General features: G+C 38.4%; 1 pseudogene; it reads left to right on the top strand.

The window, feature by feature from the left end:
• Window positions 1-70,300: 70,300 nt before the first annotated feature.
• LOC125813518 (uncharacterized) overlaps window positions 70,301-72,089 on the top strand; it is a 4,701-nt pseudogene continuing 2,912 nt past the window's right edge.

Below are 72,089 nucleotides of genomic sequence, written 5' to 3'. Positions count from 1 at the left end.
ATGAATATTTTAGCTTGGTGTTGCTTCAGGTTCATCAGTAGCAACATCATGCCATCCCAGAATGAATCAATCCTCTAGCATCCAAAAGTTGTCTTGGTACAATTATTGATTGAAAAAGATTAATGTAGGTTCCATCATTGTAGATGAGATGCTGATACAACCTCGTGTAGAGCAGACTTCAATCCCCTTCCAAGTCTTGATCACACAGTTGTGTGAGGCTGCATGAGTGCCTTTAAGGGAGGGTATAGATGTAAGGATAACCCTTACCTCCTCCAATGATATTAAGATAATTGTGGTGGATTATTTGAGATATGATATGGCTTAGAGGACGCCGCAACCACCAGACACTACCCATGTGGTAGACCCTGTTGGCCTTGAGGCAGATATTTCTTAGCCCACTCTTTCAATAGAGCCATCAAGTACTACTCAACCTTCTTTTGTGGTATCTACTTCCACCGTTGTTGCACCTTCCCCTGTTACCCGACCCTAGACCCTGATATACTAAATAGGCAACCTTGCCTAGTCTGTGGATAGTAGAGCGGTGAGGGTAGAGACGAAGATATCAAAATTGATTGATAGGGATATAGAGGATGCACTACTCTAGGTTAGAGGCTATATGGTGAAATATTAGAACACTTTGGCATTGTATGGGGAGAGGTTAGATAACCTCACGACTAAGATGGATGCTTCAGATAAGAGCGATGGTAACTCAACATAGTTATTTTCTATGAGGGGTGACATTGCTACTTTTCAGGTTGATGTGGACTAGCTATCGTTGATGTTTGCGTAATCAAGACACAACTTTCGATGCCAGTGTCTACGATCGTACAATAGTTTTGTTACCTAACCAAGGGTTGGGATCATTCCCAAGAGAGTGGTTTTGAGAATTAATAGAAAAATAAAATTTAGTTCTAACTAGTCGTAGATAAAGACATTAACAATTAAAAATATTATAAATTAAAGGGGGACACAAGAGTGTCAATTAACAAAGGGGGGGGGGGGTTGTCACTAGTAAGTAAAAACAACAAAATAAACAACAATTTCTAAGTAATGATAGGGGTTCCTTAGGATGTGACGGGAATACGGGTTAAGCTATATTATTGGGTATATGCTTTCGATAGAAGATTCATAGAATAATTGTGACTATGCTAAACTTTAAGGGGGATAAGCTCTCTCTCGAGCAACTTACCTCATTTCAAATGTGTTCCTCTTGGACACCCACTTGCCGCATGAAGACCAACCTACGCCTTAACCCACTCACTCTCTTGTGCTGAGTGTGTGGACATGGGACTAGGGTTCACTCTCTCAAGCTGAACCTCATGTTGGCCCACTCACACTGGCCATCAATCTAGTGGTTTTAGTTTTATGACCCCTCTCTCTCTAGCAAGCCGAAAACACATAAATAAACTTGTATTTGCAACTAAAAATTCATCAAATTCATCCACAACCACTAAACGAAATCACACCCCAAGAATTGGGGTTTTTAGCCACACATGTATCAGAGATAGAAATTTACACCAAATTGAGCTTGCATTCAACTGGGTATGAAGATTCAAGTCTTGATACAGGCCAAGATTGAAGAATCCAAGAGACCCAAATCCAAATCTTGAAGATGAAACCCTTTGGAACTTGAAGTCTTCAAAACCCTCTAAAACTTAGAGCAAAAATATCAAAAAGTACTATTTTATATGAAAATTATAATAATTGTTCGACTTTTAAAACTACAACTCTAACTAGAATTTATAGTTTTCACAGATTTGTGCTGCTGCGGATCATTCGACGTCGTTAGTTGAAATCGTCGATCAACTTGACGATTCGCCCTTTGTTGTAATTCATCGCCGTCTTGCACCAACCTTCAACATCGTCGTGCTCTAGGTCATTGGGTGACATGGTACTGCTTCGCGAAACTTCTTGGCGATGCGTCGACTGCTCTCTTTTTTCGCCGACTTGATCCTTTCCTTCATTGCTCAGCACATTGGAACAAAAGGCTAAGTAAAACCTTTCGGCGATTCACCAAGTGGACTCGGCGATCCTCAGGCCTTCATTTCTTCGTTCTTGTTGGCCTTTTTGTTCCTTTTTGCGACGTAGTGTCCATGCTTTCCTTCTAACTTTAAATACCTGAAACTTAAGGATTTTCATAAGATATTGAGATAAAATAAGAATTTGAGGACACAATTTCTATTAAAATATAGCTCTAAATGAGTCCAATTTGTGGACTCATCAACACCCCTAACTTAAAATTTTACCTGTCCTCAAGCAAACTCAAGTTAGCCGTTCAAAAAGGGTGTCTCGAACAGTGCTACACAAGACTCAATCATGAATGCACACAACAAGACTCAATTTACTTATGCAAGGATCAATTGTGTACTCAAAGATTCAAGTTGTGACACACCATTACCAAAGAACCTCATGCTCACAATACTTGCTTCAAATGCAAGTTCAAGCTCAACCAAAGTGTTCAAATGCCCTCACACAAGGAATGATTCCATATTCACACAATGGTTTGTAGTTTAAAGCTTCGAAATGAGATACAACACTCACACTCACAAAGATAAACACAATGCATGCTTTCACCCATAGGTTTGCCCGTATTTTCCAATCAACATTTATTTCAGCTCACTCAAGATCAAAAAGATCTTTTCAAGGCTTGTAATGGGGCTGAGTGCAAAGGTATGGCCATTTAGGCTCAGTTACTTTTATCCTCATGAAATGTGGTGCTCACAACACTTCCTTTCCTTTGCCTTCATTTTCATTAGTGCTCATAAGTCATCCTATTATTCACTTTCCATGGATTGTTTGGGAACCCCATCTCTTTTGTACTTTATTCCACAACTTTATTTTTGATTCTTTTTATTTTTCTTTCTCTTTTCTCTTTTTTTTTTGGAGGGGTTCCATTTTTTCTTAAAACCATGGGTAAGAGGAGATTTTCCTTGCATTTCTTGATTTGCCCTTATCTTTTCACCACTCCCCCAATTTAGGATTTTGGCCTAAGTTGGCTATTCAACTAACCACAATTCAAGAGGATTGTAGGTAATGGATTAAGAAAGGTCTAGTTTTCATCAAGTTTCTTCCAAAGAAGGGTAAGGCTCAAAGGGTGTTCAAGAGAGAATCACACGCACACAAGGTAGGTTACAAAACATGTATATGTCCAATTTGTTCACACTCTTCGAAGTTGCCTAAGATCATATAAAGAGAAAGTCTTACTTAGTCAACCGGACCAACATGGCAAATTCTAGGTCTTGTCATGCATGGTTCCAGGTAAGCTTATCACACAGGGCATCGACACTTAAGTCAAACAAGACTCTCACACTAGTGTGTAATGGTCATCACAAGAGAATCGATTTGACAAATGGCTAATCACAACGAGATGCAAAGAGTTCACATATTGTCTATGCAACTTCATTTGGCCTCATCGTAGCCGTACATTGTAAGCACTATTCGAGTCATCAGTATTGATCAGGATCGAGACTTAAATTTTGCAAAAGAACAACCACATTCATGAGCATATAAAGGGTGGCAAAAATGTGCAAATTTTTTTCAAAAAGGTCAAAATTGTTTTGCAAATAAAACAAAAAGGAGCCATAAGCTCGAATATATACATAAAAGTAGTATTAACACAATTTTAAACAGAACAACCCAAATATAAACACAAAACACGAACAAAAGTAGCACACAAAAGGTGTGGGCCTCACCCCACCACAAACAAAAACATTTGTCCTTAAATGCAAATAACAGAATATCCATACTTCAGAATAAAGAAAGATAGAGAAAAATCTTGTCTACACAGTCGCTCCATCTGTCTAGGCATCAAGTCCCGGAGTGTTGTCATTCTGCTTCTGGTTCTCTTTTTCGTTTCGCTCTGCTACAACTTCTGCAACAATATTTGCCTCGACCATATTTTCTAACTCGTGAGCTGCCACAAAGGAGTGTATTGCATTGCTGAACCCTCGAGCCCATGAAGGGACATTAGGGTCGATGGGCATCCACCTAGTTGAACTAGCTGTCTTGTTCTCGCTCCTTGTAGTTCTTCTGAACTTTTGTGCTTTTATGTGTCTGGGTGGTATGTTTCTTCCTGCAACTTTTGGTTTGGCCATGTCTGCAAAGTCTTGAGATAATGATAGAACATATTTGATAACCAAAACAAAGAGATTCAGCTACATACAGACTTAATAGTCCATTCGGTGTGCCGCCGAATACCTTCGACGAGCCACAAACAATTAGCTGAGGTCACAGTGCAGAAGGAGTTAGAGGTTCATACAAAGGGTGAACAAAAAGACTTTCAGCGAGTCGCTGAGTGCTTTTGGCGACCTCACGAATCTCACTGAAAATTACAAAAGCCATAACAAATAAAACATGATAATAAGGGCAAGATAGGGTATTTAGGTGAACCGCAAAGTAGTTCGGTGAGCTCTTCACAACTCACCGAATGACCCATCATGCCTACTTTTGACCCAACTTCTCGAAATCAGCCCTGCAAATCCTGAAAATGCAATTTAAGCCCAAACAACACAAATTCGACCAGGACCCATAACATACGAACACCACTCATCACACATAAACCCCACTCTATGCATTGGAGAGCAAAGTTTCAACAGTTTAGGTAGTGCAGGCGAGCTTATAGAAGAAAAAATCGACACATAAACAATTAAACCCAATCAGGGAGGTTCTACAGATTTCAACAAGATCACAATATTTGCAAATGAGCACAATTTTGACAAGATAATCACGGGGTTAAGGGAGCTAACCTTCTGTGCTGATCAAATGGATATTGAGATGCTAGGAAGTACTGTAATCTGACTCCAAGCACCAATCAATCAACCAAAATACTCTGAGAATGCAAGTAATATAAAACTAGAGTGCAGGTGTGAGTTTGGTAGAGTGAAAAAGTGGGGGGCGAAAATGAAATTGAAAATATTTAAACCTTTGGCTGAAAGACTGTCCAGTTTTTGTTCATTCGACAATATTAGTTCCGATTGCCGAACCTCTTGGAGATACGCAGAGCGAGCACTTGACTTACTGAGTTTTACAGAACCTTCATTCCTCGTGAGGGTCCAAACGACGGTCTTCATCGTAATCACCGATGTAGTCGGTGACTCGCCAATGGCTTCTTGATCTCGCCGAGTTTTACAGATCCCAATGTAAATTAGTTTTGGGTCTAACGACGGTTTGAGTCAGAGTCGCTGAATGAATCAGCGACTCACGGATTGGACATGTTGCTCGCCAATCTACACTTTTTGTTCACTCTCCACACTTCCATTTGCACAATCAACACACCATTATTTTATCAAAGAAAAATAAAGCAATAAATGGTTTTGGATTGCCTTAGTTAACGTCGTAGCACGATGCAAGTCCACCTTCAAACCTCACTCTTTGGGTTAGCCATAGTATCACTAGGCAAACACCCTTGCTGTCTCGAATTGAGGTGAGACGAGATATGACCCATTTGGGTCTCCAAATACTTGATTGAAATAGAATGAGATGTGACGGTTTGGCTAAGGGTAGAAACATCTTCTTCCATGCCTTTCAACATTTTGTCTGACCCTTCAACTTTGTTAAGGATACGCAAGAGCATAACCTCAGACCTACCACCTTCCGAATCCTTGGGCTTCTAGCGCTCATGGGGAGGCACATATCTATCCTTCTCCCCATCTTTCTAGTGTGGATTTCGGTCCCTCCATTCACAATCTCTATCCTTACAACTTTCGTCTCTAGCCCAGCTTTGGTTACCACCCTACCTTGGGTAGTTTGAACTATTGCCCCCGCCTTGATTTGCTAGAAAATTTACCTCCTCGTTATATAAGGCTTCAAATTTCATCTGTTCAGGATTTGCACACCCTCCCCCACAGCGTTGACACTACGAGCACCAGCCCCCATGACATTTTTGGATAGAATGTCAAGCTGTGTCATGATTTTGGCCATGCTTTGGTCTCTCTCATTGTCATTTTCAATCTGTTCCTTAGATAGCTTGAATGTGAGAGGGGTTACTTGGTCCTCGTGAGTGTTCCATGCTCTGTTGATGGTTGTCATGCCATCTAAAAATTGGGCTGCTACTGCATTAAGCCTCCAGACGAGAGTTGGTGAGCAACACCTTTGTTTACCGAATCTAAACTCCGATAAAAGTATTGAAGTAGCACGTTGTCCGGCAAACCGTGGGTTGGGCATTGTAGCACAAACTTTTTGAACCTTAGCCAAGTTTCTTGCAGAGGCTCTCCTTCTAGACGTTTAAAGCTCTGGATGCTATCCCGTAGTGACATCATCTTTGAGGGAGGGAAAAATTGCACTTGAAATGCGGTTACCAACTCCTTCCAAGAAGCGATGGATTCACGTGGTAGCTCGGCTAGCCACTTGCACGCCTCTCCCATCAACGAGAAAGGGAATAACCTCAATCAGACCGACTACTAAGAGATATTTTTGAACAAGAATGGTCCACACAGATCCTCAAAGTTTAGAAGATGCTCGTGAGGATCCTCATGAGCAAGTTTGCTGAAAAGTCCCTTTAGTTGCAAGAGTTGCAACATGGTGCTCGTTATGTGGAACACTGTATTTCTCTCGACTGGGGGTAAACGGATGGCTCCAACACCTCCCGTGAGATGGGGGCCATTGATGTTGGGATCTTGGACATCGCTAAGATTTTCGATGTCATCTTGGTGGCCTACCTGGCTACCGTTGCTACCATTAACACTCATGCTTTCTGAAATATTCACACAACAAACAAAACAAAACTAAAAATTAGGTAAGTAGACTACAACTAAGAAGAACAAAAATTCTACTAATAAGAATTCTCAAATAACACCACTCCCCGATAGTGGCGCCATTTTGATGTTTGTGTAATCAAGACACAACTTCCGATGCAAGTATATACGATCATACAATAGTTTAGTAACCCAACCAAGGTTTGGGATTGTTCCCAAAAGAGTGGTTTTGAAAATTAATAGAAAAATAAAATTTAGTTCTAACTAGTCGTAGCTAAAGACATTAACAATTAAAAACATTGTAAATTAAAGGGGGACACACGAGTGTCAATTAACAAAGGGGGGTTTTGTCACTAGTAAGTAGAAACAACAAAATAAACAATGATTTCTAAGTAATGAGAGGGGATCCTTGGGATGTGATGGGAATACGAGTTAAGCTAGATTATTGGGTATATGCTTTCGATAGAAGATTCATAGAATAATTGTGACTAGGCTAAACTTTAAGGGGGATAAGCTCTCTCTTGAGCAACTTACCCCGTTTCAAATGCATTCCTCTCGGACACCCACTTACCGCATCAAGACCAGCCTACGCCTTAAGTCACTCACTCTCTCGAGCTGAAGCTGTGGACATGGGACTAGGGTTCACTCTCTCGAGCTGAACCTCATGTCGACCCACTCACACTGGCCATCAATCTAGTATTCTTAGTTTTACGACCTCTCTCTTAAGCAAGCCGAAAACACATAAATAAACTTGTATTTGCAACTACAAAATTCATTGAATTCATCCACAACCACTAAACGAAATCGCATTTAAACTATGAATAAACTATCAACAAGCAAGACCCAACAATTATATTTACCCATATTCTCTAAATCACACCCCAAGAATTGGGGTTTTTAGCCACACATGTATAAGAGATAGAAATTTATACAAAATTGAGCTTGCATTCAACTGTGTATGAAGATTTAAGTCTTGATACATGCCAAGATTGAAGAATCCAAGAGACCTAAATCCAAATCTTGAAGATGAAACCCTTTAGAAATTCAAGTTTTCAAAACCCTCTCAAACTTAGAGCAAAAATATCAAAAAGTACTATTCTATATTAAAATTATAATAATTGTTCGACTGCTAAAACTACAACTCTAACTAGTATTTATAGTTTCCACAGATTTGTGATGCGACGGATCATTAGTCGGAATAGCCGATCTACTCGGCGATTCACCCTTTGTTGTAATTCATCGCCTTCTTACTCCAGCCTTTACCATCGTCGTGCTCTAGGTCATTGGGCGACATGGTATTGCTTCGCGAAACTTCTCGGCGATGCGCCGACTGCTCCCTTTTTCCGTCGACTTGATCCTTTCCTTCAGGGCTCATCACATTGGAACAAAAGGTGAAGTAAGACCCTTCGGCGACTCGCCAAGTGGACTCGGCGATCCTCAGGCCTTCATTTCTTCGTTGTTTTCAGCCTTTTCATTCCTTTTTGTGATGCAGTGTCCATGCTTTCCTTCTAACTTCAAATACTTGAAAATTAAGGGTTTTCATCAGATATTGAGATAAAATAAGCATTTGAGGACACAATTTCTATTAAAATATAGCCCTAAATGAGTCCAATTTGTGGACTCATCAGCCGTCCACCAATATCTCTATGTTATAGGGTGAGGTTCCCTTTCCTAATATGCTCGAGTCTATTCCTACCTCCAAGCGAAGAGTTGAGGCACCTGGTGGTGGGGATGAGCTGCTTGGTGCTATCAATGATGTCGGTGATGGTGAGAGAGTTGTATATGAGGTCAATGCTAATTCAATTGAGGAGACATATGAGGAGGAGTTTTTGCATGAGTATTAGCGACAGACTGTTGAGACTTTGATAGAGTTGAAGGATATTGATGTGACAATGGTGCTTTCTACGATGTAGAGATCTCATGTGGAGGCTTCCATAATTGGTACTAGTGGGGTGTCTTCCAAACCGACTATTTCTCCGTCTGATATGTCAGGCACTGATTCCCCCATTGATGATACCCTTCCAACTCCTGGTCCTACTTTGTCAGGCATCGTTGTCTTCTCTAATACTCTAGACCTGAGCACTTCATAGGCATAGCCTGTCAGGGGGAATTTTATTTCACTCTCCTCCCATTTTGACTTTCTACCACATTGAGGACATTGCTTTTTTGGGTCGGGTGAGGGCACTTGTGCAAATGTTCCCCATTGTGATTCTATTTTGCTATTTGTCAATTTTAATTTGAGATATTTGTAGTATTTTGGTTTTTATTATGATAGTTGATGGTTTAGCTCATTTTGCCTCTCTTTAATTATCACCCCAAAAGTTTGGAAGTTTTTGAAATGCTTAAGTTTTCATTGTTGATTTTCGAGGATTTATTTTGTTTATTATCGATGTCATGGAGAGTACTTATAATGATAAATGTATTTTTTTGCTAATGATTGCAAGGAGAAATCAGTCTGTCTCAACTTTTGAATGATCTTTTTGATTTTTGTGTTGATGAGCTATTTTTTTATGTAAGACTTGAAATGAACATAAGCTTTTGATCTTGTAGGGTTGTGCTAAATGTTTGTGTTTGAAGTGCCTTGTGTGGTAAGGTCTTATTTGAAATCATGTTTGTTGAATCCTAGAATATTCCCCGTTAGTCCGATTGTCTAGCTCTTGTGAATGTAAGAAATAATCTTAGGCACAAATTTTGAGTGAAGATCCAAATGTTCATACATGTTATGACTACCTTGTGAGGGTGTGCAACCATCTTGGCCCCATTTGAGCCTAAACCATTTGTTGTGAATCTTGAGCTAAATTGTCCCAAACTTCTCACCCATAAATAATTTCTTAGCATTGGTTTATCTTAATATCCAACTTAGGATAAAATCCTAAGTTGGGGTGTGGAAAGGAAGGAGGAAAGAAATTCAAAGTGGAGGGAAAAGAAAGAAAAAGTGGTACTCAACTTTGAAGTTTGTTGCAAAAAAATGGAATCCCTCCTTGTAAAAAATCAAAAAAAAATCCTGAGAAAAACATTGAAAATTGAAATGAAAAAGAAAGTGTGATGTAATAAAAGAGGTGTCCAATAAATTGAATGAAAAATTGAAAATCGAGTCTCCAAATGAAAAGAATGGAATGAGTTTGACAAGAGGTCAGATGAGTGCAACAATGCTTTGAAAATTTGAAGTCACTGAGTTAAATTGACCCTACCTATACCCTCAGCCCCATTACAAGCCTAAAAGACCTTTGAGATCTGCATGAACTAGGTTGTGTGATAATTGGAAAATATAGGCAAACCTATGGGATAAGGCTTGCATGTATTTCTCTTACGGAGAGTGAGAGTTGTATTGATTCCTAACTTCTTTATTGATTTTCTTTGTGAGAGCATGTAATTGTTCTTGATGCGAGGGCACTTGAATGCGTTTATTGAAACATGGTTTTGCACTAGAAAAGAAGCATGATGAGCTTGAACTTGGATTGATACTGACTAGTCAATAATTGAATCATTTTGAGCATGATTGAGTGACATTTGCTTAAGAGTAGTCTTGTAGTTGCACTTGCATGTTAGCTCCCATTTAGAACTCTTTCTAGATACCCTTGTTGAACTAATTGTGTTCATAGTTTACTTGAGGACAAGATAAAGTTTAAGTTACAGGTGTTTATGAGTGGTAGATTTACACTCATTTGAGACCTTTTTAGTTCAACAATTAGTGTCCTCAATGCCTAATTGTGTCCTACTCTGATGATATTTTGATGATTTACAATAACAAAGGCTAAAGGACAAGAAAAGAATGAATATATGAAAAAGTGGCCAAAGGCATTAAAAGGAGTAAAAACTCCTAACTTAGATGGCACCTAACCAAAAGGGTGAATCACCCAAGTGGGCTGACCTCGCCCAAAGTGAAAGTGCTCACAATTGAAGATTTTCAGGGAACTGGAAAGTTAAACGATGACTCACCAAACATGAATGGCGAAAAAGACGACTATCGTCGACGGTGACAAGACTTTGATGAAAAATGAAGGCTTAAAAGGAGAACAAAGGTTTTATTCATCGATCCACCGAATATGAAAGGCAAAATCGATCGAGTTTTCCAATTGAGGTTAAAACACTTGAAGCCTAAAGGGAAAAAAAGGCGAGCTAAGGAACAGATGTTGAACCCCCGATCATTTTTGGTGAGCCGGACCAATGTCACTGAGTTGGTCACACATTGAATTTTGGGAAACTATAAATAGCCCAAAGGAGAGAGAAAATGAAAAGTAATTTGATATCTTTTAGAAGAGAGTTTTTTGTGTGGTAGTTTTTGTCATTGAGAGTTTTGTATGAGACTTCTTACCTTGTGAAAAACATCTTTAGTTTTGTGGTTTTATATTTCACTTGGAATTTATAATTGAAGTTGAAATCAAAGTGGGTGTTGATTATAGTTTCTTAATTTCATCACATCCATGGCTGCTATCATATTAAATATAATTTCTTTACTCTTTGTGGTTGTGTTGCCAAAAACCCAATTCCAAGGTTGTAATTATGGGGTTGGGTGTTTATTTAACGTAGTGGGTATTGTGTTTTGCTCTGTTTTATTGATATTCATTCATGGATTTCGGCTAATTAGCATGGGGTTAATTCATTTGTTAAGGTTGAAAACTTAATCCTATTTTTGATCTTTGATTGATTCTCGAAAGAGATCGATTGGAGTAGGTATTTAGTTTAATGCATGAAATTAAGGTTTGATTTCTATGGTTTTCTCGAAAGTGGGATTATGGTTTAGATCTATTTTCCCAAATCTACTCGAAAGAGAGATATTGTAAGGTAATTGGCCGTTTTGTTGTTCATAAAGATGAGACCTAAAAGAGATTCAATCAATTGGTACTATGAGATCCAAAGAAAATTAGTGTTATTGAAGATGACCCAACTGATATACCGTGAGTGTACGGTATTTTTAATACATTTCACTTAAGAGTTGTGTGTGTCTAGGGCCGTTTTGTATCGGTATTAAGGTGTTTTTATCATGTCTGCATGAAATAAGTTCGGACGTGGAAGTTGAAAGACACAACTAAAAAATGTGCAGAAAAGGGCATCTACGGACCGTAGGTCCAGTCACACCCCATAGATAGTAGACGTAGATGGGCAAGCAAGGCTTGAAGGAAAATCAGGGAATTCTTGACCAAGTGTGGAACCGCGGTTACAAACGACGGACCGTAGATCGACCTACGAGTCATCCTGCAGTTTTGTCAAATGACTTAGAGAGGGGGTTCCAGTACCTGATTTCGACAAGTCTAAGTATGGATCTACGGAGGAAGATCCACGGACCATGGATCGAACCATGGTCCGTACTGTTGATCCGTTGATTGTGTCAGAGTTGAAGATTTTTGAAGTTGGAAAATTTGCCTAAGTCCTAAACCAAGGAAGGGACCTACGGACTGTAGGCAAATCCACGGTCTGTAGGTCAGTGTCGTAGATCTAAACCACGTCCTGAAACTTTATTTCTTTATTTCGTTTCCTTTTTAGTTGGGACTTGTTTTCCTATATATAGGGTATGTAAACCTCGTTTTTTGGGGTTAGACATTGTTACTTTTATTTTAGTTTTTGGCATTGGATTAACTTGCAATTTTAGCAATTCTTGATATCCTAAGTTTTATTTTGATGATTTTGACTTTGAAGTTCAAGTAGAGATTATGGGTTTATTCTTCTCATTACGTAAGTTATTCATGATTTCTTCATCTAAAAATATGAATTGTGTTCTTGCTATTATGGGTAACAAAATCCACAACTAGGGTTGTGGGAACCATGAGCGATTAACAAAGTATGAATAGTAACTAAGTAATTCTTGAATAGTGTTGTTGCATGCATTGATAATTCTTTCATTTAGAAATCTTTTTAGCAGTTACAAACGTTAGAACTCACCTTGTTGCTACTTGTCGGACCAAGAAGGTAGTTAATAAGAAAATAATTATCAACATAGATTTAGTGTGATACTATCTAATAGTCAAATGTCAATTGGTGCGAGGGTGAAAACTAATCTATACATTGATGTGATGTCTAATATGAGGTAAAGGTAAGGGTTAGTAAATTATACACACGTAGCCGGACCAAGGTGCAGGGTGAAATTCTCTAGTTGCCGGACCAACGAATTAGAGATACCTAACTTATCACTTTGCATGTAATACACTAGGAAATGATTACTATTTCTAGGATTACCGCGTTATGAGCTTAGGGGAACACATACACCCTAGTTTCTCTCTCATCTTGATAACACCTAAAGTTTGAATCTTGTTCACTGATTGTTCACATAATTTCCAGAATTAATTTCACAAATCCCGCCCCCCCCTTTTAAATATTTGTTTCGGAGGTACGTTGACTAAAGAAATATAATCATGGGTTAAAGTTAAGTCTAAATCATATTCCTCGTGGGATAGACCCCAACCTACAAGTTGGATTTTTTACTTGATAACGACCGCTTACACTTCTTTAGGGAGGTGTGATTTTAGCGTATCAAATTTTGGCGCCGTTGCCGGGGAATAAGGCTTTTAGATTAAGTTTAACTACATTATTGAACTTTAGTCCAATATTTCCTAATTTTTCTTTTTCTTTTTTTTTGTTTCTCTCAGGTTCCTACTATAGTGTATGCCAAGTACACGGAGTCAAGGTGAACCATTGACTCCTTACGATCCAGAATTGAACATAACTTTGCAAAGGATGAATAATCAAGGGGTCCAGTCAATCCTATCCGAGGTAATCTAGGTGATGGAGTTGGGTTGAAGCCTTCGAGGGTTGGTGATGAGAATAATCAGGTTCAAGGTGAAAATCTACTAGGAGATGCATTGAGGGTATATGATCCAGCAGGACCAAGACTGCGTGATAACTATAAAGTCAACTTTAATGTTGCTGAATTTGAAGGACCTCTTGTTCTATCCCCTTTACCTCCGGGGCATACATTCGTAGTGACTAGCAGTTTGATGCAGATGCTTACAGCGAGGGGTTTGTTCTCTGCTTTGGCATCGAAGGATCCATATGCGAACATAGCCAAGCTAAGGAGTGATTGCAAAAGTTGTGTGGGTCGACCGGACTTGGACATGGATGTCATTGGGTTGAGAGTATTTCCTCTATCATTTACCGGGGATGCTGCTGTGTGGTTTACTGAGCTCCCTTATAACTCAATCTACATATGGGACCAATTAACTGATGTGTTCATAGCAAGATACTTTCCAATGTCAAAGAAGCTGAACCACAAAGATAAACTCAACAACTTCGTAGTACTACTTGGAGAGTCTGTGAGTAGTTCCTGGGACAGGTTCATTGCTTTCATAAGAGGTGTTCTGAATCACCACATTGATGATGAATCACTGATGGAATGCTTCTACCGAGGTCAGGATGACAATTGTAAGGCGGTGCTTGATACTATCGCTGAAGGTTCATATGGTGAGTGAAATTTTGAGTAGATCGCTTAGAAACTGGAGAAAATTTCCCAAAACAATAAAGCTTGGAGGACTAGAAAGTCAGATACTAGGAGAAACACGTTTGCAGCCCAAGCTACAACTAAGCAATCTGTCAATGATATTCGTTAGGAGATGGCTCAGATGAGGACTGAACTGGGGTTGGTCTTGAAGCATGTGGGCGGAAATGCAGAAAAGGTAAATGCAGTCAATTACTTAACTAGGACTCCACCACAACCAGAGGAGCAGTATTACTACGAGGAGGATGCTTATGTGGTGAATGATTAATCGGGGGGTTTTCGAGCCAACTCCCAAGGTTCCAACTTGGATAATTGGTGCCAAGGGCAAGGAAACCAAGGTCGGAACTATGGCTACTACAATTGAGAAGGTAACTATGTCCGGAATGGGAACTACAATCGTGACAACAACTACAACCAGAACAACTATGGCAACATAAATGATCGAGTTGGGCCTTATGTTACTCCACAAAATCGGGAATCTGGCAATAGGGAAGCTGGGGGTAATATGTCAAGAATTGAGGAGATGATGCAGAAGATGATGGAGAGGTTTGATTTGACTGATGAGAATGTGAAGGAGATGCGAAACGACTTTTCTGGACTTGGTCAAAAAGTTGATGCCCATGCAGTGTAGATCAAGCAACTTGAGAAGCAGATGAATCAGTTGTCTACTATAGTAAATCCACGTTAGACCCTCACACTTCCTAGAAACACCATCCAAAATCCAAAGAACGATGGGCATTGTATGATAGTCACTACTCCAGGGGGTAAGCAGACCATTGATCCACCTATGCCGTTTGAGGTCAAAATTGTCATTGTGAAAGATGATGTTGAGATTGACGTCACTGGAGAGTCCAAGGATGCTACAGAGAAGGAAGGAGAGATAACCCAGAAAGTTGTCCCTATGCCTAGACCTCCACCTCCATTCCCATAGAGGTTAGTGAAAAAGAACGAAGAAGGGAAGTACCACATGTTTATTACTATATTGTAATAGCTTTCCATCAATGTTCCGTTGATAGAAGTTTTGGAGCAAATGCCTGGGTATGCGAAGTTTATGAAAGAGCCGTCAGTTTTGAAGATGATGACATGTTACAACATTGTAGTGCTATTGCTACGCGGTCGCTCATGCATAAGAAAGAGGATCCTGGTGCTTTCACTATTCCTTGCACCATTGTGTTGTTACATTTTGCGAAGGCGTTGTGTGATTTGGGTGCTAGCATTAATCTGATGCCATTGTCGATTTACAAGAAGTTGGGTTTGGAGGCTCCAAAACCGACTATGATGTGATACTCATGGCCGATAGAACTGTGAAGAAGCCCATAGGGGTTCTCCAAGATATAGTTGTAAAAGTGGAGTCCTTTATCTTTCCAGCATATTTTGTGATACTTGATTGTGAGGTTGATTTTGAGGTTCCCATCATCCTTGGGAGACCTTTCCTTGCTACTGGGCATACATTGGTTGATATGGAGATGGTCCAGATGAACTTCCGATTGAACAATGAAGAGGTAACTTTTAATATCTATAGGTCCATGAAGCAGGAAAGCGATCTTAAGTCAGTATCAGTGGTGAAACATATTATGGAGCAAAGTGCTGAGGTGCCTATTGAAGAGGCGGTTGGGTGTTGATGCACTTGCGGCGGTGATGATGAATTTTGAGGGTGATGGTATTGAAGACTATGATGAAATGGTCACCGCACTTGATAGGTTCGAATTTCGGTCCATACCAAAGAAACTTGAATTAGTTATGAAGAATCATGACTCTCCACTCGCAAAACGGTCTGTTGAAGAGGCTCCAAATTTAGAGCTTAAGGCTCTACCATCACATTTGAGGTATATATTCATGGGGAGAGATGGAACTTTACCTGTCATTATTACAGCCGATCTGAGTGTGGAACAAGTAGAGGCATTGGTTTTTGTGTTGAAGAGGTTCAAGCAGGCTATCGGGTGGACTATTGCGGACATTATTGGGATTCCTCCAGGCATTTGTTCTCATAAAATCCAACTCATGCCAGATCATAAGCCTAGTATTGAGCACCAAAGGAGACTAAATCCGCCTATGCAAGAAGTTGTGAAGAAGGAAATCATCAAGTGGTTGGATGATGGAGTCATTTATCCCATAACATATAGTAGTTGGGTTTGTCCTGTTCAGTGTGTTCCCAAGAAAGGTGGGATTACTGTGGTTCCTAATGCGAAAAATGAGCTTGTTCCGATGCGGCCCGTGACTGGATGGAGAGTATGCATGGACTACCAGAAATTGAATGCTTGGACAGAAAATGACCACTTACCTATGCCATTCATAGATCAGATGCTGGATTGCCTTGCTGGTAAGGGTTGGCATTGCTTTCTTCATGGTTATTTGGGATACAATTAGATCTTCATAGCTTTGGAAGACCAAGATAAGGCCATATTTACTTGCCCTTATGGGACTTTTACCTTCAAACGAATGCCATTTGGGTTGTGTAATTCCCTAGCGACCTTTCAGCGTTACATGATGTCAATATTTTCTGATATGGTGGAAGACACTATTGAGGTATTTATGGATGATTTTTCTGTAGTTGGAGACTCATTTGATGGTTGTTTGGATCATTTGGCCGAGGTTCTTAAAAGGTGTGAAGAGTGTATTCTTGTGCTCAATTGGGAAAAGTGCCACTTTATGGTGAAAGAGGGGATCGTGCTGGGTCATCGGCTTTCAGAGAAGGGTATTGAGATCGATAGAGCAAAAGTCGAGGTAATATAAAAACTTCCACCACCTATTTTTTTGAAAGGTGTTAGAAGTTTTCGTGGGCACATAGGCTTTTATATGCGGTTTATTAAGGACTTCTCCAAAATTGCACATCCATTGTGCAAATTGCTGGAAAAGAAGTGTAAATTTTATTTTGATGATGCTTGTCTGAGAGCATTTGGAGAGTTGAAGGAAAATCTAGTTGTCGCACCTATCATATTTCACCGGATTGGGGGCAATCGTTTGAAGTGATGTGTGATGCGATTGGTGCTGAAATTAATGATGCGTTTCCCGACGAACATGTATTGGGTGCTTTTCATGAGCTTATTCCTTGGTTCGCAGACTTTGCTATTCCCGATTTGTTCCAAAATTATGCTGATGGGATTATTCGTCGCTGTGTGCCCGAGGTTGAGATGATGAGTATACTAGAGGCGTGTCACTCCTCACTTATTGGTGGGCATCATAGTGGTATTAGGACTACTCATAAGATCTTGCAGTCTGGGTATTATTGGCCCACCATCCACCAAGATGCTCATGATTTTGCCAAGTCTTGTGATCGTTGCCAAAGAGAAGGAGGAATTTCAAAGAGGCAAGAGCTACCTATAAATCCTATTCTGGTGATTGAGTTGTTTGATGTTTTGGGCATTGATTTTATAGGTCCTTTTGTGAGCTCACATGGGATGAAGTATATTCTTGTTGCGGTTGATTATGTGTCGAAGTGGGCAGAAATAATTGCGCTTTCCAACAATGAAGGTAAAAGTGTCACCGCATTCCTGAAAAAGAATATCTTCTCCAGATTTGGTACACCTAGGGAAATTATTGATGAGTCCATAAATTGGACTCATTTAGGGCTTTATTTTGATAAGAATAGTGTCCTCGAATGCTTATTTTGTCTAAATATCTAATGAAAACTCTGAACTTTCAAGTATTTGAAGTTTTAGTGAAAGCATGGACACTTAGGTGCAACAAGGAACAAGAGGCTGAAAAGAACGACGAAGTTGAAGCCCATCGCGAAGCACACTTGGCGATTCGCCGAAGGGATTTACTTCGCCCTTTGTTCCAGTACGCGAAGCCCTGAAGGAGAAGGATCAAAAAGGCGATGAAAGGAGCAGTCAACACTTCGCTGAATAGTTCTGCAAAGCAGTACTATACCACCCAATGGTCCAGAACGTGAAGGTGCTAAAGGCAAGCATGAAACGGCGATGAATAGACGAAGGGCGAGTCACTGAAGTCATTCGGCGACATTGACTAACTTCGCCGAAAGATCCGCTAGCGCTATTTTCTGAAGTCTATAAATACTGAACTTATTATTATATTTAGGAGTGGAACTTTTATTTTAATTTCTAGAACAAAATAGTACTTTTTAGATATTTTCTCTCAAGTTTGGAGAGGATTTTTGGGAACTTGAAGAAAGGAGTTCATCTTCCCCAAGTTGGAAGTGGGTTTACTCTATTCTTCTTCCTTTGCTTAAATTAAGGTTTAATTTCTTATACCCATTTGATTTTACTAGCATTTTAGGTGTATTTTGTTATTTCTTGATGTGTGGCTAAAAACCCCATTCTTGGGGTGTGATTTAGCAAATATGTGTTGATATTATTGTTGGGTCTTGCTTGCTGATAGGTTAGATTTAGTTTAATGGTGATTTCACCTAGTGGTTGTGGTTTAATCTAAAGGTTTTTGTAGTTGCAAATACAAAGCCACTCATGTGTTTTCGGCTTGCCCGAGAGGGAGGTCGCGAAACCAAGACCACTAGACTGATGGCCTAAGGAGTGGGTCGACATGAGGTTCAGCCCGAGAGGGTAAGTCCTAGTCCCATATCCTAAAATACTCAACTCGAGAGAGTGAGTGAGGTAAGGCGTAGGCTAGTCTTCATGCGGCAAATGGGTGTCCGAGAAGAACACATTCGAAAGGGGGTAAGTTGCCCGAGAGGGAACTTATTTCCATTTAAAGCTTAGCCTAGTCACTATTATCTTACAAATTTCTTATCAAAAGCATGTACCCTACTATTTATCTCAACTTCTATTGCGGCACACCCCAAGAACATTTCCCCATACTTGATTTTCTTGTTAATTTTGCTGCCTTTTACTACTTGTAACAAAACCCCCAAATCTATAATTGAAACTTTAGTGTCACCCCCTTTATTTACCATGTTTTTGTTTGTTAATGTCTTTAGCTACGACTAGTTAGAACTTAATTTTATTTTTCAATCAATTCTCAAAACCACTCCCTTGAGACACGACCCAACCTTTAGTTGGGTTACTATACTATCACGATCGTAGACACTCATACCGTAGGTTAGTGTCGTTGGTCACGATAAACATCAATTATCAGTGATGGAGGATCCCACTTTTGTAATAGATTGTTCAAGGTGCTACTTGAAAAATATGGCGTCTGCCACAATGTTGCTTTTCCTTACCATCCACAGTCTAGTGGGCAAGTTAAAGTGTCCAACAGAGAAATCAAGCAAATTCTTGCTAAGACTGTAAATGCTTATAGAACTGATTGGTCAAGGAGGCTTGATGATGCTCTATGGGCCTATCGCACCGCATTCAAGACACCCATAGGTATGTCCCCATACCAACTTGTATATGGGAAGTCTTGTCACTTGCCAGTAGAGCTAGATCATAAGGCTATGTGGGCGCTGAAGAAGTTGAATTTGGATTGGGGCCTCGCGTCGAATCAGAAAGTAAGTGACTTGAATGAGCTTGATGAGTTTCGCCTAAGAGCTTATGAAAGTTCAGCCTTGTACAAAGAGAAGATGAAGAAGTATCATGATCAAAAGATCGGAAAGCGTGAATTTGTTATGGGTGATCTGGTACTTCTCTTCAACTCTAGGTTGCGCTTGTTTCCTAGCAAGCTCAAGTCCAAGTGGACCAGGCCATTCTTAGTCACTCAAGTTTCCCATAGGAAGCGGTTGAGCTTGAGAACAATGAGGGAACAAGGTTCAAGGTGAACAGACAAAGGATCAAGGTCTACATGGGCAAAGAAGAGAATGTGCAAGAGGTGGTTTAGGCCTACTAACTTGATGAAGTATGAGTAATCAAGAGGCATGTGTTGTGCCGCGACGTTAAATCAAGCGCTGCTTGAGAGGCAACCCAAGATGTACAATCTAGCCAACTATAGGTGTTTCTTTTTCGGTTTAGTAGTATCCTTAGTTAATTTACTTTTCTGTATTCCTTAAGATAAGTGCTTTATTTTTTTTTTGTGTTGGCTAGATATCGCATAGGGTCCGTGTCTAATAAGTGTCCAGAAAATGTAAAAAGAAAGGACCAATGGTTGCTACATGTGCAGGGACGAAAAGCAAAATCTGTTGAAAATGTCTGGTGCAGAGGTCTATGGAGACCATCGACGGTCCGTAGGTCAAACTACGAACCGTGAATAGTAGCTGTAGACCCCAGAAAAGTTTCCTAAATTTTTCTAAGTGTGTAAGTGACCTACAGACCCCATCTATGGTCCGTAGGTCGACCCACGGACCGTAGATGGGGTCTCGTGGGTCCAAACCCTAGTTCTGCCTGACTCGACCCAAACCTATTTTAAATAAAAACCCTCATTGTTTAAACATTTCCCCCATTACCAAAATTCCCCCAAACCGTTCTAGTATCATCCCCTCTCCTAAAATCCCTCCATATTACCACAATATCCCATTAATTACTCCACCTACTTTCCCCCATATTCCCAATTCACTCATCTCTCTCCCAAATTCCTTCATTTCCAATTCCCTAGAGGTTTCGGTGTCTGGGTTTGGTGCAAAAGGCTAAGTAGAAGTTGTTGGGCATATAGAGTAATCACACCATCACCCATTTCCTTTGCTTGCCAGGTAATCGACTTTTGATGTTTGAGTAATCAAGACACAACTTCCGATTCAAGTGTCTACGATCGTACAATAGTAATATAACCCAATCGAATGGTTGGGGTCGAGTCCCAAGGGAGCGATTTCTGAGAATTAAGAGATAAGTGTGTATATTATAGAGTTAACCATACCTAAAAACATTATCGAGTAAAAACATGATAAACAAAGAGGTTGACACGAATGTCAATTATCGATGGGGGGTTTGTATTCAATTAATGAACAAAAATAGTGAAAACAAAAAGATGCGAATATAGGAGGCGAGATTCTTGGGATGTGATAGGAATACGGAATAAACTACACAATCGGGTAAATGCTATTGATACTCAATTGCTAAACATTTGTAACTAGGCTAGACTTTAATAGGGGCAAATTCTCTCTCGAGCAACTACCCGGAATCAACTTGGTTTCTCTCGAACACCGAGTTGCCACTTTAAAGCATAGCCTCCGCCTTAGCCCATTCACTCTCTCGAGCTGAATGTGTGGGAAAAGGCCTAGGTTTCACTCTCTCGATCTGAACCCATGACAACCCAATAATCACCGGCTATCGATTTAGTAGTCTTAGTTTTGAAACCTCTCTTTTAAGCAAGCCAAAAACACTAAGATGAAATCGTATTTGCAACTACAATCCCATGAAGTTCAAACACAACTACTAAACGAAATCACATTTAAAAAGCATATAGACTAACAATAAGCAATACCCAACAAGAAATTTAACCCATATTCATAACATCACACCCCAAGAATTGGGGTTTTAGCTAGACATAGAAAAAAGGAAGAAAATGATACCAAATCGAAGTAACATCAACTGGGTATGATTTATATTAATTTTAAACGAGTCAAGATGAAGAATCTTCAACACCCACTTCAAATTTCATTGAATTGGAAGTCTTCAAATCTTCAAAATCTAAGCAAAAATGTGCTATACTTGAAAACTTAGAAAGTAAAATATTGTATCTGAAATGGCATACTAAGATAAAAATTCAAACAGGTATTTATAGTTGTCAAAAAATGTGTTGCGAAGGTTCACTCTGCACAGTTAGTTGGGATCGCCGATGCACTCGGCGATCCGCCCTTTGATCTGCTTCATCACTTTTCAGCTTTTGCCTTCAGCATATTCGTGTTATGGATCATTGGACAATGTAGTACTGCTTCGCGGAATTGTTCGGTGACCCTGATGTTTGCGTAATCAAGACACAACTTCCAATTCAAGTGTCTACGATTGTACAATAGTAATATAACCCAACCGAATGGGTTGGGTCGAGTCCCAAGGAAGCGGTTCCTGAAAATTAATGGTTAAGTGCAAAAAATGCTAAAGTAACCGTAATAAAAAAATCATTATCGAGTATAAACATACTAAATCTAAAGGGGGTGACGCAAGCGTCAATTATCAATGTGGGTTTGTGTTAAACAAATGAACAAAAATATAAGAAAATGAGGTATGGAGATGGGATTCTTGGGATGTGATAGGAATACGGGATAGACTAAATTATCAGGTACATGCTTTTGCTAGTAAATTGTTAAACATTTGCGACTAGGCTAGACCATAGTGGGGGTAAATTCTCTCTCGAGCAACTTACCCTAAATCAACTCGGTTTCTCTCGAACACTGAGTAGCCGCTTTAAGCACAACCTCCGCCTCAACCCATTCACTATTTTGAGCTGAATGTGTGGGAGAAGGACTAGGATTCACTCTCTCGAGCTGAACCCATGTCGACCCAATACCACCGACAATCAATTTAGTAGTCTTAGGTTTACGAAATCTCTCTCGAGCAAGCGAAAAACACTAACATGAAATCATATTTGCAACTATAATTCCATTAATTTCATACACAACTACTAAATGAAATCACATTTAAACAACAAATAAACCATCAATAAGCAAGACCCATCAAATAATCTAACCCATACTCACAAAATCCCACCCAAAGATTTGGGGTTTTAGCTAGACAAAAGAAATGGATAAAAATCGATACCAAAAGGTGTTAGCATTAAATGGGTACGAAAAATAAATTCTTTAAACACGTCAAGGATGAAGGTTCTTGAAGACCCACTTCCAATTTCTTAGAGTTGAAACCCTTTGAGTCTTCAAGGCTCAAGAACAATGTCTCCAAAACTGTAAAAAACTATTCTATTCTAAGACTTAATTCTAAAATAACTTGATACTAAGCTACAGATTTAAGCGGGTATTTAAAGCTGTCAAAAAGTGTGTTGTGAAGGATCCACTCAGCGCAATTAGTCGGGATCACCGAACTACTCGGCGATACACCCTTTGGTCTGGTACCTCAACTTTTAGCTTTTGTTTTCATCATCTTCGCGTTCTGAATCATTGGGCGATATGGTGATGCTTCGCGGAACAGCTCATCAATTCGCTGACTGCTCCCTTTTCTTGCAGACTTGACCTTTTTCTTTAGGGCTAAGCACTCTGGAACATTAGGCGAGGTTGTAGGCTCTTCGGCGACACGCCTAATGGCTTAGGCGATCATCAGGCCGTCTTTACTTCCTTTTTTCAGCCACTTTGTTCCTTTTTGCTCGATAGCGTCCATGTTTTGTCTCTTAATTCAAATACCTGAAATTTAAGGATTTTCATCAAATATTGAGACAAAATATGCATTTGAGGACACTAATTGTATCAAAATATAGCCCTAAATGAGTCCAAATTGTGGACTCATCAACATCCCCAACTTAAACTTTTGCTTGTCCTCGAGCAAACTATAGTTCAGCTGTTCAAAAAGGCTGTCTCAAACAATGCTACACAACAAGACTCATGCAAATATCAATTTCGCACTCAAAGATTCAAGTTGTGACTCACTATTATCAAAGAATCTCATGCTCACAATACATGCTTAAAATGCAAGTTCAAGCTCAAAAAAAGTGTTCAAATGCTCTCACAAAAAGAATGATTCCATATTCACACAATAATTCACAATTTAAAGCTTTGGAATCAAATGCAACGCTCACACTCAAAAAGAAGAACACAATGCATGCTTTCACCCATAGGTTTGCCCGTATTTTCCAATTAACATTTGTTTAAGCTCACTCAAGATCAAATAGGTATTTTCAAGGTTTGTAATGGGGCTGAGTGCAAAGGTATGGTCATTTAGGCTTAGTGACTTTCATCCTCATGAAATGTGGTGCTCACAACACTTCCTTTCCTCTTCCTTTATCATTTTCTTTAGTGCTAATAAGTCATCCTATTATTCACTTCCCATGGATTGTTTGGGAACCCCATTTCTTTTGTACTTTTCAACTTTATTCCAAAACTTTTTTCTTTTTCATTCTTTTTCTTTTTCTCTCTTCCTTTTTATTATATGGAGGGGTTTCATTTTTTTCAACACCATGGGTTAAAGGAGACTTTCCTTGCACTTCTTGACTCTCCGTTTTATTTTCACCACACCCCCAACTTAGGCTTTTGGCCTAAGTTGGCTATTCAATCAACCAAAATTCATTAGGATTAAGGGTAATCGGTCAAGAAAGGTCATGTTGTCATCAAGTTTCTTCCAAAGAAATGTAAGGTTCAAGGGGTGTTCAAGAGAGGTTCACACACTCACAAGCTAGGCCACAAAAGAGGTGTATGTCAAATTGGCTCACACTCTTTGAAGTTGACTAAGATCATATCAAGAGATAGCCTTACTTAGTCGACTGGACCAACGGGGTAAATTCTAGGTGTTATCATGCATGGTTCATAGTAAGCTCATCACAAAAGGCATCGACACTAAAGTCAAACAAGACTCCACACTTTCGCTAGTGTGCAATGTTCATTGTAAGAGACTCGATTTAATAATTCGCCAGTCACAACGAGATGCAAAAAGTTCACATATTGTCTATGCAACTTCACTTGGCCTCATCGTAGCCGCACATTCATGTTTTTTCTATTAAGAACACTATTCAAGCCATCTGTATTGATCAGAACCGATACTCAAATTTACGAAAGAACAACCACATTCAACACAGAAGGGGTGACAATTTTTTTTGAAAGGGTCAAAATCATTTTGCAATATAAAATACGGAGCCACAAGCTTAAACATCCACAAAAACGCAGTATTAACACAATTATAAATTTCAACTCAAATATATAAACAAAACAAATATGCACAAAGGCTCACCAGAAACAAAAATCATTTGTCCTCAAATGCGAATAAAAGTATCCAAAAGTAAAAGTAAGTAAGACAGAGAAGGAGGTAAAGAAAGATCCTATCTATGTAGTCTCTCCATCTGTCAGGGCCTCAGTGCCTGGTGTGGTACTCTGAATATGGGCATCAGTGCCCGGAGTAACCTCAGGAGGAATAGCAGTGCCAGATTGGGAGCTGTTGTGGACATCTCAGTTGGCGATGTCTGGATCACAGGCTGCCCAACCGTCTCCACAAAATTTGGCAAATCTCTAAATATGCACTCCTCTAGGCTCTCTCTTATCTCATCATGATGTACCGCTATCTACTCTTCATCAGTCTCTGCATCCGACTCCTCAGAAGCTGTGCCATCTCTCTGTACTGCTCCAGTGGTAGTTGGGGGAATCCCCGAGGTCTCAAGAGCATCCTCGTCATCTGCACCTTGAATCAATGAAGTGAAGTCGGGAGATTTCAAATAGTCTACGTCCTTTCTCAAATCTGCTATTTTGGCTTCCAAAGCCGAAACCTCGAATGTCTTCCCCTGTTTTCTCTCACAAGCAGTGACTCTAGTAGCTAGATCATCAACAGAGACCCTAAGAGGGGTCAGTGTAGCCAAGATAGCACTCTCAATCATTCCTGGGATGGATCTCTCCAATCGAATCGCCCTCACATCAGGTGAATAGGCTAGATTCCCCATTTTCAGGATCATGGCCTGAGTAACCTTGGCAGGCTGGGAGGAGGAAGCACCTGGGACCTGTGAAGAAGAGGAAGGAGCAGGTGTACCTAAAGTCCCAGAGGTCGGAGTAGGCAAAGATGCCTCTGTAGGTAACGAGTCAATGTCAACATCCGGAGAAATATCTATCGAAACTTCTCTTCTCCCGTTAGCCTCATCTCGTATGTACTCGACCTCAATATGCCATATTTCAGTGGAGGATGAAGAGGTCACCTCAATATCCCTCGCAGTATCCCGGGGTAATCCAGCATGCCGACACAACAAAGTGATCAGGACTGAGAATGGCAGAAAAGTTTGTTTATATTTGGCTCTCATGGCCATCTCCTGTGAAATCAACAGTCCCAGATTGATGTGTTTCCTAGACATAATAGAGCCAAGGCAAGCTTCTTTCGGATGGCGCAAAATGGACTCGTTCTGGGATGGCATTATGGTACTGCTGATAAAGCCAAACCAGAACCTAGCAACAATGCTCAGGTCCCTCTTCTCAATAGGAGCTCCTGCATCCATCCACCTCGGGGTGGTATCAGAAGTCAGAGGACCCAACCAACCCTTCAAGTCATCTAGGGACTGAGCAATGGGCAACCCCTAGTAAGGAAGTGCAGAGTGTATCGGTCTATTCAAAACAATGTTAATATATTCACTGCCGTACCCAACTTGTTTGCCTCTGACCATGACCGAATTCACCGGTCTGAATTCGCTTGCCTTCTTCTTCCTTTTAGGCACCAACGCCCCATAAGTTGTATAGAATTCCCAGACCCAAGAAGGAATGTAACGGCCTCGGGGCTTGGTGAACTGCTTAAACTCATGGTAGTGGATGGTGTCCCTAATACTGGGGTACTTTCCCTCTAGGCCCTCTGTAGATAACAACTTCTCCTCTTGGATGGTCCATACCCCATCACCTTTCAATCTATTCAGCAGTCGAAGTGGAGGAGCGATAGGGAGTGCAGGGGTCACTAGAGGTGCCTGAGCTGGCACTGAATCTGTCTCAGGAGGGGTGGTAGCTGAGGGAACTCTGGTGGGTGAGGATTGAGATCTAGCCTGGTGTCTATTCCTTCGGTGAATCAAAAGCTCATCATCTTCCGGTTTAGAAAAATAAGTCCAGGTGCCAGCAACTACTTTCCTAGCTATGTGCTTCTTTCTTTTGCCTTTGTCTCCTGGTGGGAGTTCTTGTCTTCTCTTCTGTGGGAGATTTGATACCCCTTTGTTTATATTAATGCCCAGTGCTGTTTTCTTGGGTGGCATGGTTAGATTTGTATGTACCATATCTGCAAAAGATCGGGAGAGATTAGGAGAAAATCAAACATAAGCACAGAAAATCTATTGCAGACAGACTCGCTGATCCAGTCGGTGAGTCGCCGAACCTCTTTGGCGAGCTAGATCAGGCTCGCCGAAAGGATTGGCTAAAAAATTATGGCAGGTCAGTGATGGGAAGGCCCTTTCAGCGAATCACCGACTACTTTTGGCGAGCAAGGGTTCGTCCGCCAAAAGTTACAGTGCGACAAGGGTTTCAGAGGTGCAGACAAAGAGAGATCAAGCATACTTTCGGTGAGTCACTGAGTGCTTTCGGCGACCTCAAGCTTATCTCCGAAAGTTACAGACTCAAACATCACATATAGCATAAATTAAAGGCAAGATGGGGTCATTAGCTCGACCCAGCTCGCCAAACGACTCAACGTGCCTATTTTCAAGCCACCTTCTCGAATTCAACCACGCAACCCCCGAAAAGAAAATCAAAACATGCAATAGTTAAATTAAACTCAGATCCATAGCACCCATCACCCCGAAATACTCAGACTTCTTCTAGTTTTTCCAAATTTGGCCATTTGATGACAATTGCCCTTAAGAAGGGTGTCACCCTTTCTATCATTGAGCAATATACGTCATTTAGCGCAAACACGTGCTACTTAGACTTCACCCAATCAATCTAAACAACATGAAAGCACAACCCAATAAAATTTCAATCATTTACAAACACACAAATTACGGGCATTGGATGATTAAAGCAATACAAGCAATTTTTTTAAAATTAAAATCGGCATTAAGATAATCTATTCCTATCAGAGAGGCCCAACACACATCACTAAGATACAATCAGTGACAATGAGTACAAAATTTTCAAAGGTAAACTCTGGGTTCGGAAACCAACCTTAGATGCCGATTAAAATAGAAGTGAAATGCTAGGCGGCAAAGAAATCCTAGTTCTGAGCACCAATCGACAACTAAAATACTAATGAAAAGAAAGATTATTGAGAATACTAAGTTGGTGTGAGTTTGTGAAGTTTAAAAGCAAGGGAAAGTGAAGAGTTTGAAACTTTTAAAACCTTTGGCCATATATAACCGTCTAGTTTGCGACCATTCAGCGACATTAGTCGCGTTCACCCGATCCACTCGGCGAAGCGCTGAATGGTCAATTACCCTGCTGATTTCTACAGGACATGCGTTTTCTTGGGGGTTAAGATGACGGTCTACTCACCAAACTTCTCTTGAGCTCTCCGAGTTTTACAGGCTCTGAGTTGAAATTGTGTGGAGCCAAACGACGAATAAAGTCGGGCACGCTGACCTCTTCGGCGATACACCGACTGGATCATTTGCTCGCCAATCTGCATTTTCCAAACACTTTCTGCATTTAAACCTGCACAACCAACACACCATTATTTACAAAAACAAAACTAAAGCATTTAAGGGTTTTAGGTTACCTCCCAAACAACGTCTTAGTTAACGTCGTGGAACGATGCAAGTCAACACTCAAACCACATTTTTGGGGTTAGCCATAGTATCACTAGGCAACCCCCTATTTTGCTGCGAGTTGAGAAGGGTCAACGCATGACCCATAAGGTTCTCGAGAAGCTGGACATATTTGGAAAGAGAACCAATCATTTGCTTCATCACTTTGATTCTCTCATTTATTTCTTCTAGCTCTCTATCCTGCCCAATCACCATGTGGAGAATGATTGAGAGCATTCCCTCAATGCGTTTAACCTCATTGTCCTTTGGCTTTCTTTGCTCATGAGGAGGGATGTATTTATTCTTCATTTTGCACTGGACTTCGATCTTCACCACTTTTCTTGACCAACTCATCCATCTGAGTCATTAGTGCGGCCAACCTGAAGTCCTTTTCTACTTCTTGGTTCGTTTGAGCCATTTGATCAAGCAGTTGGACTTCTATCACATATGGTTGTTTTGCAATTCCTCCCGGAATGAGTTGGTCGACCAACACCTTATTTCCGAGACCAAGACTTCTGTAGAAACAGTCAAGGAGGGCTATGTCGAGAATTTCATGAGTTGGGCATTGTATCAACAGTGCTTTAAACCTCATCCACAACTCATGAAAAAGCTCACCTTCCATCTGTTTGAAGGTCATAATGCTATCCCTGAACCTCACCACTTCCACCGAGAGGTGCTCTATTGGTTCATAGTCATTAACCACACTCATCTCTCCTATTTCAGTAAGAACAAACGTACAAAACAAAACTAAAAAATAAGTAAGTAAACTACGATTAGCAAAAAAAAAATTCATCTTAACCAAGAATTTTCACGTAACACCAATCCCTGACAACGGCGCCATTTTGATGTTTGCGTAATCAAGACACAACTTCCAATTCAAGTGTCTACGATCGTACAATAGTAATATAACCCAACAGAATGGGTTGGGGTCGAATCCCAAGGGAGCGGTTCCTGAAAATTACTCGTTAAGTGCAAAAAATGCTAAAGTTAACCATAGCATAAAAACATTGAGTATAAACATACTAAATATAAAGGGGGTGACGCAAGAGTCAGTTATCAATGGGGGTTTATGTTAAACTAATGAACAAAAAAACAAAAAAATAAGAAAACGAGATATGGAGACGAGATTCTTGGGATGTGAAAGGAATACGAGATAGAAAAAATTATCGGGTACATGCTTTTGATAGTAAATTATAGAGAATTGGTGACTAGGCTAGACTATAGTGGGGGTAAATTCTCTCTCGAGCAACTTACCCTGAATCAACTCGGTTTCTCTCGAACACTGAGTTGCCGCTTTAAGCACAGCCTCCGCCTCAGCCCATTAACACTCTCGAGCTGAATGTGTGGGAGAAGGACTAGGATTCACTCTCTCGAGCTGAACTCATGTTGACCCAATACCACCGGCTATCAATTTAATAGTCTTAGTTTTACGACCTCTCTCTCGAGCAAGCCAAAAAGACTAAGATGAAATTATATTTGCAACTACAATTCCATTAAGTTCATACACAACTACTAAACGAAATCACATTTAAATAACAAATAAATCGTCAATAAGCAAGACCCATCAAATAATCTAACGCATTTTCACAAAATCACACCCCAAGAATTGGGGTTTTAGCTAGACATGAAAAAAAGATAAAAATCAATACCAAAAGGTGTGTGTTACCATCAATTGGGTATGATAAATGAAGTTTTTAAACACGTCAAGGATAAAGATTCTTGAAGACCCACTTCCAATTTCTTGAAGTTGAAACCCTTTGAATGTTCAAGGCTCAAGAACAATATCTCCAAAACTATAAAAATTGTGCGGGTATTTATAGCTGTCAAAAAGTGTGCTGCAAAAGATCCACTCGGCGCAGTTAGTCAGGATCGCTGAACTACTCGGCGATCCTCCCTATGGTTTGGTACCTCGCCTTTTAGATTTTGCCTTCAGCATCTTTGCGTTATGAATAATTGGGCGATATGGTGATGCTTTGCGGAACTACTCGGTGATTTGCTGACTGCTCCCTTTCCTCGCAGACTTGACCTTTTTCTTCGGTGCTACGCACACTGGAACATTAGGCGAGGGTGTAGGCCTTTCGGCGACACGCCTAATAGTTTAGGCGATCGTCAGACCATCTTTTCTTCCTTCTTTCAGCCACTTTGTTCCTTTTTGCTCGATAGCGTTCATGCTTTGTCTCATAATTGAAATACCTAAAACTTAAGGATTTTCATCAGATATTAAAAGAAAATATGCATTTGAAGACACTAATTATATCAAAATATAGCCCTAAATGAGTCCAAATTGTGGACTCATCAGACACGTCGACTGCTTCTTTTCATCACCGGCTTGATCTTTTTCCTTTAGGGCTCAGCACACTGGAACTTTGGGCGAGGTTAAGGCCATTCGGTGACTTGCCGATTGGATTAGGAAATCCTCAGGCCTTCTTTTCTTTGTCTTTTTCTTTGTCTTTTCAGCCGTTTTGTTCCTTTTTGCCAAGTAGTGTCCATGCTTTGCCTCAAATTCCAAATACCTAAAACTTAAGGATTTGCATAAGTTATTGAGACAAAATATGCATTTGAGAACACTAATTATATTAAAATGATGCCCTAAATGAGTCCAAATTGTGGACTCATCAACACCCCTAACTTAAACTTTTGATTGTCCTCAAGTAAAATTCAAGTTTGGCAGTTCAAAGAGGATGTCTCGAACAATGCTACACAAGACTCAATCATGAATGCACACACAAGACTCAATTTGCTCATGCGAAGATCAAATGTGCACTCAAAGTTTCAAGTTATGACACACCATTATCAAAGAATCTCAAGCTCACTATACTTGCTTCAAATGCAAGTTCAAGCTCAACAAAGGAAATCAAATGCCCTCACACAAAATAATGATTCCATATTCAAACACAATGGTTCAAAAATTTAAAGTTCTGGAATCAAATGCAACACTCGCACTCGTAAACAAGAACACAATGCATGCTTTCACCAATAGGTTTGCCCGTATTTTCCAATAGACAATTGTTTCAGCTCAATCAAGATCAAAAATGTCCTTTTAAGGCTTGTAATGGGGCTGAGTGCAAAGGTATGGTCATTTAGGCTCAGTGACTTTCATCTTCATGAAATGTGGTACTCACAACACTTTCTTTCCTCTTATTTCATCATTTTCTTTAGTGCTCATAAGTCATTCCATTATTCACTTTCCATGGATTGTTCAGAAACCTCATTTCTTTTGTACTTTATTCCACAACTTTTTCATTCTTTTCTTTCCCTTCTTTTTTTATATGGAGGGGTTCCATTTTTCTCAAAACCATGGGTTAAAGGAGACTTTTCTTGCGCTTCTTGACTTGCCTTCTCTTTTCACCACACCCCGAACTTAGGATTTTTGCCTAAGTTGGATATTCAATCAACCACAAATCAAGAGGATTATGGGTAGTGGATTTAAGAAAGGTCATGTTTTCATCAAGTTTCTTTCAAAGAAAGGTAAGGCTCAAGGGGTGTTCAAAAGAGGTTCACACACTCACAAGGTAGGCTACAAAACAGGTATATGTCAAATTGGCTCACACTCTTCGAAGTTGCCTAAGATCATATCAATAGATAGCCTTACTTAATTGACCAGACCAACGGGGCAAATTCTAGGTGTTATCATGCATGGTTCACAGTAAGCTCATCATACAAGGCATCCACACCAAAGTCAAACAAGAATCCACACTTTTGCTAATGTGCCACGATCATCACAAGACACTCAATTTGATAATTGGCTAGTTACAACGAGATGCAAAGAGTTCACATATTGTCTATGCAACTTCATTTGGCTTCATCGTAATCGCACATTCATGTTTGTTCGATTATGAGCACTCTTCAAGTTATCGGTATTGATCAAAACTGATCATCAAAATTGCAAGAGAACAGCTACATTCAACACAGAAGGGGTGGCAATTTTTTTTGGAAGGGTCAAAAATAATTTTCACTTTAAAATCAAGGAGCCACAATCTCTAACCTTCCACGAAAGCACTGCCAACACAATTTAGGTTAAAAATCCAATATATAAACAAAACAAGAGTCATAATCAGCACACAAAGGTGGGCCTCACCCCACAACAAATAAAAAAACATTTGTCCTCAAATGCAAATAAAAATATCCAAAAGTGAAAAGAAATAAAGACAGAGAGGGAGGTAAAAAAGGGATCCTATCTAAGTAGTCGCTCCATATGTCTGGGCATCAGTGCCCGGTGTATCGGTTTGGGCTTGGGTCTCATTACCCGGAGTCACCCCAGAAGAGCCAGCTCCACTAGAGACAACAAACAATGTATTTGCCAGGGAGGCCTGCACAATCGCATCTATCATGGCTTCTTCAGTCTCAATCACGTCCTCATCTGCAACTCCATCAGTCTCCTCAAGAATTTCCTCATCAATCTTTGCCTCTTATTCATTCTCGATTGTCTACTCCATTATATGCTCATGTCCGACGGTAGTTGGAGGCATCTCGGGGACATCTGGAATCTCCACTGTTCCAAAAACCATGGACATATCGGTGGACTTCAGGTAGTCCCATTCGAAGTAATGATGCCTGGGTGATTGGAGTTCGGGAGACAGTAGCAGCAGCAGGTCTAGGAGGCAGTACAACAACAGAACAACTAGGGGCATCAGAAGATACATCACAAGGAGTATTTGAAGGTCCAGGGGCCGGAGAAGGCAAATATGCCTCTGTAGGTGATAAGTCTACGTCGACAACCGAGGAAGAATCCACCGAGGCTGCTTTCTTTTTCTGTTCAGCTTGGTCCTTTAAATATTCTACCTCGATCCTTCGAATATAGGTAGAGGATGTGGGAATCACTTCCATATCTTTCTTGGCATCTCTAGGCACCTGAGCTCATCTGCACAACTCGATGATCAATATTGGGAAGGGAAGTGAGGTCTGGCGCTGCCTTGCACTCATGAGAATTTTAGAAGCAATGATCCTTCCTAGGTTTAGCTTTGGTCCCTTGATAAGGCAACCTAAGCAGGCTTCTTTTGGGTGGTGAAAGATAGATTCATTCTGTGAAGGCATGAATGTGCTCCTGATGAGACCAAACCAATACCTTGCTGCCATATTTAGGTCCTTCTTCTTGATAGCTGCCCCGGCCTCAAGCCACTTAGGAGTTCCGTCTGATATCAATGGGGCCAACCATTATTTCATATCCTCCAGTGACGTCTTGTTGATCATAATCTGGTAGTTGTTCTCAAGTGTCGCGATGCATCCCAGAACGACAGTTATAGCAGGAGAGTCACATTGCACCTTGTTTCCTCAAACAACTACATAGTCAACTGTCTTAAATTTAGCTTCTGGCTTCTTCCCGCGTGGTATCAATGCACTGTACGTGATGTAGAACTCTCGAACCCATCTTGGAATTTATGGGCCACGGGGTTTGTGAAAATTTTGAAGTTATGAGATTTCAGACATCTCATAATCTCGGGGTATCTATCAATCACTCCATCCGTGGAGAGACACTTTTCCTCAACAATTGTCCTTAATCCCTCCGTCTTTAACCTGTTCATTGACTTGGGAAAAGGACCCTGTATTGGTGGTGCAAGCACCATTGCCTGCTCTGGAACTAGGGAGTAGGAGTGGTAGGCGGAGGATTCCTGATCCTAGAAGGATCATTCAGCTTCTTAGATCGCAATTCAGCCCTCTGTGCTATTATCAACTCATCATCACCAGAGGCTGCACTTCAGTTTTCCTGCTGTTCACCCTCACTCTCAGAAGGAGTGAGGTATGGTAATATATTCCTTCGTTGTCGGAGTTTACTTCTGATGAAGTTGGTGCCTTGCCTTTTCCTTTTCCCCTCCCAATAGTTGTGGAAAGTTTAGTAGCCTTTCATTTTGATACAACTGCACTTTCGTTGATTTTAATCCCTTTTGCCTAATTGTGGGGAGGCAAGTTTCTACCTGTAACTTTGGGTCTAGCCATGTCTACAATACATAGGGAAAAAGTTAGAAACAATTCACTCAGAAGCGCAGACAATCAGTAGCAAATAGATTCACCGAACTAGTTGGCGAGTTAACGAATCTCTTTGGCGAGCTGGATTGGGCTCGCCGAAGGGATTGACTCAAAAGTTTTAGCAAGTGGGCGATGGGAGGGCCCTTTCAGCGAATCGCTGACTACTTTCGGCGAGAAAGGGTTTGTTCACCGAAAGTTATTGTGCAACAAGGATTTAGGGGTGCAGACAAAAGGCGAACAAGAAGCTTTTCGGCGAGTCATCAAGTGCTTTCAGCGACATCAGGCTTCTCACCAAAAGTTACAGAATCACTCATCAAATAAAGCATGAAATTAAAGGTGAGCTAGGGACATTAGGTGAATCGCCGAGTGGTTCGGCGAGCTCGACCTAGCTCACCAAATAACCCAACGTGCCTATTTTCAATCCAACTTCTCGAATTCAACCACGCAACCCCCAAAAACAAAATCAAAGCATGCATTAGTATGATTAAGCTCAGACCCATAACACCCATTACCCTAGAATACACAGACTTCTCCTGATTTTGCCAAATTTGGCCATTTGACGACTTTTTCCCTTAAGAATGGTGTCACCCACTCCATCATTGTGCAATTTACGCCATTTAGCACAACTACGGGCTACTCAGACTTCACCCAACAAATCTAACCTACATGCAAGCACATCCCCACAAATTTTTACTCATTTTAAGCCACAAATTTACGGGATTTCAAAAATCAAGACAAAATGGGCAACATCTCAAATTAAGATAGGCGTTTGAATCAATCTACTTCTATCAGAGAGGCCCAACACATGACAATACGTTAATATCATTTGCATAAGAGAACAAATTTTTGACAATAAGTTTGGGGTTCGGAAGACCAACCTTTGATGCCGATTAAATTACTTTGAAATGCTAGGCGGCAATGAGATACAACTCCGAGCACATATCAACACCAATAATACACTAAAAACGCAAGAAATATAGAAACTAGAGTGCGGATGTGAGTTTGGGAAAATAAAAAGTGAGGGAAAGAGAAAGGATTGAAATTTAACTCCTTGGCTCTCTTTAAGACTATCCAGTATTAGCCCACTCGGCAATATTATTCATGTTCACCGAGTGATCATTTATTCCACCAAGTTTTACAGGACCTCCAATTTACGTAGGGATCCAAATGGCGGACTTTGTCGCGATCGCCGACTAGGTTGGCGATTCACCAAGTTGCTCCTGGGCTCGCTGAGTTTTACAGGCTCCAAGTTAAAATTACTTTGAGCCAGACGGTGGACCAAGTCGAACACGACAATCAATTTGGTGATTCGCCGACTAGATTATTTGTTCGCCAATTTTGCACTTTTCAACCACTTCTTCTACTTTAACCTGCATAATCCACACAACATTATTTCTAGAATAACATTTTAAAGCAATAAAACCTTGGGTTGACTCCCAAGAAGCGCCTTAGTTAACGTCGTGGCACGACGTATGACCTTACTACACCATTATTGTGGTTAGCCCTAGTGTCACTAGTTAACCCCAATTGCTCATTTGGGTGGAGATGAGGAACTACATGACTCATGAGTGTTTCGATCAGTTGGATAGATCTCGAGTGAGAGCCAACCATTTGATTCAACACTTCAATATTCTCATTCATCTCCTCTAGCATTCTATCTTGATCAGTGATCTTCTGGAGAATGATTAGTAGTGTATTCTCGATACGACTGTTCTCACTTACTTTAGACTTTAACCGCTCATGAGTGGGTATGTACCTCCTTTTTCTTTTGCACTGGACTTCTATCTCTGATAATTTGGTAGCCAAATCGTCTAGCTGAGTTACTAGTGAGCTAACATGAAGTCCCTCTCGACTCATTGGTTCATCTCAGCCAATTTCCCACCAATTCTATCGGTCTTTCTTCAAGTATCTGCTTATAATGGCAACGCAAAGAAACAAAACTAAAAATTAAATAAGTGAACTACACCTAACAAAAGAGAAATTTGACTCAACTCGAAATTCTCAAGTAACACCACTCCTCGGCAGCGTCGCCATTTTGATGTTTGCGTATTCAAGACACAACTTCCGATTCAAGTGTCTACGATCGTACAATAGTAATATAACCCAACCGAATGGGTCGGGGTCTAGTCCCAAGAGAGTGGGTTGTGAGAATTAAGAGTTAAGTGCGAATATGCTAGAGTTAACCATAGATAAAAATATTATCGAGTAAAAACATGATAAATAAAGGGGTTGACATGAATGTCAATTATCGATGGGGGGTTTATATTCAATTTATGAACAAAAACAGTGAAAACAAAAAGATGTGAATATATGAGATGCGATTCTTGGGATTTGATAGGAATATGGGATAAACTACACAATCGGGTAAATTCTATTGATAATCAATTGCTGAACATTTTTAACTAGGGTAGACTTTAGTGGGGGTAAATTCTCTCTCGAGCAACTTCCCCGAATCAACTCGATTTATCTCAAACACTGAGTTGCTGCTTTTAAGCACAACCTCCGCCTTAGCCCATTCAGTCTCTCGAGCTGAATGTGTGGGAAAAGGCCAAGGATTCACTCTCTCGAGCTGAACCCATGACGACCAAATAACCACCGGCTATCAATTTAGTAGTCTTAGTTTTAAAACCTCTCTCTCGAGAAAGCCTAAAACACTAAGATGAAATCGTATTTACAACTACAATCCCATTAAGTTCAGATACAACTGCTAAACAAAATCACATTTAAACAACATATAGACTAACAATAAGCAATGCCCAACAGGAAATTTAACCCATATTCACAAAATCACACCCCAAGAATTGGGGTTTTAGCTAGACATAGAAAAAAGGATGAAAATGATACCAAATCGAAGTAACATCAACTGGGTATGATTTATATTCACTTTAAACGAGTCTAAGATGAAGAATCTTCAACACCCACTTCCAATTTCTTGGAATTGGAAGTCTTCAAATCTTCAAAAACTAAGCAAAAATATTCTCTACTAGAAAACTTAGAAAATAAAATATTGTATCTGAAATTGCATAATAAGATAAAAATTCAAACTAGTATTTATAGTTGTCAAGAAATGTGTTGCGAAGGTTCACTCGGTGCAGTTAGTCGAGATGGCCGATGCACTCGGTGATCCACCCTTGGGTCTGCTTCATCGCCTTTCAACTTTTTTCTTCAGCATCTTCAACTGCTTTGCGGAATTGTTCAGTGACACATCGACTGCTCCTTTTCATGACCGACTTGATCTTTTTCCTTTAGGGCTCAGCACACTGGAACTTTGGGCGAGGTTAAGGCCATTTGGTGACTCACCAATTGTATTAGGCGACTCGTCGATTGCATTAGGCGATCCTCAAGCCTTCTTTTCTTCGTCTTTTCAGCCGTTTTGTTCCTTTTTGCCAAGTAGTGTCCAAGCTTTGCCTCAAACTCCAAATACCTGAAACTTAAGGATTTACATCAGTTATTGAGACAAAATATGCATTTGAGAACACTAATTATATTAAAATGAAGACCTAAATAAGTCCAAATTGTGGACTCATCAACTTTCCCTTCACTTTGAATTCTGGTTCATTATTTTTATAGAAAGTCAGGAAGTGGATCTTTACCTTGGGTTGTTGATTGTATGAAATTGTATATTAAACTAAAATTAGAAACACCCTTGGGACGATAGATTGTGATTGTGTTGTCTTTGTAATATGTTAAATCAGTGAAATAAGAGTCTAAATGCAAGTTTTGACTTAGGGTTTCTAGTCTCGTAGGTAATATCTATAAAACAATTGAGTAATTGGAAACCTTGGGAAGACGATCTAGTACAAATTTTGTTGAAATGCATGATTAGACTAAGGTCAATTGTTTGAATTGGTAAAAAAATTGGTTTCTAATAGAAGCATGTCTAATACCTAGCACGGACCTGATCCACGAGACCCAGTCTACGGACCGTAGGTCAGTCTACGGCTCGTAGATTAGGTTTGTGGTCTGTGGCACAAAACAATTCCACTAAATGTGGAACCACGAAGGTGGACTACGGTCTGGAGGTAAATCTACAGACCATTCTGCACATCCGTGGTTCCTATCAGAGCCCAACTTTTTGGGACTTCTAACCTACGGAGGGGATCTAGGGACAGAAGGTTAATGTACGGACCGTAGATACCCACCGTAGGTGGCCACTGAAGCCACTGTCTGGAATATTTTTTGTTTTTCGTTTGGTTTGTTCTTTGTTCTAAAAAAATTTCTAGTGTGTTTTTAGTTTATATAGGTACTAATTCTCACTCCACAGGTACCATGCCCCGAAGAAAGCTATAGCCGTCAAGGGTAGATCCAAATCAACGGCACCAACCCGTCAGCTAATCAACGAAGATATGGATGCGGAGAATGACCCCGCATATGTCCCCCCCTACTTGAAGGACATCCTCCACAGCACCCAAGACTACCCAAAATCAATCTAAGCAAGTGGTTCCCGACATAGTCACTGCCTCCCAGTCTGATGAGGAAGATATACTGATCGGGTCACCGGCTAGGTCTGCTTCTGGTTCTGAGTCCACCTCTGCTGCAGGGTCTGCTTCTGGCTCCGAAACAGGCTCGAGTTCATATGATAGGGCTGCCTCATCTAATGAGGCTACTAGTTCAGGGGTGGTTCCAATTCCACCAAACACTGACCCTGCTTCGGTTGCTGAGGAGCCTAATAAATGGTGCATGGAGGGTCAATGGAAAATCTACAGGGATGCCAAGATGTTGAATAAAAAAGAGAAGATGGCCCGACTTATCACAGAGGAGCGCAGAGTTCTCATGGGGAGCCAACATACTGTACCCGACATCTACCAGCTCTTTCAACATCATAAGTGTGAGTGGATGTCCTAGGAACCAGGAACATATAGCAAGGAGATCGTGAGGGACTTCTATTCTTCCTACGCAACCACTCTCCGAGACTCTATTCACAAAAATGCCAAGCCCAGAGCCCAGGCACCATTTAAGGCTACACTAATGCGCGGGATTTCTATGGATATATCTGAGAACACCATAAACTGGTTCCTCTACGGCCCTGGGCGCACTTGGGCACTCAACAAAGCTGAATTTGACTACAGATGGGACATCGTGTAGAGCAGGGAGTTCTTGCGGTGTTCAGAGAAAAGAGAGATCGTATTACACTGGCTGGTGCGTTATATTGCTACTTACGGAGAGTGAGTCGAGTGGATCACGCATCAAGAAAGCCACTCTCACATTTGAGGCTAAGTTTTTCTGGCTGTTGGTACGAAATTGGGTTCCTCCCACGAAGGTTGATATTGCACTCACTTGCGACCACGCGGTTATGGTAGTAGCATTGGTTGTGGGGTTTGAGATTGATTTTTCCCGCATGTTCATTATGGAGATTCATGAGAAGGCTTTCAAGGTCTCCACCACTTACCCTTTTCCTTGCCTTATCTTTCAGTTATGCAGGGACGCTGGAGTGCCGATCTGGCATTATGACAAGTTGATCCAAGCAACGGGGACCCTGGATATAGGCCTGATTTGGGATAAGGCGAATATGGCGGAACCACACAGAGAGCCGCAGGTCAAGGTACCTCCATTGGGAGTAGATTTTGTAGATGATGTGGACAAGATGCAGGGTGATGACCCTGCCCCACTTTCCCACGCTGATGATGCCTCGGCCTCTCCATCTCAGGCCGCTAGTCGGGACCCTAGCTCATCCAGAGCCACCCCACCTTTAGGAGCTGTTGTTGTGCCCTTAGCTCAAGTTCAGATATTGGAGGCTCAGATGGCCACACTGCTCCATCATGTGAAGCCTGTGATGCAAAAATCTATTGCAGAGTTCGAGGTTAGAATGAAGCAGAGGATGGAGACCATGAAGGACCAAAAGGTCTAGGCCATTCATAAGCGCCTGTATGCCTTCGAGTTGAGAGTCCTCGCATGACCATCCCCCATAATAGATCTCTCCTCTATCCGGACCAAGTTGGACAGTCTCCGGACCGACCTTAATATCATCCTTGCAACACCCAAAGATGAGTCAGAGTCTTCACCTACTGCATTAGCTGATGATACAGTGCTTGATGCTTTATTTAGCGAGGACATAGCATAGCCTGAGCCCACTCGTGCTCGTGAGAAGAGGCGCCACTCCAGTCGCATTTCTGACACTACTGAGGAGGCCCGAGCAAAGAAGCGAGAGCGGCAGGCTAGGAAAGCTTGCATAGTAGATGAAGAGTTGCACCAGCAGAGGGCTTGTTATAGTATTATTGGTGCCTTGAGTTCTAGGCCCACTGTTGAAGCTGCAGATTCTGTGGGAGATGATGTGAGCACCACTGGTAGTGCAGTTAGAGTGATTGATAGAACTACTGAGGGTGTTGTGAATGATGATGTGGACACTACTGAGGGTGGCCTAAGTGTTGATCTAGCGGGCTCTGGGGAACCGTACCCACCTGCTTGTTGATTAGTGTTGGCGCTATGGGCCACATGTTTGCTTCACCCAATCCTTTACACTTTACTTTTTGTGCATTAGGAACAATTGCGCTCTATTTTTTTGGGGGTGGGGTAAATGGATTGTGAGTGATAGGGTGAAGTCTGAGTAACCCAACTCATAATCCTCTCTTGGGGTTTTCTTGCCTGTGTTCTTTTTCCCCAAGAGACTGTTTTAAATTTTATTGAACCGACATGTGTTAGGATTGTATGTGTAGAAGCATGAGAAAGAATGAAGCATGATGGCATAATTAAGAATGAAAAATGATACCCGTCCAAAATTTGTGATATGTGCTAAAATATGTAGGCTAGAATGAGTTGAGTGTGTTGGCTCTAAGTATGACATGATACAGAACCAACTTTATTTCATGACTTAAGCTAAAACTTGAACTGGGTAATCTGATAATCTGATAATGAAACTATGTGCCAAGAATGTGTGAGGATGGTTGATTGTTCAGACAGTTTTGTGCCAATCTAGAACTTGCCCCATTGGTCCTGCTAGGATAATTTAGGCTATAAGTTAGGAAGTGATCAAAGGCCATTGTTCAATTTAGTCCACTTAAGCCTAAAATGATCAAACCAAATAGTAGCATTATTCCCTGTTTATCCAAATATTTAAGCCTGAAATTGACCAATTCTTTTGATTCACCTAACTCACCTTCCCTTAAAAACATTATCTTGGCCCCGGTCCTTCACTGGACATGTGCACATTGACTTAAGCCAAAAGCCTAAGTTGAGGGTGGCTAATCCCAAAAGTTACCTTGATCTTGTCCCTGGTCCGACATAGGATATTGTGCACCTCAACTAATGCAAAATGCATAAGTTAAGGGTGGCTATGAAAAAGGAAACCAAATGAAAAAAGGGTATGAAAAGAGTTCAGTGTTGAAAAGAGGAAAAAGTATGAAAGAGGATGTGACTTTGTACAAAATAAGCAAAAGAAAAATGTGAAAATAAAGAAAAGAAAAAAGAAAAAAGTAAGAAATAAGAGTCAAAAAGTCAAAATTTGCATCCTTGGTTGAAAAGAGTTAAGGGAAAGAAATTGAGATGAAAAGTTGCCAAAAATAGGTCAAGGAAGAGGTAAATAGCCAATGTAATGTCAAGGAGGGCAGAAAATCACTAAAAAGTACCTAAATGTACCACACCTGACCCTGAGCCTAAGTTACAAGCTAAGAAAAGTCCTATAGTGATCTTAACAACTAGTTTGGAGAGTCTAAGCAGTCAAAATAAGGGCAAGCGTATGGTATTGAGCACTAACTATACTTAATATTACTTCTGAGCATGACTGTTGAATGAATCCTTGTACTCAAAATCATATTCATTGGGTGAAAAAGGGATTTCGTTTGAAGTAAGGGCACTATTTACATTGTTGGAAAGTTGGTACCTTGGTGATAGCAAAACAGTGTATGTTGTGTGTTGATTGGTCGATCTTGGTCATATTTTGTCCGCATGAGTTAGCTTGTTGAGTCTAAGAGAAAAGATTTTCACTCAAAAAGAGAGTCGGGATAGAAAGACATGTAATTGCTTGTTCTTGAATGTCTGCTTCTACACAAATGTCATTTAGAGTCTTAGTGTGTCTCTTGAGGACAAACAACGAATTTAAGTTGAGGGTGTTGATATACCGTGAGTTTACGGTATTTTAAACACATTTCACTTAAGAGTTGTGTGTGTCTAGGTCTATTTTGTATCAGTATTAATGTGTTTTTATCATGTTTACAGGAAATAAGTTCGAACGTGGAAGTTGAAAGGGCATCTACGGACGTGACCTACGGACCGTAGGTCCAGTCACGCCACGTAGATGGTAGACGTAGATGGGCAGGCAAGGATTGAACGAAAATCAGAGAATTCTTGACCAAGTGTGGAACCACGGTTACAAATAACGGACCATAAATTGACCTACGGGCCTTTTTGCAGTTCCATCAAATGACTTAGAGAGGGGGTTCTAGTACCTGATTTCGACAAGTCTAAGTATGGAGCTACGGAGGAAGATCCACGGACCGTGAATCGAACCACAATCCGTACTATTGATCCGTTGATTGTGTCAGATTTGAAGATTTTTGAAGTTGGAAAATTTGCCCAAGTCCTAAATCACGGAAGGGACCTACGGACCGTAGGTCAATCCATGCTCCATAGGTCAGTGTCGTAGATCGAAACCACATCCTGAAAATTTATTTCATTATTTCGTTTCCTTTTTAGTTGGGACTTGTTTTCCTATATTTAGGGCATGTAAACCTCGTTTTTGGGGGTTAGACATTATTACTTTTATTCTAGTTTTTGGCTTTGGAGATTAACTTGCAATTTTAGCAATTCTTGATTTTCTAAGTTCATTTCGAAGATTTTGACTTTGAAATTCAAGTTGAGATTCTGGGTTTATTCTTCTCATTACGTAAGTTTATGATTTCTTCATCTAAAAATATGAATTGTGTTCTTGCTATTATGGGTAACTAAATCTACAACTAGGGTTGTGGGAACCATGAGCGATTACCAAAGTATGAATAGTAACAAATAAATTCTTGAATAGTGTTGTTGATGCATTGATAATTCTTTCATTTAGAAGTCTTTTTAGCGGTTGCAAACGTTAGAACTCGCCTTGTTTCTACTTGCCGGACCAAGGAGGTAGTTAATAAAAAAAGAATTATCAACATAGATTTAGTGTGATATTATCTAATAGTCTAATGTCAATTGGTGCGAGGGTGAAACTAAGCCATACGTTGATATGATGTCTAATATGAGGTAAAGGTAAGAGTTAGTAAATTATACACACATAGCTGGACCAAGGTGCAGGGTGAAATTCTCTAGTTGCTGGACCAAGAAATTAGAGATACCTAACTTATCACTTGGCATGTAATACACTAGGAAATGATTAATATTACTAGGATTACCACATTATGAGCTTATGGGGAACACGTACGCCCTAGTTTCTCTCTCATCTTGATAACACCTATAGTTTGAATCTTGTTCACTGATTGTTCACATAATTTCCAGAATTTGTTTCACAATTCACCCCCCTCCCGTTTAATTATTTGTTTCAGAGGTACGTTGACTAAATGAATGTAATCATGGGTGAGAGTTAAGTCTAAACCATATTCCTCATGGGATCGACCCCAACCTACAACTTGGGTTCTTTACTTGATAACGATCGCTTACGCTTCTTTAGGGAGGTGTAATTTGAGCGTATCACCAGCCTATCCATGATTGTTTAGCATTTTTAAGCAGCACAATTACCCTATATGATATCTAATATGATCCCCGCACCCTTAGATTACTTCTTGATTGCTTGAATTACTGTATTTTAGTTTAGTTGTTACACATGATACTTAAAACTAATTTAGTAAATTTTGTGTCACAACCCAAAGTACCCCCTAGACATAACATGGAACATAGGATCCCGAAAGGCCCTACACCAGCCACTTAGCTTACATCATACAAGATAATAGAGTTTAAGAGTTCAAAAGATAGTTTATATCATAAAGCGTTTGTCAAAAACAAAACGGAAGTTTAACATAGTCTCAAAGCTATGTAGTACATCAAGAGTGATTGGGACGTAACCCATATATCACATACAATACGGAAATGTAACGACAATAAGCAATAAAGGGTTCAGTCCTCAAAATGAGGACTCACCAATCCTCACAAGCTACTAAGGTGAACACTAGACACGAGGATGTAGAATCGAAGCGTCAGACCCTACATTTTTGAAAGAATGTACGCAAAAATATGTGTTAGTACAAAGAATGTAACAAGTATGTTAGTAATGCATAAAGTCACAAAATCATGCTAAACTGACTTGTCATGACAGGCAAATAATAAGTTAAAACATAAGATAAGAGTTTAGAAGCCTAATCATGATCATGGTCGAGGCAAGTAAAAATCATCTTTAAACACATGTGAGATACTTCTAGAAGTAACCTTAGTTCATCATTATTATGGTAAGTAGGCTTAATCGACATATAGACTATGTAAGCTAAAACATAGAATCTGGTGTATATCCCACACCAAAAAGAGATGTCGTCACTTGCCAATGTAAGAACCATAAACCTCTAACTTAAGTGGTTCCACTAGCTAATGTCTATCTAAGACAACCTATGGTGGCACATAGTTTATGGGACATAGATAATCACCTCTTGTCCACTTGGTGCTAAGCATAAGTCCCATGTAATTGTCATTAGTCTTTACTTTTCTTATCGTTAAGAGATTGTGTAATCGCCTCTTTTCTTATAATCAATGGAAGGCACACAAGTAGCAAATCCAAGCTAAGTTTCATTAGAATAGCTCCTAAATCTTGATTCAAAGTTTAGTTGAGAAAACCTTTCAACTCTAAGAATCCTTTATGTGAGAAAACACTTTCACATTCATGTATTCAATAGTATGTGAGAAATACTTTCGAAACAACAACAACAACAACAACATTTATGCTTTACTCTCAAAGCAACTTAAATCATTTTCATCAATTTAATAAAGAACATGCATATCTTCACAAATTCATCTTTCATAATTCAGAACCCACCTTTGATCATTATAGTCTAGAAAACATGGGTTAAGTATGGGTTCATGGGGAATTCATACGAAGACATAAAACAATCAATTGGATCAACGTTGAAAGGAAACCATGATAACTGAATAAAACCCTAATTTGATTAGGAAATATAACTTTACAAAATTGGAGAATTTAGGAACCCTATAGAGGAAAGAGATCCATAGGTAAATACTATCATACCTTGATGACAAAAGATTGCAATTAATGGTTAATTTGGAGACTTGATCTTGATATCCTAGACTTCTTCTTTTTCTTTAGAGAGAGAAATATTTGAGAGAATCAACTTGATCAACTTTTGGAAATTTAAGAGAGTGAATTGAATTGAGGGTTTAAAATCATTATATAGGACTCAGGGTAGTGTAACACCTTGGAATCTAGTAGGCTAAGTAAGGGACCAAGTGAGAGGTCACAAGCCAAAGACTGAGCCTGGGCACCCTTCACGAAGGCCTCGACGAGCCGTGAAGGGCACTACAAGGCGTGGTGTGGCTCATGAAGATTCACAGTATTAAGCCTTAGAAGGCTCCCCTCCCACGAGCACCTAGGTGGCTCATGGTGAGCACCACGGCCCGTAGTGATTCCTGTGAAGGGGGAGACAGTAGCCACCTTAGGGCTTGCCCTCCACATGAACCAACGAGCCACTAGACGACTCATGGAGTAGGTCGTGAGGTAAGTGGGGTTTTAGGGAAGTTGTCCAGGACACTGGTCAAGGAAAACGACTTCCACCATGGCATGTGAAGTCCTTGATGGCTCGTGTGGGCCTCCATCTGGAGGTTTGCGTCAGCTATAAGTTAAGGGCAGTTGGGTACTTTACAAATTATTTTATCTTGATACTAAGTCATTTTTTCCTTTTTTAAAACTCCTATATAAGTGATTTTAACCCCAAAACTTACCCATTCAATTCATTCTCTTAAATTACCAAACAAGATCAAGTTCTTCCTCGCCAAAACATTTCTCTCTCTAGAAACTTGAAGAAGGGTTTAACCTAGGGTTTCAAGTCAAATCTCCAATTCCACCATTGAAGTCAAGATTTTGACATTGAGTTATGATAGGTTTCATCCATGGATTTCTTCCATTCATGGAGTTCCCAAATTCTCCTATTTTCAAAGTTAGAAATCCCCAATTTAGTTAGGGTTTTCTTCTATGTTATAGGTTATCTTGATTATTGATTTAATTGATGGAATTATGATCTATTATGCATGAATTGATAAAATTCTATGGTTTTATGATGATTTCCCGATGAACCCATGTAATTCCCATGTTTTCCAAATTATTATGACATGATGTGGGTTTTGGATTATGAATGAAGAATTTATGAAATTAAGCTTGTTCTTATGAAATTTATGTAAATGTTTTAAGGATACTTTGAGAGTGTAGTATCAATGATGATGTTGTTGTGTTGTTGAAAGGATTTTCTCATATACACATGAAAGTATGATTATGGAAGGTTTCTCACATAGTAAGGGTTCTACGGTTGAAAGGTTTTCTCACCTAAATGAATCAAAGATAAGGAGCTATCCTAATGAAACCTAGCTTGGATTAGTTATTGAATAATTCCATTCCATGGATGACTTATGACTAATGACGTAGATTGGATTTGAAAGATGACGTGCCCTTCTATGGATAATGAGAACAAGTAGGAAAATGACTGTTCCGTGGGATTTATGCTTAGTTCCGAGTGGATATTAAGATGGAAGCTCTCCCTTGAGTAGAGGCCGGGTTCTAGAAGCAATATCATTATCCTTTACCTATGTACCTCCATATGATGATTGTCTAGATAAACATTATCTATTGGATCCACAATAGCTAGAAGTTCATTGAGCTTACTTGGCAAGTAGGACAACCCTTTTTCGGTGTGGGAGACACCGCGGGATCATATTATAGCTCACATGGTCTCTATTTCGGTTAAGGATAATTCCCACAATAATAATGAACTAAGGTTACTTCAAGAAGTATCTCACAAGTGTTCAAAGAACTTAAAGATGTTAGCTTGCATTGACCATGTATTACGACTCATGCTTTCTAACCCTTTTTGTATCATGTTTTTGCTTGGTCATTGCATGTCATAAAATGTCCTATTTTAGCATTATTTAAATGTTTATGTGCATGGAAATCATACTTAGAACATATTTTGTACTAACGCATACTCTTGCCTACATTTCCCCAAATGTAGGGTCTGACTGTCAAGGTTCCCAATTTCATGGCTAGAGGTTGATTTGAGAGATTCCGAGCTTTGGTGAGTCCTCATGCTCTGAAGACATATTTTTATTTTTTTTAGTTTCTCTCTTACTTTCAGTTCTTGGACACGATGTATGGGCTAGGACTAATATCATTCTTATGTACTAGATAGCTAATGAGACAATTGTTTAGACTTCCGCTTTACTTTTATACAATGTTTCAGACTTGAAATGTTCTTATTTATCTCTTTCATTCTATTTCTTAGGTTATGAATGCTAAGTGGCTTACATAGGGCCTCTTGGGGTAATATGCCTAGTTAAGCCTAGGGGGTACATTGGGTGGTGACAAACTTGGTAATTAGAGCACAAGGTTTCAAAAGGTCGTGGGATGTCTCATATGCCCCGTCGAGTAGAGTCTTGTTCATAAGTGTGAAGCGCGTCACATTTATGAAGGAAAGGCTACAAGATGTTTAGGAAACTACACTTCTTTATTATTCTAAATTTGTGCGATAGAGTCTAACTCTATAAGGTCTCTCTCATATTCCTTATCCGATGCTCTACAGGATATGGCTACTCAAAGAACTTATTCTACAAGAAATGTGATTGAGAATGTGGAACAGAAGCTCCTTAAGTTTTGCTTGATCCTTTGGCCGAGCAAGTGACTCATACGGAGTTTAGGGCTAATTTTCAAGTATTGGCTCAAGCCATGAAGGCCCAAGAAAATTGGGAGGTTGCGGTTCTCGTGAATCAAAATATGGGTATGACGGCATCTATAGTGAGGGACTTCACTTGAATGAACCCTCCGGAGTTTCATGGTTCTAAGGTTGAGGAATATCCTCAAGAGTTCATTGATGAGGCTTAAAAGGTGTTGATGATTATGGGAGTGATGCAGTTGGAAAAGGCAGAGTTGGCTACTTATCAACTTAAGAGTGTTGCTCAAATTTGGTTCAACCAATGAAAATAAGGGAGACCAAAAGATGTGGGTCCTCTCGATTGAGAGAAGTTTTAGGTGGCTTTCCTTGATAGGTTCTTTCCCCTTAAGATGAGAGAGGCAAAGGTGTTGGAGTTCATCAACCTTTATTAAGGAAATATGAGTGTGAAGGAATATGCTTTGAAGTTCACACAATTATCTCGATATATATGCTCCCATAATGGTTGCGATTCTAGGGCAAAGATGAGTAAGTTCATTTCGGGTGTGTCTAAAATGGTGGTTAAAGATGTCGTACCGCTATGCTTGTTAATGAAGTGGACATCTGTCCTCTCATGGTACATTGTCAATAGATGGAAGAGGAGAAACTTAAGGAAAAGTCTAGGGAGACAAAGAGGGCTAAAACCGGTGATGGTAATTTATCTCATGCAAGATCTGATGGACATGGTCGTTCTAGATACCGAAAAAGGTTTTCCGGTCAAGGTTCCTCCAATGTTCCTTCTAGGTTCAACAAAGAAAGAGTGTCTAACCCTAAGTCTCAAGAAGGGAATGGTAGTGGATCTTCATTGCCTATGTCTACTTGTGCTTGGTGTGGAAAGAAGAACGAGGGTAACTGCCTAGCTGGCACAAATAGTTGTTTCGGTTGTGGTAAAAGTGGTCATAAGATGAGGGATTGCCCAACGCTGATGGCTAAAGAAAGAGAGGGTAAACAGGCTCCTCCAAGTGGTTCGGGTTCAAATTCTCCTAAGCAAAACCAATTCTATGCATTTCAGAATCATGGTGATCAAGAGGGTTCTCCCGATGTGGTTACCGATATGTTGAAAGTCTGGCAACTTGATGTTTATGCTTTGCTTGATCTCGGTGCTATTTGTGACTCCATATGTGTCTATGAGGTTTGATATTCTTTCGGATGTGTTGTTAGATCCCTTTTCTGTCTCTACTCATGTTTGTAATGCTATTGTGGTTAAGAGGGTCTGTAGAAAATGTCCCATTTCCTTGTCCCATAGAGTTACTCTTGTAGATTTTGTTGAGCTTGATATGCTAGATTTTGATGTTATCATTGGTATGGATTTGTTGCACTCATGTTATGCTTCTATTGATTGTAGAACTCGTGTGGTCAAGTTTCATTTCCCGAATGGGCCGGTCCTACAGTGGAGAGGGAGGAATTCTACGCCTAAAGGTCAGTTTATCTCTTGTCTTAAAGCTAGAAAGATAATTGCTAAGGGTTGCATATACAATCTAGTTAGGGTGAGGGATGTAGATTCTGACACCCCTACTCTTTAGTCGGTCCTCGTTGTTAATGAGTTTCTGGAAGTATTCCCAGATGATTTATCTAGCATTTCTCCCGAAAGGGAAATAAACTTCGATATTGACCTTCTCCTAGATACGCAACATATTTCTATTCCTCCTTACCATATGGCTCCGGTAGAACTAAAAGAGTTGAAAGAACAATTGAAAGATTTGTTGGATAATTGTTTCATCCGACCGAGTATTTTTCCATGGGGTGCTCCAGTCTTATTTGTTAGAAAGAAGGATGGTTCACTTCGTATGTGTATAGACTATCGGCAGATGAATAAGGTTACCATTAAGAATAAGTATCCTCTCCAAAGGATAGATGATATGTTTGACTAACTCCAAGAAGCGAGCTACTTCTCTAAGATTGACCTTTGGTCGGGTTGTCACTGCAGACACGTGATTTTTGACCGAACTTAAGATTTTACACCATTTTAATACTTAAATATTATTATTTTAGTAGGTATATATATTTCAAAAAAATTAATAAAAAGACGTGAAAATTATAACAAATATATATGATTTACGTACATTTAGATTTTTAATAAAAGAAGTCTGTCCATTTAATGTATTTATTAGCTATTATTTATTTTTATTAATATTGAAAATTTTACCTTGTCTAAAGAATATAAAGTATGTGTTATGCAAAAGAAGAAAAAAAGAGTCCTCAAAAATTCAAATTACTTCACCCTTAATCCTAATTACCCTCAAACTCCCCTAACTTATTCCTCCTATAAATCATCTTCCCATTTATTTTCCCTTTTTGGTTTTACGTAAATTTCCCCACCCCCACGTTTTGATCTTGTTTTTTTTTTTCTTTTTCTTATTTTATTTCTTTTCTTTTCTATTTTTCTACTCTTGAAAATTCTCAACTATATACCCTTGAAACTTCAATTAGATTATACCCCCCTCCACACATTTTTTTAAAGAAAATTATTATTTTTGGTTATATTCTTTTTTATTTTTCTGCTCCTCAACTCTAAATCAAATAGCCTTAAAATCTTCAACTTTATTATGTTCCCCACTTCCTCACGTTCACCAGACTCAATCCAAAAAGATTACAAAAAGCAACGTACAATAGAAAAAAATAAGGACAGAAGGAAGAGAGAAAAATAGTTGTAGCAAGAGTAAAATAAAATAATTCAATTGAGCAGGGAATTGGGATTGAGATTTTCGTTTACACATGCTAGTTTGCATACCTTTGAAGGTTCGTTTCTTTTATTGTTTTGTTATTGTTATTTTATGTTTATATAAGTTTAGTTTATTGCGTCATTATTCAATCAAGATGAAGTAGTGATTGTTATTGTTATTATATGGTCATTTATATATTTAATCTCAGGTTAAAATAATGTGTTGATTTCTTAATTTTATCTAATTTTAAATTCACTTATTTATTTAGCCATTGTTTTATGTTATTATCATTATTATTATTTTACTTCTTTTCATAATTATGATTAGAATTTGTTAATAGAAATCAGAATGATGCATCTTGGGTTGTAAATACTTTTTTTTCTAGTGGTTTGGACTAATTTGGACAATGATAAAAAAAAAAGAAAAAAGAACGTTGTGTTTATGATAAAAAAAAAAGTAATTCAAGAATATTTTATTATAAACATTTTTATATGACTAATGACATATGCAATATTTTCTCAGACATATGTTAACTTTTAATTATTATTTTTACTGAAAGTTTGACTCCAATGAATTAATAATTTATTGAGAGAAACAAATGGGGTGTTGCATATTTAATACGAATAGATGTTAAATCATATTTTATTTTTGTGTTATTGGTGTTTATATTAAATGGTGTTAGAATCAAGTTATTCGCGTAATTCAATACATGAATTTCTTTATGATTGAGAGAACATGCTATAATAGTTGTTTTTGTTAAAGTTGGGCCTTCAACTTTTGATTAAAAAGGCTACATTTCAACTAATACAGTTCTGTTCTGACAGTCGTAGATTATATTTGACCTAAACCTAAAACTTATAGCTTTTAAATTGAGTACTACATCTTTGACCAATAAGTATTAATTTAAGTATAACTTTTTAATTATTTTTTTACAAAAGACCAATAAATAACAATAAGGTTGCAGTAAAGAATGTGGTTTCACATCTTTTTGAGACACATTTTTTTAAAAATAAAAATTAAATTCGGATGCAGTGATGCACCTTGGCCAAATGATCGTAATCATATTAATTTTGATTTAATGTAGATTAAAATTTTTAGACTAAAAATATTAAGGTGACACGATTAAGAGAAGAAAGAAGTTGTGCTTCTAATTAATTGTATGTCAAAATCGAGAATACAATTATGCATCTCGTTTAATGATTAGTAAAATTCAACAAATAAACATATGATCAAACCATGGCCTATAACACAATTTATCCAAATAATAATAATAATATAAGTCAAGTATAAGTTAGTAAAAGCGACGTGCTAAAACCACGAGACTCGAGGGATGCCTAATACCTTCCCCCTTGGTCAATAGAATTCCTTACCCAAACTTTTATTTTCGCAGGCCAAATAAAGAGTCATTTCCTTTTAATTAGGGATTAAAAAGAAAATGTGACTCGAAACACCATAACTCCATTACAAGTGACAACTCTGAAAATTAAAATAATTCCTAATTAATACCGTCACTTAAAGTGGAAAACCCCTTTTCAAAACCATTATTTGCGAAAATAGGGGTGTGACAGATGGCAACTCCGCTAGGGAATAACCAGAATTCGAGCTTTATTATATTGGCTTCGACTTGATTTTATTATTTATTATTACTTTTGGATATATTGTGTATGATAGCCTAATGTGCTACTTTCTTCTCATTTATCGCTTTTATATTGTTGAATTATATTAAATTGTTTTGTCTTACTCAAGTACTCTGAGTCTCTAGTAACACTTCACACACAGTCACAGGAATGCAGTTATGCATCCTACTTTCTAATGGGGTTGAACCATCAATTAAGTCGCAATAACGCTGCTACCGATAAGTTTTCCCTCCCTAGCTCGAGTTGTCCCCTCGGGTAAGCCAATCTAGACACCTATCTCTTTTAGGGTTGAAACTAGTAAAACTGGAACATATACATGCTTATCCCAATGTAGGTTCCGTTAATTTGCAATATTTATTATATATGTTATTTATAAAATATCATTTGGAAGACCTCGACATTTGACCGGCTTTAGGTTCCCTCAAAAATAAATTCCTAAATATTAATTTATTTTTTTAGAATTTTCATAAAAAAATCAAAATAAAATATTAAACATGTAAACCTATATATATAATGACTTTGTCATATAATATTTATATATAAAAAAATCTTTCGAACGATTTGCGTCATTTATAAAAATCAATAGGAACTTTTTGCAAGTAAGATAATTTTATATTTAAGATAGTAAAAAAATATATAGATATCCCATTAAGCTCTTTTCTTAGTTAGCATATTTGATTTGAGTCTAAAAAAAAAATTTACAAACAATTTAGTTCCTTCCATCTAAAGTAGTCAATTTGGTCCTAAAAACAAAAAAAATAACCCATCCAATCTAATTTGTTTTCTCTCAAAAGTAGTCGATTTGAGTCTAAAATTTCTCAATGACATAAATGTTTGACCATTACAAGTTATTTAATTCTCCTAAATTCTCATGCCCATGTAAGATAAGAAGATTTAGAGCACGTTTGTCATAGAATTAATCTTTTTTTATTTATTTCCTTTTATATATGTAGCTATTTATTTCTCAAATCAAAAGTACCCTTTAATATATAGGCAGGTCTACCAATATATCTCTTTTTATTTATTTATTTATTATTATTATTTTGGTAAAGAAAATTTCAAGAATTTCATTTGTTTTTCTTATTTTTACACAAAAATTCATTATTAAGCCACATATATCAACCTCTATATTGACTTGCTGACTGTAGTCATGTTAAAAATATATCATTTTTCAATATTTTCTTTGCTCTATCTATAAGTAATAATAATTAAAATTCATCATGGTCGCTTCTAATAATAAATTTAATTGAAATTATTATTTAAACCTTTATTTTAAATGTGTATTTACTAGAAATTATTTTGCAATTGGACTCTTAGAATAAACACTTGTTTAAGGGAATATAAGTATCTTATTAAAGGAAATTTTCAAACAAATTAGATATTTATTAACCACATGTGCTCTAAGTCTGATTGTTCAAGTGACAAACATTCATGATGTATTCACTTTATACAAGTGTTTATATTCTTTATATGAGTTTCACACTTTTTTATTTTATTATTATTTATTTTGTTTAAATTATTTTTATTATTTTTTTAATTTCTTTAAAAAGTAAAATACAAGAGATCCATAAATTAAGTATCGGAAGTATGAGGGTTTTGTAACACGACATTTTTTTCCATAGGCACAAAATGGTTTATCTCGATCACGAAAAGTGTGAAAAGAGGAAAAGAGATTCGAACGTACCACTCCAGGTTGTAGATTGTACTCCTTTGTAGTTGTGGACACAATGGAAAGACATGGGGTTGTTAGAACAAGACATAATATTCAAATACTTGGGTTTCTTGACTAGAATCATGCAAGTGGATCCTAAAAGGGATGTGATTGAAGCACTGTTGTCCTTTTGAGACTACACAAATAATGTTTTTCGTTTCTCGAATTTTGAGTTAACCCCAACCTTGGAGGAAATAGCCGGTTTTACTGGGTTTGGAGTGAGGTTGCACCATCAGAAGCTTGTAGCCCCAAGGGGCATATCCATAAACAAATTATTTCGACACTTGAACAGTTGCAAAGTCAAGGAGGAATCATTAGACAAAGGTTCGATCTGATTAAAATTTGTGTATGATAGATATGGAAAAGAAGGCGGATTCAAGAAATTTGGAAGAAAACTCAACAATAAGGTAAGTTTTGAAACATGGAAAGAGCATAGACGTTTTACTTTTATGGTAGCTTTTTTAGGAACAATAATTTTTCCAAGGAGAGGCGGGAAGATTAACATCCGTTTGACCGGGGTAGTGAATGTGTTAATTGAGTAACAAATTATACAATCGTCCAAATGATTTTAGCTAATATCTATTGCGCTTTAACTTTCTTCCAGAAAGGGAAACGTTTCTTCGAGGGATGCAATATATTTATTTCTTTAACTATGGATAGTCGAACATCTTTACCGACCTCCTACGGTGGCAAGGTTCATTCAGGATCAAAGCGATTACATTACAAGTCATGCCAAAAGGGTGGAGAAATTCAGGTGTCTAGAAGGGGTCAATGATTTGGTGGAGCATTTTCGCTCGCTAATGAAAGATAAGATCACTTGGAATTATCCTTGATTCCCTCGGAAAAAAGTCATGCATATGTTGTTTGTTCCCCTTTTTTTATTGTTGATGGGTATTAGGGGTGTACAACGATACGTACCACTGCGGGTTCTACGTCAGTTGGGTAGGTGTCAAATTCCACCTATTATGGAGGATATGAAAGATTTTGTGTCCGAAGTTGGGCTAGATGTCCCCCTTCCTGAAGGATTAACCCAAAAGATTTGGGATGGTTTTATAGCAGTACTTCTTGAATAATGGGACGTAGTATAGCAGGGACCTCGTGGATAATGGGACACTAGCTCCCCTCCTGAATAATGGGACTAGCAAGACCTTCCTAAATAATGGGATATGTATAGCAGGACCCTCCTGGATAATTAGAAACTAGAGGGACCCTCTTGAATAATGGGATTAGCAGGACCCTCCTTAAAAATGAAACGTAGTATAGCAGGGCCCTTCTGGATAATGGGACACTAGCAGGATTCTCCTGAAAAATGGGACACTAGCAGGACCCTCCTGAATAATGGAACTAGTAGGACCCTCATGAAACATGGCACTTAGTACAGCAGGGTCCTCCTGGATAATGGGACACTAGCAGGACCCTCCTGAATAATGGGACGTAGTATAGCAGGGTGCTCCTAGATAATGGGACACTAGCAGGACCCTCCTGAATAATGGGACTAGCAGGACCCTCCTAAATAACGGGACACTAGCAAGATCCTCCTGAATAATGGGACTAGCAGGCCTCTCCTGAAAAATGGGACACAGTATAGCAGGGACCCTCCTGGATAATGGGACACTAGCATGACCCTCCTAGATAATGGGACTAGCCGGACCATCCTGAATAATGGGACGTATTATAGCAGGGCCCTCCTGGATAATGGGACACTAGTAGGACCCTCCTAAATTATGGGACTTGCAAGACCCTCTTGGATAGTGGGACATTACCACGACCTTCCTTAATAACAGGACTAGACTAACATAATTTAATGTAACTAGATAATTATGAGGAATAAAGTTGGTTCAAACATGCATAAGCCATCTGAAGAGTACATCATAACAAAGCTCGAGTCATTCAAAAAATTCGCTTGTAGAATAAGGTCAATCCACATTTCAAGCTCTGGATATTATCCGAAAAAGGGTCAAACTTTCAACCTAATTTCCACTTGAAGTAGCAGAAGCTCTCTTTAAGAACAAGTGCGATATATTTAAATCCGAGTAGAAGGAGCCTACCTAGAGAAAGGCATTTACCTTCAGACTTAGTCGAGATGAAAATTAATATCTCACAACTTGAGAAACATGAAGACCCAAGTCAAGATTCAGACGTGGCATTGATAAGATTTTGCACTTGTATTTATTTTAAGTTTTTGTCTTCCCTTTCATGTAAAGTAGTGGGCCGCAAAGTGAAGCGTAGACGGGATCTCACCCGACTTCCAACGCATCATTTCATCTCGTTGAACTACATGTGACCTGATTCCCTATAACCCGAGATATGTAATATGTCAATAACTAGGATTCGATCACATAGTTTTTCCTTTCATATAAGAGTTCGGTCAATACTTGTCACATTGTCTACTTCTTTGTCTGTAAACTCTTCGTGTTTTTTGTCCAAGAGGGGCAAATTGTAGACACATGATTTTTGACCGAACTTAAGATTTTACACCCTTTTAATACTTGAATATTATTATTTTAGTAGGCATATATATTTCAAATAAATGAATAACAAGACGTGAAAATTATAACAAATTATATGCTTTATTTACATTTAGATTTTTAATAAAAGAAGTTTGTACATTTAATGTATTTATTAGTTATTATTTATTTTTATTAATATTTCAACTTTTATCTAGTCTAAAGAATAAAGTATGTGTTATGAAAAAGAAAAAAAAAGAGTCCTCAATAATTCAAATTACTTCACCCTTAATCCTAATTACCCTCAAACTCCCCTAACTTATTCCTCCTATAAATCCTCTTCCCATTTATTTTCCCTTTTTGGTTTTACGTAAATTTCCCCACCCCCACGTTTTTTTTTCTTTTTCTTATTTTTTTTCTTTTCTTTTCTAATTTTCTACTCCTGAAAATTTTCAACCAAATACCCTTAAAATCTTCAATTAGATTATACTCACCTCTCCACATGTTTTTAATTTTTTTTTTATTTTTTTTCTATTTTTCTGCTCCTCAAAGCTCTCAATCAAATAGCCTTAAAATCTTCAACTAAATTATATTCCCCATTTCCTCACTTTTTTTAATTACCACCAGACTTACACCAAAAAATTATAAAAAGCAACGTATAGTAGAAAAAAAATAAGAATAGAGGGCAGAGAGAAACAAAGTCAAAGCAAGAGTAAAAAAAATAATTCAATTGAGCAGGGAGTGGAGATTGAGATTTTTGTTTACACCTGCTAGTTTGCATCTTTGACCAATAAGTATAAATTTAAGTATAAATTTTTTATTATTTTTTTTACAAAAGACCAAATAAATAACAATAAGGTTTCAGTAAAGAATGTGGTTTCACATCTTTTTGAGACACTTTTAAAAATAAAATAAAATTTGGATGCAGTGATGCACCTTTGCCAAATGATCATAATCATATTAATTTTGATTTAATGTAAATTAAAAGTTTTAGACTAAAAATATTAAGGTGACACGATTAAGAGAAGAAAGAAGCTATGCTTCTAAGTAATTGTATGTCAAAATCGAGAATGCAGTTATGCATCTCGTTTAATAATTAGTAAAATTCAACAAATAAAAATATGAGCAAACCATGACTTATAACAAAATTTATCCAAATAATAATAATAATAATAATAATAATAATAATAATAGTGAAGTATAAGTTAATAAAACTGATCGTTCTAAAACTACGAGACTCGAGGGATGCCTAATACGTTCCCTCGGTCAAAAGAATTCCTTACCCGAACTTTTGTTTTTGTAGGCCAAATAAAGAGTCATTTATTTTTAATTAAGGATTAATAAGAAAAGGTGACTTGCAACACCATAACTCCATTCCAAGTGGAGACTCGGAAAATTAAAATGATCCCTAACTAATACTGTCACTTAAATTGGAAAAATCCTTTTTCGAAACCATTATTTGCGAAAATAGGGGTGTGATAGATGGCGACTCTGGTGAGAAATAACCATAATTCGAGATTTATTATATTGGCTTCTACTTGATTTTGTTATTTTTATTATTACTTTTGGAAAATTTGATTTGAGTCTAAAAAAAAATCTTCAAACAATTTAGTTTATTTTCCATCTAAAGTAGTCAATTTGGGGCTAAAAACAAAAAATATAAATCATCCAATCTAATTTGTTTTCTCTCTAACGTAGTCGATTTGAGTCTAAAATTTCTCAATGACATAAATGTTTGACCATTACAAATTATTTAATTTTTCTTTTCATGTAAGATAAGAAGATTTAGAGCACGTTTGACATAGAATTAATCTTTTTTTAAAATTTTCTTTTATATGTTTAGCTATTTATTTCCTAAAACAAACGTACCCTTTAATATATAGGCAGGTCTCCCAATATATCTCTATTGATGAGTTGAAATTTCCAACAATTATTTATTTATTTATTTTTTTATTATTATTTTTTGTCAAAGAAAGTTTCAAGAATTTAATTTTTTTTCTTATTTTTACAAAAAAAATCTTTATTAAGCCATATATTGAACCCTCTGTATTGACTTGCTGACTGTAGTCATGTTAAAAATATATCATTTTTCAATATTTTCTTTGTTCTATCTATAAGTAATAATAATTAAAATTAATCATGGACGCTTCTAATAATAAATTTAATTGAAATTATTATTTAAACCTTGATTTTAAATGTGCATTTACTAGAAATTGTTTTGCCATTGGACTCTTAGAATAAACACTTTTTAAGGGAATTTAGGTATCTTATCGAAGGAAATTTTCAAACAAATTAGATATTTATTAACCACATGTGCTCTAAGTCTGATTGTTCAAATGACAAACATTCATGATGTATTCACTTTATACAAGTGTTTATATTCTTTTATATGAGTTTCACACTTTTTTTATTTCATTATTATTATTTTTTATTTATTATTTTTTATTTCTTTAAAAAGTAAAATATAAGAGGTCCATAAATTAAGTATCGAAAGTATGAGCATTTCTTAACCCGACATTTTTTCAATAGGCACCAAATGGTTCATCTCGATCGCGAAAAGTATCAAAAGAGGAAAAAAGATTTGAATGTACCACACTAGGTTGTAGATTGTACTCTCTTACAGTTGTGGACATGGTGGAAAGACGTGGGATTGTTAGAACAAACCATAATATTCAAATACTTGGGTTTCTTGACTAGAATCATGCAAGTGGATCCTAATAGGGATGTGATTGAAGCACTATTGTCCTTTTGGGACCCCTCAAACAATGTTTCATTTCTCAAAGTTTGAGTTGACCCCAACCTTTGAGGAAATAGTCGATTTTACTGGGTTTAGAGTGGTGTAGCACCATCAGAAGCTTGTAGCCCCAAGAGGCATATCCATCAATAAATTCTTTCAATAGTTGAACATTTGCAAAGTCAATGAGGAATCATTAGACAAAGGTTGGATCTCATTACATATTTTGTATGATAGGTATGGAAAAGAAGACGGATTTAAGAAATATGGAAGAAAACTCAACAATAAGGGAAGTTTTGAAACATGGAAAAAGCATATATGTTTTTCTTTTATGGTAGGTTTTTTAGGAACAATGGTTTTTCCAAGGAGAGGCGGGGAGATAAACATCCGTTTTGCCGGGTAGTGAATGTGTTTATTGAGAAATAGAATTATACTATTGTCCCAATGATTTTGGCTAATATCCACTACACTTTAACTGTCTGCCAGAAAGGGGAAACATTTCTTTGAGGGATGCAACATATTGCTTCAACTATGGATAGTAGAACATTATAACCGACCACCTAGGGTGGCAAGGTTCATTCAGGATTAGAGCGATTACATTACAAGTCTTACCAAAAGGATGGAGAAATACAGGTGTCCGGAAGGGGTCAATGCTTCTCATGTGTTTGGATGGTTGGTCATGTGGTGTTTATGCTCATATCTCATAGCTCAAAACTAATTAGGTGGTCCATTACCTATCCAATTAAATATCTTTGAGTCCTCTTTCCAACACCATCGAGTTTGCCTAATTTTGATCTCGGAGTTAAAAGTTATGCCCAGAATAGTGAAGCACTGTCAGGCTGGAAATTCTTCACGACACGTTTGACGGGCCGTGGTGATGATGACGATCCGTAGATATGGCCTTCGAATTTCCTTGGCCGTTTGGAGGTTGGCAAGCCTTAGGAGAGCTACTGCCTATGGACCACGGGCCCTTTCACGGGCCGTGGTTCCCCTTCACGGTCCGTAAAGTCTTCTTTGGTCCCTGATGGGGCTACCCTAGTGAGGGGTTTTTATGTAATTTCGTTTTAGTTGTTTATTATTTAAAGTTGATTTTAAATGGGTTGTATGATAAATGTATACGGTTTTAAGTCTTTTAAGAAGTCATTTACTCTCTTTAGACCCCAAATCAAAACCCTATTTCCTTTCTCTCCCAAAGTCTTCTCTCTAGAAACTCCTTTGGAGCTCAAGGTCAAGTGAAGCTAAAGTTGACGATTTCATGGTGTTTCTTCTTCAATTTCGTTTGGTTCTTGAATATTAAGGTACGGTCATCTTTGATTCCTTCTTCAATCAAAGAGTCAATTCAAAAGATTTCAAAAGTTGTTCAAAAACTCAAATACAAACCTAACTTGATGAATATTGTATAATTGGCATGGAACCGAGTATTGTGGCTTATGTCCTTTGAAAGGTGGTAAGATGGCTTGATCTCTTAATATTGCTATAATTGCTTCTTAGGTTGGATCAACCTTTGGTGGAAGTGTTGCTTGTTGCTTTTGAATTATGATTGTGGCCATGGAGGGAATTATATGAGTATTGTTGTATTGTTGTGTTATTATATATATAAATGAAGCTATATGTAAAGTTCTATATGAAGCTATATGTAAAGTTTTATGTGAAGCTATATGTGAAGATATGATGTGAATGAGTTTATGTGACCTTGTGATGATCCTATGTAAAGTGGATAGCATTGTGATCTAAAGTATGATTTCTCATGATGTATATATGTGATGATGTTGGATTATGAAGTTTCCTCAGATGATAATGTTGTGACTTGATTAGTAGACTAAAGTGTCTCTTCTTGTTACTTAAAGTCTTGAATGCATGAATGTGTGAAGTGGGCTAGAACTAAGAAATGGTGCCCTTTCTATAAATGCTAAAAGGGGAATTCTAGGTCAAGACTTGAATCGGCAGAACTAAGAAATGGTGCCCTTTCATAAGTCTAGCTTTCCTAAGTAAATGGATAACCTCGAAGGATGGGCCTGAGGGCGATGTTCCCTTCTTGAGTGAAATGATAAACTTAGATATGGATGGAGCTGGAATGGCATGAGGATCCTTATCTAAGAATGTTAAATGAGCTATCCTTATGAACCTTGATTGGCTATGACTAATAAATGGGGCCTTTCTTGGGAAGAGGTACTATGAGTTGGTTGAACTTGAAAAGGAACCTTCTCTAAGTACTTATGTGATTGAATACCCTATGGGAAATAAGGCTAGCACAAAGTGGATGTGGTTAGGAAGGTGGACTAGTTGAGTATGAGATTAGGCACAATGAACTTCCTTGGACATCCCCTAAACCATGTGCCTACATGGGTTGCTTACTAGTTCTACACTTGGCAAGTAGAACAACCTCCACAAAGTAGGTTAGACTCTAGATTCCATACCTAGCTAGTATGGTCTATGTCGGTTATGCCTATTCCCATCATATGGGATGTGCACTCTAGTATTAGATAGGTTCTACCAAGTGTAGGTAGTAGTATGGGATGCTACCTATACATGGCACGAGTAGGCCTAGATGATACTAAAGTGAGTTCCCTAAGTCTAACGACTATTATTTGAAAGTCCCCTTATGTGCTTGAATGTCTCCTAAATGTTTTCTTAAAGAATGTTTGTCTATTGATGTTATGTTGTAAAGGAAATGTCCTTATCTAAGGTAATCTTGAGGAACACTTAACTGTGCTTGAAGAGGTTGTATGGGCAGTCACTTCTTGTCTTACTCAAGTGTGTCTTAAGGTTATATTAGGTAGAGGTCCTATGGTAATTAAATGGAATGAGTTCTTTTAAAGTTAAGCATGGGTTGTATATGGATATATGTTGAGTATGTGTCTGGTAGGCTATAGTTTTATATGTGAATGTTGATTTGTATTATGTCTCTTATACTTGTGAAGTGGAGGTTTTATCAAAATGATATGAAAGCATACATTCCTTGTAAATGTCCGTTGTGCATGTTTTTGCCTGGTCTCCATACTTAGTACTTAATTGTGCTAACCCCTTTCTTTCCCTTTTTTTTGACTAAAGTGTTGGGATTGGGAGATGGTGACATGTCATGGCTACTTGATAGGTTTCTAAGTGTTGAAGATGAAGACTTGGTGAGTCCTCATAGATTCAAGGACAATACCCTACATGTTCCTTTTGATGTATTTCTACTATTTTTTTGTTTAAGTCTTGTATGGGATTAGTCCCTATGTTGTACTCCAAATTATTAGATGGTTTATGAGACACATATATTGTAAAGTTAGATGTTTTAAAAGTCTTACGCTTGCTTATTAATGAAAGTATTCTTCGTGTGTGAAGAAAGTTCTAAATTCCTTATGGTTTTTAGTGTCTATGTGATGAATGAATTCTAAGAGGCTTGTATTAGACCTCCGAGAGGTCGAGTACGCCGTGCCGCAACTTGGGGGTGCTCTGGGGTCGTGACAAACTTGGTATCAGAGCATAAGGTTTTGAAATGCTCTTAGGTTGTCTCAAACCAAATCTAGGAGAGTCTTGTTCATAATGTGAAGCGCGCCACGTTATGAATATGAGGCTATTGGGTGCTAAGAAAGTTTCACTTCTTCATTCTTTTAGTCGTGCCATGGAGTTTCTCTCTATAATGTCTTCCCTTGTTCCTTATGTGATGGTCCTTACAGTGTGACCTTTGAGATGTTGTTGTTGCAAGGGTTGAGGGAGAGGAATAGGTTGGTTGTGATGCCAACTATGGCGTTGTGACTTAATGAAGGTGGTGTGGAAGGTTGTGATGATGACTCTAGGTTGGATGGGTTGCTTTATGGTTTTATGTGTTATTGGTAGAATCCAACTTAGATATGTGAGTTGAGGTATGTTGAAAAAGATGATGGAGTGGGGTGTTTTAAAGGGCATGGGTGTGATGAGTATGGAAGTTTAGTGTTGTGGTGATCCTACCATGGGGTGGAAAGAGGTGAAATTGAAAGAGTTAGTATGAGTTCCTTCTATGTGGGGGATGTTGTGTCTTTATGGTAATGCTTTTTGAGAATCTTTGGTAGTCATGAGTTAGACTTGAAAGATGTTCTCATTACAAGAGGTTTAGGGAATTGAAGAGTTGGGTGAGAATGATTTTTGGTAAGATTGATGGTCTCTCTCTTGAGATTCTTATGGCATGTCCATGTTGACCTTAGCTTGGTTTACCCTTAAGTGGGGAATGGTATGTTGAGTGGTAAGGGGGTTGAGGAGTGTTGATATCCTTACTTTTTCTTTATGTGACTATTCAAGCCTAAAATAAAGAGTTCCTAGAAGCTTGTAGCATGTCTTGGAGTCTTAGGTGAAAAAGAGTTTCCATGGTCTCCTTATATTAGGCATGATTTAAATGAATTCTTGTTAAAGTGGGAAAAAGAGTTTTCATAAAGTTATGTTCCTCATGTTGATGTGCATCTATAATGATTTTCCTAAATGTTGCATGAGTTGACTTGCTTAGCGTGCCTTATGTGTTATTGAGAAGTTGCATATTGAGTCTTTATGAGAAAATTGCATAATGTGCTTAATAATGTCGGAATGAGCATGATGTGAATTGGAGAAGGAAGTTCCTTCAACAACATGAGAAAAGGTAAAAATGATGCATAAAGAGTTAGTAGATGTTGTGCCTACTTTATTGAATTGCATGAAGTTATTGTAGGACTTTGATGTGGAGTGATGTTCCTCCTTATTATAGGTATGGTTTATATTATGGTATGCATGAGTATGGGCTGTTTACTTTGGTCATTTTCGTTGAAAAGTGTTTAAATGTCATTCGAGGACGAATATTCCCAAGTGGGGAATAATGTAACGACCCTATAAATGAGTTTAGGTGAACTAGAGCCTCTCATGTGTTTTGATGGTTGGTCATGTGGTGTTTATGGTTATATCTCATAGCTCAAAACGAATTAGGTGGTTCATTACCTATCCAATTAAAGATCTTTGAGTCCTCTTTCCAACACCACCTAGTTTGCCTAATTCTGATCTTGGAGTTAAAAGTTATGCCCGAAATAGTGAAGCACTGTCAGGCTGGAAATTCTTCATGACCCGTTTGACGGGTTGTGGTGATGATAACGGTCCGTAGAGATGGCCTTGGAGTTTCCTTGGCCGTTTGGAGGTTGGCAAGCCTTAGGGGAGCTACTGCCTAGGGACCACGGGCCCCTTGACGGGCCGTGGTCCCCCTTCACGGTCAGTAAAGTCTTCTTTGGTCCCTGATGGGGCTACCCTAGTGAGGGGTTTTTATGTAATTTCGTTTTAGTTGTTTATTATTTAAAGTTGATTTTAAATGGGTTATATGATAAATGTATAAGGTTTTAAGTCTTTTAAGAAGTCATTTACTCTCTTTAGACCCCAAATCAAAACCCTATTTCCTTTCTCTCCCAAAGTCTTCTCTCTAGAAACTCCTTTGGAGCTCAAGGTCAAGTGAAGCTAAAGTTGACGATTTCATGGTGTTTCTTCTTCAATTTCGTTTGGTTCTTGAATATTAAGGTACGGTCATCTTTGATTCCTTCTTCAATCAAAGAGTCAATTCAAAAGATTTCAAAAGTTGTTCAAAAACTCAAAAACAAACCTAATTTCAATTCTAGCATGGGTTCTTGCATTAATTGATTTTAAATGATGTTTTATATTGTTATTAATGATTATTGATGGTTTTAAGAAAGAAATTTTCATGAACCCACGTCTTCTCAAATTCTCTAAATTTGGCCTAAAGTGGGTCTATTAATTTTGAGTAATTGATGAAGGATTATTGAGTGGCTTGATGTGGGCTGTTCTTATATGATCTTAGCTTTGTTGAATTGTTGGAAATTGTTATTGAATTGTATAAGGTGAGGTAGTAGCCTTGAATGGTCATAAATTGGGAGTTAGCCTTTATGTTGGTTATTGGATATTGTTTAGCTTGACTTGTATAGTTGAATGTTATTATTATCATTGTTATTATATTGTTAATTATTGGAATTTGAGGATTAAGATAGCTATGGAAACAGGGTAAGTTGACCTAACTTGATGAATATTGTATATTTGGCATGGAACCGAGTATTGTGGCTTATGGCCTTTGAAAGGTGGTAAGATGGCTTGATCTCTTAATATTGCTATAATTGCTTCTTAGGTTGGATCAACCTTTGGTGGAAGTGTTGCTTGTTGCTTTTGAATTATGATTGTGGCCATGGAGGGAATTATATGAGTATTATTGTATTGTTGTGTTATTATATATATATATATATATATATATATATATATATATAAATGAAGCTATATGTAAAGTTCTATATGAAGCTATATGTAAAGTTTTATGTGAAGCTATATGTGAAAATATGATGTGAATGAGTTTATGTGACCTTGGGATGATCCTATGTAAAGTGGATAGCATTGTGATCTAAAGTATGATTTCTCATGACGTATATATGTGATGGTGTTGGATTATGAAGTTTCCTCAAATGATAATGTTGTGACTTGATTAGTAGACTAAAGTGTCTCTTCTTGTTACTTAAAGTCTTGAATGTATGAATGTGTGAAGTGGGCTAGAGCTAAGAAATGGTGCCCTTTCTATAAATGCTAAAAGGGAAATTCTAGACCAAGACTTGAATCGGCAGAACTAAGAAATGGTGCCCTTTCATAAGTCTAGCTTTCCTAACTAAATGGATAACCTTGAAGGATGGGCCTTAGGGCGATGTTCCCTTCTTGAGTGAAATGATAAACTTAGATATGGATGGAGCTGGAATGGCATGAGGATCCTTAACTAAGAAAGTTAAATGAGCTATCCTTATGAACCTTGATTGGCTATGACTAAGAAATGGGGCCTTTCTTGGGAAGAGGTACTATGAGTTGGTTGAACTTGAAAATGAACCCTCTCTAAGTACATATGTGATTGAATACCCTATGGAAATTAAGGCTAGCACCGAGTGGATGTGGTTAGGAAGGTGGCCTAGTTGAGTATGAGATTAGGCACAATAAACTTCCTAGGACATCCCCTAAACCATGTGTCTACATGGGTTGCTTACTAGTTATACTCTTGGCAAGTAGAACAACCTCCACGTAGTAGGATAGACTAGACTCTGGATTCCATACCTGGCTAGTATGGTCTATGTCGGTTATGCCTATTCCCATCATATGGGATGTGCACTCTTGTATTGGATAGGTTCTAAAAAGTGTAGGTAGTAGTATGGGATGCTACCTATACATGGCACGAGTAGGCGTAGAAGATACTAAAGTGAGTTCCCTAAGTCTAACGACTATTATGTGAAAGTCCCCTTATGTGCTTGAATGTCTCCTAAATGGTTCCTTATAGAATGTTGGTCTATTGATGTTATGTTGTAAATGAAATGTCCTTATCTAAGGTAATATTGAGGAACACTTAAGTGTGCTTGAAGAGGTTGTATGGGCGGTCACTTCTTGTCTTACTCAAGTTTGTCTAGTATTTTTTTGTTTAAGTCTTGTATGGGCTTAGTCCCTGTGTTGTACTCCAAAGTATTAAATGGTTTATGAGACATATATATTGTAAAGTTAGATGTTTTAAAAATCTTCCGCTTGCTTATTAATGAAAGTATTCTTCGTGTGTGAAGAAAGTTCTAAATTCCTTATGGTTTTTAGTGTCTATGCGATGAATGAATGCTAAGAGTCTTATATTAGACCTCCGAGAGGTCGAGTACGCAGTGCCACGACTTGGGGGTGCTCTCTGGTCGTGACAGTGGAGCGTTTTCACTCGCTAACGGAAGATAAGATTACTTGAAATTATCCTTGCTTCCCTTGGGAAGAAGTCATACATATGTCTTCTGTTCACCCTGTTTTAATGTTGATGAGTATTAGGGGTGTACAACCATACGTACCACTGCGGGATCTATGTCAGTTGGGTAGGCGTCAAATTCTACCTATTACGGAGGATATGAAAGATTTTGTGGCCGAAGTTGGACCAGATGTCTCTCTTCCGAAAGGATTAGCCCAAATGATTCTGGATGGTTGTATAGTCATGGAAATTAAAACAATGGTTAAGGAGCGACACATAGGAGAAACTCACCCGGGATACTCAATTTAGCTTGAAAAAAACCTACGTTATAGGTTAGGCTGGAGAGATTTGTAAAAGAATCGATTGACCATGAGGATGAGATAAAAATAAAAGCCGAGTTGGCTATGCACGATTACCTAGCTGAGAATCAAGCGCTAAGAGCAAAATTATAGCTCGCTAGAGCTGCTCTAACTTAACAAGAAGCAGAATTCGAAGAGGAAAGAGCCAAGGCGACTTAGAGAGAAGTCCTTCTCCAAGGACAAGTTAATCTGACAACAATTAGGGGAGCACAAATTGCGGAATATGCGGTGTCCCGACAACAACAACTAAGGGCATGTGATCAGAAAAGTCAAACATCTTTTGATCACTAGAGAGCTCAATGGATTCGTCAAAGAGGAACTAGAGCCAATCTCGACTCAAGAAAGACATGCCAGAGAAATGGTGACCTCCGTGATCAATAAATACGAAGATGGAATCAGACTTGCAATTCACTTCGATCAAAGGTCCATCGTTTGGCTGTCGCACTGCCCAAATAGGTCTAGATTACCAAGAGATGAACCATGAACAATTTCTGGCATAAGCACCTAAATTTGCTAAGTACCTAAACAATTAATTACAAGATATATATCAGAGTGTAGGAGGTCATTCAAGATCATAATCTCCGTGAGTGAGCAGATTGGGATGCAAGCATGACAATTAGGTCTTTGGGATAGGAGGGCTGAAACAAACTTTTGTTTCATTAGTGTCATTTCATTTTAGTTTAAGTCCTTCTTTATTTCTTCTATGTTTCTACCTTTTATTTAAGTTGTGTCTGTTTAAGTTACCGACATTCGTTTGGTGATATTTCCATCATTTTCCTACCTATGTTTCAAACATTGAAATGATATCTTGAGTTATGCTTATTTCTTGTTTCATTTTTTCCCATTAATATAAATAAATAAATATATAAGTAGTAATGTAGATATCTAAATCTAATAATAATAATAATAATAAAATAATGTATATTTTCGAACTAACGTAACGATCTGATTTATCCACCAACATGATATGTAGGCAACCCAATGGGTTCGATCAAAATCTTTTCAACAAAAATAACTAAAAAGGAGAAAAATGCCTATATAATCTGGGATGAATCATAAGGTTTTCCATATTAGATGTATATGTGTGGGTGCAATGAGCATAATTTCTTAACACTAATTCATTCGCCACTCCATTCAGAAAGAAAGAGAGACATATTAGCTTAAAGGTGGTTGGTTTGTAGTTAAGCTAACATCCCATACCTACAATACAAGGTCAAAAGGAAAAAAATGACTCACAAAGACGGAAATGAGTCGGAGAATGATGAGGTCCAAAATCAGATGGTCTCACAAGAAACCATGCTAATAGAAAAGTTAAGGATATTAAGACAACAAATGACAGAGATGTACGAAGCTTGGATGAATGGACAAGCTCCACTGTCTTCAATCCATGACCATCTAAATACAAATATTCCACCCCTTATCCAAGTGTCGATAGGTGATTCGTTTATCCACCTGGATTCGCCCCCCATGCTAACACATCCAATGCAGCTGGAACTTCTAGGGTGCACCCTTTGAGTACACCTATGATGACTAATCCATTCTTCATGCCAACTGCGCCGAGTAATAATGTCCCACAACAAAAAATGGTGCCCAAATCAAAATATGATCATCCATCCAAAGTTCTTTGTGATCATGGCTGCAACTCTGAAGAGTCTCTTAAAATTGCAAGATCTTATCCCCACACTCATCAATATAGTTCCTCTATCCAAGTTAATAAAATTGTTAAGAACGAGGAACATGAAGAAATGAATAGAAAAATGAAGAGTTTGGAAAAAAGTATAAGAGATATGCAGAGTCAAGGAGGCCAGAAAGGCATCTCATTTAGTACGTCCATTTGCCTGATGGCTTTAAAACCCTAAAGTTTGAGAAATATGATGGTTATGGAGACCTTATAGGTCATTTGAAGAAATATTGCAATCAACTGAGGGGTGCTGAGGGCAAAGAAGAATTATACATGGCTTATTTTAGGGAAAGCCTGGTGGGAATTGCATCTGAATGGTTCATAGATCAGGATATTGCGAACTGGCATACATGGGATGATTTGGCTCGATGTTTTGTGCAACAATTCTAATATAATATTGACTTCATGCCAGACTGTTTCTCCCTTGCCAACATGAGGAAAAAGACTACTGACATTTTTCGTGAATATGCTGTTAGGTAGAGGGAGTAGGCTGCTAGGGTTAAGCCATCAATGAAGGAGTCAGAGATTATCGACGTCTTTCTCCAAGCGCAAGAACCTGACTACTTTCATTACTTGCTCTCTGCCGTCGAAATAACATTCACCAAAGTTATTAAGGTTGGGGAAATGGTAGAAAATGGTATCAAGTCTGGAAAGTTTGTAAGCCAAGCTATCTTAAAAGCCACAACACAAGTGCTTCAAAATGGTTATGGAAATCTTGGAGGAAAGAAAAGAAGGGAAGTTGTAGCTACCGTTGTACCAGCGCCTCAGACCTATGTCCAAGATAATCACCCTCAACACTATTTTCCTTCCCTAAATCCACAATATCCCATCCCTTACTCTCAATATCCCATTTTTAGCACACAAACAATTGCTCCCCCTTCTTATCCACAATGGCGTGCACCAGCTCCTCAAAATCATCCACCACCCCCACCATTTCACCAAAATACCACTAGAATTCCTTTTCGTCATAGACCAGTATACAAGAAGGGAAATGGAGTTAAGGATGAGTTCACTCCTATTGGAGAATCATATGCTAGCTTGTTCCAAAAATTAAGGACGTTGAATGTTTTAAGTCCTATTTAAAGAAGAATGTTGAATCCTCCCTCGAGAAATCTAGATTATTCTCAACGCTGTGCGTATTATTCTTATTCCCCAGGTACAATATAGAGAGATGTTAGTACTTGAAAAGGGCAATTCAAGATTTGATCGATACTCATCGAATTATAGGTGAAAGCCCGAATGGACCAAACATCAATAAAAATCCATTATCAAGGCATACTGAAACAAACATGTTAGAGATGATGAATGGTTGCGAAGAATTTGCAGTCCCATATAAGCCAATCCTTAGGGTTGAAACTAGCATAGAAAATTTGGCGAATGTTTTTGACTTGACCAAAACGATGCCTTTAGGGGTGGAAAGGACGTCGGAAAAGTTGAGCCTGTCAAACAAACCCATCCTAACTATGAAAGGATAACTTGAAGATGTTTGGGCAAGCCAAAGAGAGGCAAGATTGGTTGTTACAAGAGAGCCAAACAAGCCTATCTTGATCGTGCAAGGAATATTCCACCAGTGATCATTAGGCCAGTATACCAACTTCCAATGACTAACCCTAAGGTTGTCCCTTGGAATTATGAGCCCACCATCGTAACGTACGAAGGGAAAGAAGTCAATGACGAAGGAGATAAAGTAGGAGGAATGAATCATTCAGGAAGATGTTATGCCCCAGCCGAATTAAGGAAAACTAAAAATGACCAAATGCCAGTTAAAATCCAGTCACTGAAGAAGAAGTAGAGGAGTTCTTAAGAAAAATGAAATTGTCAGACTATTCTATTGTGGAACAGCTAAGGAAATCTCCAGCCTAAATCTCTTTGTTGTCTTTGTTGATACATTAAGATGAACATCGTAAAGTTGTAATGAAGATTTTGAACGAAGCACATGTTGCTAATGAGGTTACAGTAAGTAAGTTAGAGAAGATTGCTGGAAAGACCTTTGAGGTAAACTGAATCACCTTTTCAGATGATAAGCTATCGGTGCAAAGCACGAGACATAACCAAGGTCTCCATATCACTGTAAAGTGTGAGCTTTCCTATGTAACTAGAGTCCTTATTGATGGAGGATCTGGGGTAAATATTTGTCCTTTGTCAACTCTACAAAAATTTGTCCTTTGTAAACTCTACAAAAAGCCAGTGTTTGGAGGCTAGCAAAGAATTGATCGACTAATTTCAGAATTTATATATCGAGGCCGATATGGTTGAAATCGAAGAAGGATCTAGTAATAGAGAGGTGAAATTCATTGGTCTTGATGTACAACTAAACAATTGGGAGGCCACTCCTCTCCCCATTAAGAATGAGTCTTGATAGTCTGTCTTGTTTTCCTTTATGTTATTCGATTTATTCAAGGGTTGTAATTCGGATTTTGTCTTGTTGTTTTATTTCAAAACTCTCTATCTTTCTTTTCAATAGGATGTAATTGTATTTTTATATCAGTCTAATATATTTATTTGTTTTCTTCTATACAGTTCTTTCTATGATAATTCTAGTGATATAACATGCATGCAAAAATTTTCATCAGATCTTAAAATCCAATCTAATATTCAACCTAATCCTAAAATAATAAGCCGAGATGTCAAATATGATGAGGACGAAGTATTTGAAAAAATAAGAAAGGATTTCAAACATTTTGAGAATAAATCAAACCCAAACATGAGTGAAAATGAGACAATAAATTTAGGAGATCATGGAAATATTATGGAGACTAAGATAAGTGTACATGCTCGACAACAAAAAGAAGATATAATCCAGGCTCTGTTTGATTACGAAGATGTTTTTGCATCGTCTTATGATGATATTCCTGGTTTAAGCACTGACACGGTGGTTCACAAATTGCCGACTTACCCTAAGTTTCCACCGGTCAAGAAAAAGTTGAGAAAGCATAAAACTGACATGAATGTAATAATTAAGAAGGAGATCACATAGCAACTTTAAGCCAAAGTCATTCGAGTCGCTCAATATCCTTTTTGTTTACCCAACATCGTACCTATTCCCAAGAAAGACGGCAAAGTTCAAATGTGTGTTGATTATCATAATTT

This window comes from Solanum verrucosum, unplaced genomic scaffold, assembly GCF_900185275.1.
Source record: "Solanum verrucosum unplaced genomic scaffold, falcon-dt-bn FXZP01000134.1, whole genome shotgun sequence".
In the NCBI taxonomy this organism is placed as follows: domain Eukaryota; kingdom Viridiplantae; phylum Streptophyta; class Magnoliopsida; order Solanales; family Solanaceae; genus Solanum; species Solanum verrucosum.
This window is presented reverse-complemented; position numbering and strand designations above follow the sequence as displayed.